The following is a 72,089-nucleotide window of genomic DNA, read 5'->3' on the forward strand; positions in this document are numbered from 1 at the left end:
AAAATGTGGTGAAAAGACGTTGAAGATAAGATTAATATTATTGATATGGAGAAAATATTTTGGAAGTTTTTACACGTTTTTGGGGATTATTTTTTGCAATCTATTTTGAAAAATCTCCCAATTTACTTTAATTTTAAATTTTACATTAATTAAACAAAATCAAGTGGTTGACACTTATGTCAACAAGGTTAAAATGGTACTTAACATGATGATTAATATTATTATTATTTTGAATAAGAACAACATAAAGTAAAAGGAGCTGCCATTAACAGGCAGAATACAAAAATTCCGAACATTATGGCGACAACACGAAAGGAGCCAATCACGAAAATAATTAAGCCAGAGAAATTGTTATGAATAACACATTTAAGTTTTCACTTTATAAAACTAGTATATCTTTTGAAAAATTGTTAGAATAGTTTTTTTTCGATCCATCTCACTTATCCTCTACTAGATTTTGTTAAAAAAAATAATTTTTTTCAAACTTATCGATTGTTTTGGGTCTTCTCAATACATCTCGTCAGAATCACACATCGAAATTTACTAATTTTTCTAAATGTTATATAATTTTTCTAAATCTTTTCAAAATAAAAAAATCACACTACCAAATTTTACACAATTTGGAGAAATTTGAAAAGATAATTGGTAAATTATTTAGATAATCAGTAAATCAATTTAGAAATTCGTGGATCTCAGTGTTGGGCAAAATAATACCGAGATTCTATATATTTGAGCTTTCTCGGTGAAACCTGAGTATAATTAACACCAAATTTTGATATATTTGAGTTTTCTCGATCGAAAGATTAACATCAATATTGAATATATATTCCAAATCTGACTTTTTTTTGCAAAATTTGATCTTTCCCAAAATTTAAAAAATGACAGTCATCTTGAATCAATTTGGAAAATCAATTTTGATAATTGGAAAACCCATGTGGAATTTTGAACATTCATACAATTGCGAAAACATAAATTATGCTAAAGATTTGAAAAATCACGAAATAATTTGATATAATATTTAATAAAGATAACCGAATTTGGAGAAAATTTGAAAAAATATAAGATATAATAATAATATTTGGGAAGATTACATACAAAATTAGCAAATCTTGGTGTGTAAAGAAAGCCCAAAACAATGGATAAGTTAGAAAAAGTTATTTTTTTAACTAAATCTCGATGGCCGATCTTCGGTGAGATAGAAAGAGAAAAACTATTCTAATGAGTTTCAAAACTATTATAACGTGAAAACTTAAAAAGGTTATTTCTGTCAATTTTTCCTAAACGACCCGACAAGCCAACATGTGAGCAGATTTGTTCCAATCCTTTGCACAAAGTGAAAGTCGATGGAAAAGAAAGAACAAGATAAATGCCAAATATCCAGCAAAAACGGTAACACATCAAAGTGAGCCTCAAGAGAGCGGTTGACCATTTGAATCAAAAGATCACAATCTGAAAGCTACCACCAAACCTTCCAAAAGAGCCCGAGCTTTTGCACAAATGGGCGTTAATAAGGACTATTTATAACCATTAGCGACCTCATCTAAAAGGATAGTTCCATAACTAGAAATCTCTTCTCCTTCTTTGCACGACGCATCCCCATACATTACATAGGACCCAAAGATCCCAAAAGGACACAACATTGGTGTCACCTGACTTTGTGCATTAGGAAGGAAATTGGACCCATAAAAGTGTTAGGATTGATATCCTAAATCTCTTAGTTTTGTAGTTTGTAATTGTATTTGTACAAACAATTTATTTTATCTAATAAAATAAGAGGTATTTTATTCGACATTTAGTTGCATTAACCCAAAAACCAATAAACTAAGATTTAAGATTATCAACTGTAACTTAAACATGTACGTGGAGACATACAGATGGATCATGTTTAAGTGATAATCTAAATGTTCTGTAGTAGATTGATAAGGTTGAGTATCTTATCTTGGTGATACTACGAATACGACTCGCCTTGTAGTTGTTACAATTGTTAAAGTGCTATAAGTGATTTGATCCTGATCATTCATGTGGAAATATGTGAGTCGGGGTATTTTATACAAAGAGTTTGTATAAGACTGAACTATGAAATGAATAGTCCCTTTATATAATACCATTGCTAAAAGAGACTTACATTTCACCAAGATAACCATAGATGACTTGACCCGAATCCTTAGTGAGTTGTGAACTCTTGCCTACGAAGGCAATTTGTTGATTTGCATGGGTGAGAGTGGCCAGTTTCACCAACTCAATATGCCTACCATTTTAGGATTTCGTCTGATTGGGAAGCTGAGAACGCAACTACATAAGTATGAATTCACTCCTTCCCCAGTGTTAGGGTAAGTAGAGAAATTACTCTCTAAAGGGTTGATTCCAGGGCTTCAACAATGTGACGCGACACTCTCTCCTGGCCTGAGAGGGATTCGGTTATAGTTGGACTATAACCTATTGTTCATTAGAGAGATTAGTGGTACTTAAGGAGTTAGTTTTTTTGAAGTTCATCTTCACTTGTAGTTCGATTTTTCTTGTTTCATGATATATTTTCGTTCGATTTTATGTTCAGTTTGTGTTTGATGTATTTGTTTTAGACTAGATAGTCAGTTCAATTGTTTTTTTGAAATTCATTCTTGCTTGAAGATTATTTGTAGTTTGTGTTCAATTTCTCTATTTAAAGATTTTGTGTTTCAGTTTGTATTCTTATTCTTCTAATGTTCTTTGATTGTTATGTGTTCTCTTTCCATTTCAATTTTTCTAAATTCTATTCCACTGAGATGATTTATATCTAATTTTCATTTATTTGCACCTAATTTCAAGTGATGGTTATCTGATTACCATAATCTATATTATATACTTATATATCAATGTGAGTTTAATCCTATACTTAGCTTTTGTATTTTTACAATATTTTGTAGTATTGGTTAAGCTTCCAATAGTCATTTTCCATAGTGGTCAATGGGATGGTAGAGAATGCTATATAGATTACAAAACTATTGGTTTTTTGGTTGATGAAATGATGTTTTTTGAGTCTTTTTTTAACTTCATACAGAAGGAAACTCGACTTGATTCATCCATTGAACTCCCATTTTTATTGGTCTTAGGTAGTAATGGGTTCAACATATTGTTAAGATTCTCGAAAATAAAGAAGTATGTTGGTTTTTTACAGTGATTAAGGATCAATTTACAAAATATCCCTTGGTTGCTCATGTTGTGAATATGCTTTCAGAAGTTTCAGTTGATACTTCTTCTTCTATAGTTGAGGCTGATTTTGGAGGTGAATTAGAAGTTTTTAGCGATTTCCATATTAACAATATGTCTTTTGTGTCGTCTTTGAAGAAGAAGGATTTGTTTGCTGGTATGGAAATTTTGTTGAAGTCATTTAATTTTATAGTAGTGAAAAATAATTTGGAGTTCAGAACTTTGAGATCAAATCCAAAATTTGTTGAGTTGGAATGTGCACAAGATGGTTGTTAATGGTCTGTTAGAGCCTCACATTATAGAAGTAGAGAATTATGGATGATTCAAACGTATATTAGTGAGCATAATTGCTCTATGATGATTCGTGGTTCTCATAGGCAGACATCTTCATAGTTTATTAGTGATTGTATGGTCGAGAATTTAAGATATAACTATGATCACTCAACACCAAAAGATATTATATATCACATGCTGATGAATTATGAGGTTAATGTCAATTATAATAAAGCATAGCAGGCAAAAGAATCCATTATGAATTTATTAAAAGGAGATCCCGATGATTCTTATGCTTTGATTCCCAAGTTCTTTCTTATGCTTTGATTTCCAATTTCTTTCTAAAGTTAAAAGAAATGAATCTAGGTTTGTTTTTTCACTTATTTTCTTATGTCGTTGATTAACTTTATAGTTATAAGTTAATAATCAGTTGACTCATATACCTATTAATTGGTATATCAGTCAATTGATTATATAGTAATCGGTTAGTAATCCATTAGTAATTAGTTAACAGATTGCACATACATTTATAATAAGTTATTTCTTTTTCTCTTTTTTTTATAGGGTCATTTACTAAATATGAATTGGATTTAAATGGACATTCTCTAAATATTGCTTCATAGCTATGGGGTCATCCATCGAAGGTTGGAGATATTGTAGATCAAATATTAGTTAATGGGACATTTTTGAAGTGTAATATGCTGGAACATTACTAGCTGCCTTAACAATGGACTGTAATAGTCAAACTTTTCTCTTTCTTTCAGCATGGTAGATTCAGAAAATGATACCTTTTGGGACTGATTTTTTTGAGGAGTTAAAAGTTTGTTTCGGGGATCGAGAGGGATAAGTTATTGTTTCTGATAAGCATATAAGCATTTCAAAATTTGTTTTAAATGTATTTCCGTCAGCTCAATATTGTGTTTGTATGGAACATCTTTTGAAGAATGTGAAGTTGTCATTCAAAGATTCTTTGATCGATAAAAATTTTCATTCGTGTGTAAAATCTTATACAATAGATGATTTTGAGTTGTATGTGAGGTGGTTAAAGTCTACCCATCTATCAGAGAATATCTTAGGAATGTTGGATTTGATAGATGGGCCTGTGCATACTCTAAGCAAAGAAGATATCAAATGATAACAAAAAAATACTGTTGAGAGTTTGAATTCATTATGAAAAATGAAAGAAATTACTTGTTGCATAATTACTTGATTCAATCAGAGAGTTACTCCAATAGTGGTTTATGATAGACGTAAATCATCATCTAGTTTGAAGATTATTTTAAGTAATTGGGTTGAAGGAATGATAAGAAAACTAGTTGATGAATCACAGAGTTTCATCGTAAGTGATTGCTATTTGATTTCTATTTGATTCCTTAATCGTTATCTTATATTGATTGCTATCATATTGGTATATGATTGCTATCTGATTGTCATCAGATTGGTATGTGTTTGTTATCTGATTGTCATCTTATATTATTTATTTTGATTTTATATTTTTAGGTTAATCCTATTGATGATTTTGAATATCAAGTAGTTGATGGAGGTAAAACATTTCTGGTAAAGTTGAATTGTCATGGTTGTAGTTGTCATGCTCTTGGCATCAACGTATGGTGGAGTAGTTTGTCCTGTTAGTAACCATAATGAATGAAGTAGTATAGTTATTTGTGGATTTGATTTAAATCCATAATATTTTGTTTAATTTGGAAGAAATACCTTGCAATCATGCTCTTGTTATTATTCATGGACTTGATTTAAATCCATAATCTTTTGTCTCAAAGTTTTATTTTGTTAGTACATTGGCATCAACGTACGGTGGAGTAGTTTGTCCTATTGGTAACCATAATGAATGGAGTAGTGCAGAGATGAATGACAATATATTGCCTCCAATTATTAAACATCAATCAAGAAGACCTCAGAATTAAAGGATGCCTTCAATTGGTGAATTGAAAAAGCGCAAAAAGTGTAGCGATTATAAACATGTTGGTCATAATAAAAGAAATGTCAAAATCCACCTGTTTGAACAATCATATTGTGGACATCAAAGATATCTTTACTATTTGTTTTCATTTGAGTCTATAATAATGTATTGTTTGGAATTGTTGGACATTGTTTTTTAGTATATGGACTTTGGAGTTGTTTTTATATATGAATGACATTGATATTATCATATTGCATTTTGATTTTGGAGGTGTTTGACATCGTTTTTAGTATATGGATTGAATACATTTCCATTAGAATGTAATCAAATTGTAGTCAAATAATAATATCACAAACAACAAACTATTTGACAAGGAATATAAAGTAATCATACAACAATCAGAAGGTCATAAGATGATCTAGAAACATAAACAAGAAGGAAAGAAGAGCAAATTTTAGTTTCCTTAAATGATCAAGTTTCACTATTGAAGGCTTTACAACTATTTCACTTATCAATCAAAATATATGTGCCATTAGAGTCTAACATTTGAAAACATTGTTCTACACGTTACAACAAAAAACATAAAGTCTAACATTAAAGCCTACAAAATTTCCAAAACAAACATATCTCATTTCGGTTGGGAATATTCAAATAAAAACTAGGTGCTTCAATAATAGTGTATGTTTTTCGTGCCTTTTTTTGGAGATTTTTATTTTTATTTTTTTGCCATTTCCAAATCAAGAACCTTGGGTGTGGGTTTCAACTTTCTTCTTGATCATTCGTTCTCCACTCCAGACTTATGTTGTGAAGCATTTCTTGTCTGCATTCTATTCTCAACAACCTCAAAAAATAAAGAAAAAAATTAGAATTAAGTATAAGATAGTGATCAGAAGGTAATTGAAAAGAGATTATATAGCAATCGAATAACAATCTGATAGAAATCTTAAGGTAATTCGATAATGATAATAGTGAAGAAAATAATGTTATCGGTCTTTTGTCTTTTTCATACTTTTTATTCGTCATTTTCTCTTCATCTTCTTCTCTTTTTTCTTCTTATTCTCTTCTTTGTTCTTCTTGGGTTTTATGTCCTTCAACCTATTATAAAAAATAAAGGTAATTAGACGGCTATAAGATTGTAATCAGAAAGCAATATTAGAGGTTGTTACATACGTGATAAAAAATAGGTGATCAGATTGTAAATTAATGAAGATGATTTTGAAGAAAATAATGTTACCGATTTTTTGCCTTTGTCATGCTTTTTCTTTGTCATTTTCTCTCTTTCTTCTTCATCTCTTTTTTTTCTCTTCTTGGATTTTATGTCGTTCAACTTGTTATGATAACGCATAATTCATTGTTATTCAACAAAAGAAACAAAAATTGCATCAAAACATGTTTATTATTCACTACTTACAATCTCACGGTCTTCTTCTCTTGTATCTTCATTTTCCTTATTTTTCTCTTATGCTTTATTTCCTTGTCCTTCAACTTCTTGAGAAAATTATCAAATATAAATAAGAAAAGTCAGATGGCTATTTAGTATTAGTTAACAGACAAATGATTTTCAAAAAGCGATTACATGGAAATCAGATGTCTATATCAAAAATTGCTAGCTATATGACAAAACATAGAAAGTAATCAGATGTCAATCAAATGAAATCAAATGGTAGTCAGATATCAATCAGAAGATAATAAAAAACTACTTAATTTAAAATTGATTTTAATCAGCAACAACACCTGGTTAAACTTGACCATTTTATTAATTGATTTCAAAATTTCATCCAATTCGTCATGTTCTTGGCCTTCTTTTCCTTGTTCTTTTTCTTGTTTATCCATCATTTTTTTTGTATATCTTCTTGTTTATCATCTTTTTTCCCTTATTGTCCTTCTTTTTGTTCATATTCTAGTTTATCTTCCCTTTCTTTTTCTCCTTCTTCTCTAGTCTAATGAAATTAAAAGGAATCACTCAGTATGTTATTATAAGTTTATAATCCAAATTGTATTAGTAAGTTAATAGAAGAAAACATTTGACCTCTTTGTTTTCTAGACGATGAATATTCATTTTGTAGGATTGTATCAACAATAGCGGAAGCATAAGTATCATCGAAGCATTCAAATTCACTAATTTTGGCATAATATAAAGCATGCTTCTGCAAAAAAAAAAAAAAGGTTTCAAGACATACCTCTTGTAGAACTTCTTCAAAGCTTATTCTCCAGCTGCAATCTTCTCTATATTTTGTTGTAGACCACCTCAAGATCTTCCTCACTATTCTCTTGGTACTCTAGATTGAGTTATGGGACTCAAAACAAGCTTGAATCAAGGGATGAAGGAGAAAAGCACACTGCAGCAACCTATGTTGAAGAACCTTTCTTCAAATCGAATTTTCTCTCAAAATTTTGTAGATTGCATGCTCGATTTTTCCTCCAATCTCTTCATTATATTGTAGATCAACATGTAAAGAGAAGAGCTGCATCAGTTGCAGCTCATGCTTGGAGAAGACAAAGGCAAGACAATACTTTATGTGTGAGCTAGTTCAAAGATGGATAATGGAAAAAACAATTTTTCCATTTTGTGTTTTGTTTTCCAATTTTTCCAATATTATCTAAAAATCAAATTTTGATTTAAAAAATCTATTGGATTTTAAAAATAAAAAATTAATTAATTTCATAAATTAATTGTTAAATAAAACTTAATTAATTTAATATCAAATATTAAATTAATTTTAACACATATCCATCTTTATATGTTTAAATCATATTTAAATATATAAATTCTCCTATTCCGTTTAATTCTAAAATTAAACAAATTATATCTCATATAATTACTAATTCCCTTAATTCTAATTTGAACGTTTCAAATTAACTTATCACGCTATTCTAGAGCTAGTCCGTTACAAGCTAGTAGGGGACCTCGCAGACCTACAGATCATAGGTTCCAATGATCCGAGATTAATTGGCTAAACTCATCCGACCAAATTAATCTCCATTCGTTAACTAATGGGTCACTCCACTACCCATAGTTGCACTCCCCCCACTGTAGATATATTATGTCCACATGATTTAACCATAATCAGCAAGTCGACCCTTCACAGGTTGTTCGTAATAACGGTTGGGTTAAATATCTGTTTTACCCTCGAGATTACGTCTTATTCCTCAAGTCCCCACTGATCCTCTAATGAACAACTGGTTTGTGATCCAATCACCAAACCAAACTCTTTTAGCCTAGTGAGAGGGTGGGACCCCTTGTTCAAGACCTAGATTCAATACTTGAAAGAACAACCTTTCTCCTACTCATAAATCGGGTAGGTGTGAACTCCGTCTTGCACCCTATCTCCCCAGCTATCTATCCAGTCTTACACCTGAAATGAGATTCTTATTGAGCCGGCGCTGTTGAGCTAACCCTCAACTATGAAAATCTAAAGGCAATCCCGAATAAATAGGAATTCATATTTAGCTCAGGATTAAGATGGAGTTACATAGGTCATCTAGGTGAAATAGTCAGTTTTAAACAGTAAACAACATTATAAAGTAAGAGTGACTTATTTCTTGGTCCTGATCTTATGCAAACTCATTGCATAGGATGCCCCCACACCTCATGTCATAACATGTACGAATTAGGATCACATCGTATGTAGCACTTTACAACTCTTTGTAACAACTACAGAGAAGGCCGCATCCAATGGTGTTACCAGAATAAGGTACCCAATCTCATTCATGTACCATAGATCATTTTGATTATTTACTCGAACCCGATCCACTCTTACCCGATCCACTCTTATGTCTCCACATAAAGTTCAAGTACTCATACAATAGTCATGGGTCTTAGTTTATTGGATTTAGACCTTTATACAATTTATGAGATTAATAACAAGTATATTGATAATAGAAAATGTTTATCATTTTACAAACTGCGAGTTTTAAGACATAAAACCCAACAATACTTCCACATGACTAAAACTCCAGTGGATCAATAGATACAAATATATACAATGTCGAGTTTACATGGAGAGAATAAAATGTACAAATACAATAAACTAGGGCATCACAATACCCATCAATTCTCCCACTTGCCCCAGTGATACAAAACTCGTAGACCTAGTCCTACTATGTGACCCTTGAACACTTTAGCCGAGAGGGCCTTTGTAAATAGACTAGCTAAGTTGTCTTGGGAAGCAATCTGAGTGACAATGACGTCTCCTCTGTGTACAATCTTCCAGATGAGATGGTACTTCCGATCGATATGCTTTCCTCTTTTATGGCTTCGTGGTTCCTTTGAATTTGCAACTGCTCCACTGTTGTCACAATAGAGAGTGACAGGTAGGTGCATGTTAGGAACTACTTCCAGACGTGTCAGGAACTTTCTGAGCCATACTGCTTCTTTTGCTACTTCGCTTGCATCTACATACTCAGCTTCCATTGTGGAGTCCATAATACAAGTCTGCTTGATGCTTCTCCACACAACTGCTCCTCCGTTCAGAGTGAATACTTACCCTGAAGTTGATTTCCTCGAATCAGTATCGGTCTGAAAGTCAGAATCAGTGTATCCAGTAAGGATCAGATCCTTAGGACCATACACGAGCATATAATCCTCGTTCTCTGAAGATACTTAAAATTGTTTTTAACAGCAGTCCAATGGTCATGACCAAGATTGGACTAAAATCTGTTGACAATTCCTAGGCATAGCATATGTCGGGATGAGTACACAACATTGCATACATCAAACTCCCAATTGCAGATGCATATGGAATTCGATTCATCTTCTCAACCTCTTGAGGTGTCTTAGGACTCTGCTTCGTAGACAAGTGAATTCCATGCCTGAAAGGTAAAGATCATTTCTTAGAATTTTACATTTTATACCTAGATAACCTTTTGTCTATATAAGATGCTTGAGATAATGCCGATGTTCTGTTCTTATGATTTTAAACTATTTGGATTCCAAGAACATACTGTGCTTATCCCAAATCTTTCATTTGGAATTGTGAAGTCATCCATCTCTTAACGTCAGCTAGATATTCTACCTCATTCCCAATGAGTAAAATATCATCAACATACAACATCAAAAATGCGACAGTTTTGTTGACGATTTTCTTGTAGACACAGGGTTCGTTAATATTTTGTTCAAAGCCTAAAATTTGATCGCAGCGTCAAATCTCATATTCCAGGATCTAGAAGCTTGTTTTAATTCATAAATGGATCGATTTAGCTTGCAAACTTTTTTCTCTTGACCCTACTGTATAAACCCTTATGGTTGAGACATATAGATACTCTCTTCAAGATAGCCATTCAGAAAATCTGTCTTGACATCCATTTTCCATATTTCATAATCATAAAATGTGGCTATGGACAAGAGTATTCTAATAGACTTTATCATGACAACTGGAGAGAAGGTTTCTTTAAAATTTAAACACTCTCTTTGGGTAAACCCTTTTGCCACAAGTCTAGCTTTGTAGATTTGTACCTTACCAGCTTGGTCTCATTTTCTCTTGTAGACCCATTTGCAACCGATGGGTTTTATCCCTTCCGGTCGATCTACAAGATCCCAGACAGAATTGAAATACATAGATTCCATTTCAATGTCTATGGCTTTAATCCATTGGTCTTTGTCCAAATCGTTCATTGCTTGATTAAAAGACAACAGATCCTCTAAACCATCATCTGGTATGATGACTTGAGTTTCAGTTAAACCCATGTACCAGTTAGGCTGTTGCACAAACCTCCTACTACGACGAGGCATTCTCAACTCTTGAGAAGGATGTGAAGTATCAGATTTCATCAACAACTCTTGTTGATGGACCTGCCCTATCAACAACTCTTGTTGAAGGATGTGCTCGATCAACAACTCTTGTTGATACGTTTTTCGTTTCTCTGGACATTTCTTTTATTACTAGCTTACTGCGAGGTTGATGGTTCTTTATATAATCTTCCTCTAGGAAGGTTGCATTTGTCGATACAAATACTTTATCTTCTTAAGGATCATAAAAGAGACCACCTCTTGTTTCTTTTGAGTAGCCTACAAATAGGCACACTTTTGAACGGTGTTCCAACTTTTTAGGATTTTACACCAACACATGTGCTGGACAACCCCAAATCCTGAAGTAATATAGATTTTTCTCTACGTCCTCTCTAGAGCTCGTAAGGTGTTTTAGAAACACTTTTCGAGGGAACCATGTTCAAAATATACACCGTAGTCTCAACTGCGTGTCCCCAAAAAGAATTTGGTAGTAAACTTTATAATAATTTTGTTCTAGCAAACAGGAGACAGATATTAGTTTCCTTTTCATAAAAGGAATATAATATACATTTTTCAAATAAATGTACTTATCTCCTATAAATAACTTCATATCTCTCACTGCTTTTGCCGAAACAATCTCCCAGGTCCTACCTTAAAGATTGTTTCACCTTCAGTCAACTGTCTCCAGGAACTTGTTTCCTGTGAGATAGTACATACATGATTAGTGGCACCTGGATCAATTATCCAGATTTTATTGTTTTTCACTAAACATGCTTTGATAACAAGTAAATCATATTTATCTTGTTGTTCGAATTCAACATACTCATTTACATAATTCATAATTTTAGATGAGTTGGGAGATAGAGGACAATCCTCTGTTAAAGCTCTTTTGGTACTCCTTCACTAAAACAAACAATTTTGACCAAACACTATCCCAAAATAACTCTTACTCCTACTGTTTCCGGAATAACTCTTATTCCTATAGTCGTTTAGTTATCGTTTTCGGTCAAGATCTTTACTAACAACTTAGTAATTCTTGTAAGTGTGACCCGCCATTTTCATATCCTATAGGACGGTATAAATTTGCCTTCGAAATAGAAGACAACATAAAAAATGGAACTATAAGACCCTATTCATTTTACTGAAGCCTGTGTTGTTCCGAATCCTATGTTACAACCCTCCGAGGGGATAGCCGTCACTAAACGACTAGCAAAGGGCCGTCTAAAGCAAACCAGCAGGCACAACATAGGAATCTCACGGTTCAGACTAATGGAGGAGACCGTAGGATATATTGACACATATCCTTCACTCACTTACTATGAACTACTTCCTCTGTTTACCTGATATTGACTCATACAAAACACTCTCCGAAGGGAGGTCACTCCCAGGGTGACACGAAGCGTCATATGAATCTCATGGTGTAAATTATGTGGAGACGTGGTAGTTGAAATCTATTTATCGTATAAAAGACTTATATTTGAACAACTTCCTCTTATTCATCAAAATCTAGATTTAAGCTACAAAGTACTTTTAGAAGAGAGATCACCCCCAGAGTGACACGAAGTACCGCTTAAATCTGGATTGTGTACTCTTAGAGACGTGAGAGCTAAAAATAACATATCGTATATGTTATTAATCTCCCATTGAAGTTTTCTAATAACTCTATCATATAGAAGTTATTAAATTGCCACTGAAGTGTTCTATTTTGGGTAGATTTATACTTAGGTTCTTTTCGGCTAATAAAACAACCCTAAGTCTGTGTGGTTTATCCAAGTATAACTCTTATAATTGGATTTTAACCTACGATGTCTAGGTGATAAATCATTTTATTACCTCACATCACTCACGTATGCTCATAAAACCGGTTACCAACGCTCAATAATTCGCCCATAATCCCCAGGTAGGGGGTGTTCCATAAACCGTCAACTTAAGTACCCCCAGCCTTAGACATGATTATATATTGGTTGAGTTTGTAACCTAGGTTTTATAAGTTTTAACAATTAAAACAAGTGGTCAACCTACGTGAGCATGCAGCTGTTGTTATGGATTTTAAATGTCTAACCCAATTTTATAACAACTTATAAAACTTTAGACATGATTTCATCCATAACATACATGAGGCATTCAAATTTAATATAACATTTATATTAAATACAAGAAACCCTAACATGCATACTATTTATTATAACAATTATAACATACTTTCAATGCATGTTACATGCTTCCTATGGCGGGATTTTAAGTCAAATGGCATACTATGTGCACATACAAGATTTATTTGATTATAACATACATTAAATGCATAAATAATTAAACACAGACTAATATGGTTTATAATTTTTATAATATATAGTATGCATGTTAGGGTTTATAATTATAATCTCTTTATTTCCCATATTGATGAACACTTCACTATTTTCGAAATAAAGTTTATAATTTTGTTCTAGCAAACAAGAGACTGATATTAGATTCCTTTTCATAGAAGGAATATAATATACATTTTTCAAATAAATGTACTTATCTCCTATAAATGACTTTATATCTCCTACTGCTTTGACCGAAACAATCTCCTCATTCCTTACCTGAAATGGGAGTTTTATTGAGCCAGCGCTGTTGAGCCAACTCTCAACTATGCAAATCTAAGGGCAATCCCGAATAAACAGAACTTTATAGTTAGCTCAGGATTAAGAGTTACCTAGGTCATCTAGGTGAAATAGTCAGTCTTAAACAGTAAACAATGTTATAAAGTAAGAGTGACTTATTTTTTGGTCCTGATCTTATGCAAACTCATTGCATAGGACGCCCCCACTCCTCATGTCATAACATGTACGAATTAGGATCACATCGTATATAGCACTTTACAACTCTTTGTAACAACTACAGTGTAGGTGTTGGATTTTATGTCCTAAAACTCGAAGTTTGTAAATTAATAAATATATTATGTTTTGTTTTTCGATAAATTTGTTATTGAAATTGTAATCTTGAATCTAATAAACTAAGGTCCAGAGGCTATTTAATGTAGTTTGAACTTTATGTAGTAACATAAAGGTGGATCAAGTTCAAATATATAGCCAAAATGGTCTATAGTATATGAATAAGGTTGGGCGCCTTATTCTGGGGACATTATGGATGCAGCCCACTTTGTAGTTAGTACAAACGATGTGATCCTGGATCGTTCATATAGAGATATATGAGTGGGGGCATCCTATGTAAAGAGTTTACATAAGACTGAACCATGAAATAGTCACTTTTTACGTTCTAAATACCGTTTTATGTATAAAACTGACTATTTCGTTAATTGATGACCTAGGTAACTTAATCTTAATCCTGAGCTAACTATGAACTCCTGTTCACTCAGAATTATCCTTAGATCTGCATAGGTGAGGGCAGTTCAATATCGCTGGCCCAATAAGCCTCCCCTTTCAGGGGTTAGATCGGGTGGATAGCTGGGAACATAGGGTGCAAGATGGAATTTACTCCTACCTGTTATAGGGACAGTAGATAGGTTGTTCCCTTTAGTACTGAATCCAGGTCTTGAACAAGGGGCCCCACCCTCTCCTTGGCCCGAGAGGAATTCGGTTTATAGGTTGGACCTTAAACCAATTGTTCATTAGAGGATCAGTGGAACTTAAGGAACAAGATGTAGTCTTAGGGGTAAAATGGTTTTTATGACCCAGCCGAGATTAAGAACAACCTGTGAAGGATTAACTTACTAATCATGGTTATATCAAATGGACACAAATATATCTATAATAAGGGGAGTGCAACTACGGGACTTTAGTGGAATGAACCGTTAATTAACGAATGTTGATTAGCTCTGTCTAAAGAGTTTAGCTAGCTAATGTCGGATCATTGGAGCCCATGATCTATAGGTTCATTAGGTTTCCCTACTAGCTCATATGGAATAAACTTAGAACAGTATGATAGAATAATTCGAATTGTTCGAATTAGGTAGAAAGAGAGAAACCGATAAGTATATGTGATATAGTGATCGAGTTTTTCAGCTTAGAAATACAGCTTTAATATTTAAATGTGATTTAAATATCAAGAATATGAATACGTTCATATTCGGAAGCTCGAAAATGATGGAAATGGTCAAAGTTGTAAAAAGTCAAAACTTTGACCGACCTTATATTCAAATGTGATTTGAATTTCGAGAAAATGAATGCAGATTCATGCTCGGGAGGTCAAAATTATTCAACACGGAAAAATCATAAAAAGTCAAAATGTTGACTTTTTGGTCAAAGTTTGACTTTGACCAAATGACTATTTTGCCCTTTGACTATAGTTAGTGGAAAAATCTAAAATTTTGTTGGATAATTCCACTAACAAAATAGTGGGCTAGGTGTTGGCTTATAGTGGAGACATTAAGCCCACTATGTGAGTGGATTCTAGGTGTTGGATTTTTTGTGGAGTTTTTTCATGCAATTGTTGCATGCCTTTTTTTCTATAAATTGAGCTTTTCAATTTAGTTAAAAGACTTTTGCCATTTTGAAAATTATTTTTCTGATATTTAGGCTGGAAAATTACAATTTTTTGAAGAAAAAAAAGGAAACACCTAAACCTACTCAAAATTCCATTCCTTATTTTCATCTATTTTCTCTCTCTCGATTCTCTTCATCCACCGGGTCCCACAACTCGGTTCTGAGTCCAGAGGATAATAGGTCAACTCTAGTGGTGTTCAAAAGAGTTTGGGTCGAGATTCAACGAGGAGAAGCGGCTTTCGGGAGCTTCAAAGGTAGCATCTCTACACTTTTAATTCACTGTTTTTTCCTTCATGATGCATGCTTATTTCCTTTAATTTAAGAGCAATTAGGGTGTAATTAGGTCCGAATTCCGCCGTGTATGTCTCATGTTCCATCAGTAGGCCACATCCAATGGTGTTATTAGAATAAGGTACCCAATCTCATTCATGTACCATAGATCATTTTGACTATTTACTCGAACCTGATCCACTCTTATGTCTTCACATAAAGTTCAAGTACTCATACAATATTCATGGGTCTTAGTTTATTGGATTTAGACTTTCATACAATTTATGAGATCAATAACAAGTATATTGATAATAGAAAATGTTTATGATTTTACAAACTGTGAGTTTTAGGACATAAAACCCAACACATTTGATCTTCAATTATTTGAAGGCTTGTTGTTGGAGGATTATTTGGGTAGAATGATTCAGAAGGATTGTTGGAGGTAATCTTTCATTGATGAAGTTTAACAATTTTCACACTTCATTTGTAGTTTTTGACAATTTAATAGTTTCCTCCTTAAAAAATTCTAAAACCTCTTTTATTTTCCTCATTTTCACTCTAATAGAGGCTTCTGCTCCTGAACTCTCTATCTTTGGTTTACTTCCAATTTTCTTCTTCATCATCTAAGCGTATTGTCCTTTTATATTTCCATCTTTCTTCAATTACATCCAATGGCTCATTGACAAAATATGGGAAGTAATTTGAATGTAATTCAACATCTAATGGATTCAAAGGCACAACAGTAAACTATTATACAAAATGAATATAATTTAATGAGCCAGTGATATCAAAGTATAAATGAAAGTAGAGAATAATGTAATCACTATAGTCGATAAACTTACATCACTTGCTTTGAAGATAAGCTCTTGGAGGTAGTTCCAATCATGTTTTTTTGTTGCTTTCTATCTCAACATTCTTAGGCATTCTTCACTAATTTATGTTACAATCCCAACACCTTGTTAAGTTTTGGGATAATTTCATATGCCCAACATAACAAAGTTTCTGATAAACCTTGCAATGTACAGTTGGGCTTTTGGATTGTACAACCATTCTAACGAATTTCACAGTTAGATTAAAAACTAATCACCCAAAAGAAAGTTATTTAAAGTTTCATCATTTTCTATCTTCTCAAGTTCTTTTGACTCCACCTCATTATGCATTTTCTTGCAACGAAGGAAACACTCAGTACAAGTTTGCAAGCTTTACCATCGACTTATCATCACGTGAAGGCATTGCAATAGAAGCTACTATATGATTTCTCTTAATTGAACCTAAGTTCTTGAAAATTCCATCTCTCAATAAACGCGGTTTACCTTGCTCATTGGTCAATTGTAAAGATTGTAGAAATGGACTACAATTTAGACTAATGATCAAAGAAAATTCTTTCATGGAAATCTAACTTTAAACCCTTCTAAATGGAAGACCAATTGTTCATATGTGCTATCTTTTTCAGATAATCTTCTTATAAGATGAACTAACAATTGTCCTTGAAATATAATGATTCTAAAGTATAAAAAGAATCCAAATGAGCCTCTTTTAAACATTTTCATTTGTGTTGGTGTTAGATTCTTAATCAAGGTTTCAATTATTTCAAACTTAGAATAATAATGAATCTTGACCCGATGTGATGGAATGTCCTATTAAAGTATATTGACACTATATTAGATTTTAGAAATGAGTGTATCAAACAACAATCACTAATTACATGAAGTAAAACATAAGCCAATCAATAGGCAATCTAACAATATCGAAATATGCTACTTACTTTAGGGCTTTGGTTGATCCTTGTTCTTTTACTTTTTTTTTTTTTTTTTGTCAAACATTCTCCTTTCTCAACTTTTCTTGGTCTTTTTTTTTTTTTTTTTGCTTTTATCATCTTCCTTGTTCTTCCTATTTTATGCAATAAAAAAATAATTAGATGACAATAGATAAAAAAAAAGGAAATAAGAAGATAATCAGAAGGTAATAAGATGACAATCATATGACTATTAGAAGGCAATCAAAAGATTTTCATTAAATATTAACCACTTGACGAAAAATATAAGGTGATTAGATGGAAATCATTTGACTATATTAGAAACTACAAACTATGTGACAAGAAATATAGTATAATCATATGAAAATAAAAAAGTAATCAAATGACTATCTGAAAATATTAACTAATTTTCAGAGAAAAAGTGAGAAAAAGAAAAAAATTATGCATTGAGAGAAGCAAAAAAAAAAAAAAAAATGATTATAATAAACAGAAAAAAAGGCAATCAAAAGGTAATAAGATGACAATCATATGACTATCAGAAGGCAATAGAAAACTATCACGAACTATTAACTACTTGACAAAAAAAATAGAAGGTAATCAAATGCCAATCAGTTGACTATATTAGAAACTATGAACTAACTATGTGACAGGAAATATAGTATAATCATGTGAAAATCAGAAGGTAATCAAATGACTATCTGAAAATATTAACTAATTTTCAGGGAAAAAGTAAGAAAAAAGAAAAATTTATGCATTGAGAGAAGCAAAAAAAAAAAATAATAATAATAATTAGATGACAATAGACAAAAAAAAGAAGGCAATCAGAAGGTAATAAGATGACAATCATATAACTATCAAGAAGACTATCATGAATTATTAACTACTTGGAGCAATCTTCCTAAATTTATGCGTTGTTCGATCAATTAGATTGTAAATTCAAAATCTTAAAAGATAATAACAAGCTCTTCAACCAAAATCTTAAATTATAAAAAGTTTTAAACTAGAAGAGCCAAGTGAGGATATTGATCAATAGTACGGTGAGAAACTTAAAATTTTCTTAAGAAAACATTATTCTTACCCGAACTTATTACAAGAGAAAGCTATCATGTTAAGGACAAATATGGAAATACAATATCACTGAGCATACATATAGAAAGTATGTAATTGTTGTGCATGTACATCTCAATTTTGATCATATGTCCAACAATTTTTGTCTATTTTTCAAAATTGGTCTATTATTTTGCCTATTTACAAGGATTTTTTTACATATACACACACTTTTTATATTTTAAACCAATAATAATAAAATGAATTGGACTTCAATAACCATGCATGTTGTATCTATTAAGATATGCTTTAGGAGTGGATGATCATAAAAAAACTTCCAACAGCAAACTTTCAAAATGAACGAGCATTCTAGAAAGGGTTCTTTTATTTTTAATGGAGGTTAAGTTTTATAAAAGATGGATGAATCAATTGTTCTTGGAAGTGCTTCCAAAGTTGATATTTCTTTGATAGGCCTCCGATTATGTTGCAATATCAAGAAAGAAAGAATAGGGGAGAGGCGGTTGAATCGATTAAAGACGACTTCTAATTCAGTTGGGAGAAGTGGAGGTTTAAAAGAAGAAAGAAACGGAATGAGAGGATAGTGAAGTTTAAATATCAAGAGTGAGGAAGGAGAGCTCTCGAGAGTGAGAGTTCAGAAGTCTCTATCGTATAGAGTACATCGTCGCGTGCCGCCCATCATCTACTTCTACTAAGCGATCGGGTAGCATTTGGTAGGCGATCATATGGCATTTGGTAGGCGATCAAATAGAATCAACTAAACGATCGCGTAATATTTTGTAAGCAATTGTGTAGTACTTTGTAAGCGATCGCGGGGTGTTTGTGATCAATTGTCTAGTGTTCCTCAGTGATCATGTAGAGACTGTAATCGATCGTATAGAGTTTTGTAAACGATTGTTGGGAGTTTGATAAGCGATCGTTTAATCTCTGTTTGACTCTTATCGTTTAATAAAGAATTCGTTCATCACTTAGTTGTTATTCCGGAAGATTGTACCAACTCGTTATGTTAATAAAGATTTTCAAGAATCAGTATCCTAACAAGAGATCTTTGCATTCAGAGAAATCACCTGGGCAAGCATGGTTTAGAAACATTTTGAAGAGAAACTGGAGTTACTAGAACAAGAGATCTTTGCATTTAGAGTCGAAATACAAAAATTGCCAACCATAGAGGAGAAGTTGGCGTCGTTAGCGAAGAGCATTGAGAGTTTGGGATTGAAGGCAGAGAAACATCAACAAATGTTCATTTCTTATGTTACAGAAATGGCCAAAGAAAAAGCAAAGGTGACGGAAGAGGTAGAAGGATCAAATGCCAATAAGGTGTGCGGAACAAATAGTTCGGTGAAAGCATCCAGTGAAGAAGTGATTTGCGACTGGAGTGAATTCAAGAAAGTAGAAATGCCGATGTTTAGCGGAAACGATCCAGACATGTGACTATACATAGTAGACTGCTATTTTCAAGTTCATAAGTTGACTGAAACACCCTTTAAATGTTGGTATTATAACAGATACACTTTGTAGAGAAATAGTTAAACTGCACGGGGTGCCGAAGTCCATTGTCTCGGATCAAGACAAGGAGTTTGTGAGTCACTTTTGGCAAGAGTTATTCCAACTGTCGAGTACCAAACTCCATCGCAGTACAGTTTCTCATCCTTAGTCGGATGGTCAGACAGAGGTGGTGAATCGCAGCATGAAAATGTATTACAGGTGCTGTTGTGGTGAGCGACCGAGAGAATGGATTAATTGATGGCATTGGGCAGAACATTGGTATAACACTACGTATAATGCTTCTATTGGCTTTGCCCCTTTTCAGATTTTGTATGGACGACAACCTCCAGTGTTGATTTACTATGGGAAGGATTGTACGGCCAATGCCACTTTGGGCCAACAAATGCGAGACAGAGATGCTGCATTGTGCGAGCTTAAGGAGTATTTGAGCCGACTTAAGAGAAAATGAAGAAGTTTGTGAAAGAGTATAACAACATGCAGTGGAAGTATCAAGGATCCATAAGCTTTCTAATTCACTAATTTTAGCAAAAACTAAAGCATACTCTTCCAAAAAATGGGTTTTTTGAACATACCTCTGATGAACTCTTCAAGATAACGCCAGTTCAGCTGCTGTATACTCTTATTATCAACGTGAACCACCTCAAAGCCTTCCCTACTATGCTCTTGGAACTTTAGGTAGAGTTGTGGGACTCAAGAACAACTTGAAGAAGTGAACAGAGAAACTCGCAGCAACACAGCTGAAGAAGACAACTTCTTCTTCAGAGAAAATTCTTTCAAAATTTTGTGTCATTATCCTCTTCTCCAATAACTCCATTCTACTTTATATAATAGATGAACATGCAAAGTGATGGAGTGCATGGCTTGCAGCTTATACTGCGAGAATCAAGGTCAAGAAGATAATGCATTTTGTGTGAGCATAAAGATGATGGTAATGGAAAAATATCCATTTTTCATTTTTGTGCAATCATGCAAACGATTTTCCAATTTCTTTTTAAAACAAAAAAGATATTAAATCATTTTAATACAAAATTTAATTTTCTTAAATTAATATCAAATATTAAATTAATTTGTGCACAATAATCATCTTTATATATTTAAATTATATGTAAATATTTATTCTCTTGTTCCGTTTAATTTGAACGTTTCAAATTAATATCTCAAGCTACCCTAAAGCTTATCCATTTACGAGCTAGTATGGAGACATCACGAACCTACAGATCATGGGCTCTAACGATTCGAGATTAATCGGCTAAACTCATTAGTCCGATCTAACCCCCATTCGTTAACTAAAGGGACACTCCTCTATAGGCCATAGTTGAACTCCCCTCATTGTAGATATATTATGTCCACTTAATAACCATAATCAGTAAGTCGATCCTTCACAGGTTGTTCGTAATCACAGCTAGGTCAAAAATACTATTTTACCCCTGTGACTACATCTTGTTTCTTAAGTTCCTACTGATCCTCTAATGAACGATTATGATTCAAATCTCTATGAATCAAATCCTTTGTCTATCATGAGAAGGCGGGACCCCGATTGTTCAAGACCTAGAGTCAGTACTTAAGAGAACAACCTATCTACTAACCCTAAATAGGGTAGGATTGAATTCCATCTTGCAAGGCTATATCCCCAACTATTCATTCGGTCTTATCCCAAAAATGGTAAGCTTATTGAGTAGTGCTGTTAGACTACTCTCACCGTTTGTAGATTAAAGGATAATCTCGAAAAAACAAGAATTCATAGCTAGCTCAGGATTAAGATTGAGTTAAGCTAGGTTATATAATAAATGAAATAGTTAGTTTTAATAATATACGGTCGTTAGAAAGAAAAGTGACTATTTTCCTGGTCTAGTCTATATGCAAACTCATTGCATAGGATGCCCCCACTCTCATGTCTCAACATGAACAATTTGTGGATCATATCGTTTGTAGCACCATACAACTTCTTGTAACAATTACAAAGTGGGCCACATTCAATAGTGTTACCAGGATGAGATATCCAATTTCATCCATATACTTATTAGACCATTTAGGCTATATACTGTCAACTTGATCCTGTTTATGTCACTACATAAAGTTACAACATTCAGACTATAGCCAAGGATGCGTTTATTGGATTTTCATAATAAGATGCAAAATCAACAAGTCATTGTTATTGATAAAATATAATGTTTAACACGAACTACGAGTTCTAGGACATTCTCAACAATCTCCCACTTGGACTAAAACTCCAGTGAGAACAAATATATACAATATAATGTTGAGATACATAATGGGAAAAAATACAATAAACTAGGGCATCTACAATACTATAGACATTTTCCCACTTGCCCTAGATTACACTACTCGGAGTCCTAGTCTCACTAGGTGACCCTAAAAAATTTTAGCCGAGAGGGCCTTGGTGAATGGATTAGCAAGGTTGTCTTCAGAGGCTATCTTTGTGACGAGCACATCTCCTTTGTGTACAATCTCCCAGATGATATGGTACTTTCGTTCAATGTGTTTTCCACGCTTGTGACTCCTGGGTTCCTTTGAGTTAGCAACAGCACCACTGTTGTCACAATACAGTGTGATAGGTAGGTGCATATTTGGAATGACTTCCAAATCAGCTAAGAATTTGCGTAGCCATACTGCTTCTTTAGCAGCTTCGCATGCAGCCACGTATTCTGCTTCCATGGTGAAGTCAACGATACAATTTTGCTCGATGCTTCTCCAAACTATAGCTCCTCTGTTAAGAGTGAAAAATGATCCTGAAGTAGATTTCCTAGAATCTACGTCAGTTTGAAAATCAGAATCAGTGTATCCCGTAAGGATCAAATTCTTAGGTCCATACACAAGTATATAATCCCTCATTCTCCTAAGATACTTGAGGATATTTTTTACAGCGGTCTAATGACTATGTCCAGGATTAGATTGGAACTTGTTGACAATTCCAACTGTAAAACATATGTCGGGACGTGTACACAACATAACGTACATCAAACTTCCAACTGCAGAGGCATATGGAATTATGTTCATCTTCTCAATCTCTTGAGGTGTCTTAGGACATTGTTCCTTTGACAAATGAATTCCATGCTTGAAAGGTAATAAACCTTTCTTGGAATTTTGCATATTATACCTTGACAACATCTTGTGAATATAAGATGCCTGAGACAGTGCTAATGTTCTATTCTTTCGGTCTTGAAAGATCTGTATTCCTAGAACATACTGAGCATCACCCAAATCTTTCATTTGGAACTGTGATGCTAACCATCTCTTTTCGTCAGCAAGAAAGCTTGTCTCATTCCCAATGAGCAAGATATCATCAACATACAGAACTAAGAATGCTATAGTTTTGTTGACTATTTTCTTGTATACACAAGGTTCGTCAACGTTTTGTTCAAAGCCATAAGATTTGATCGCAGTGTCAAATCTTATATTCCAGGATCTGGACGCTTGTTTCAATCCATAAATGGATCGATTAAGCTTACAGACTTTTTGTTCCTGTCCTGTTTCGACGAACCCTTCTGGTTGAGATATAAAAATACTTTCATCAAGATAGCCATTCAAAAAAGCTGTCTTGACATCCATTTTCCATATTTCATAGTCATAATATGTAGCAATGGCAAGAAGTATTCTTATTGATTTAATCATGGCAACAGGAGAAAAAGTTTCTTCATAATCAACTCATTCTCTTTGGGTAAAACCCTTTGCCACGAGCCTGGCTTTATAGGTCTGTACCTTGCTAGTTTGGTCTTGTTTTCTCTCGTAGATCCACTTACAACCTATAGGTGTAACACCTTGTGGTTGATCTACAAGTTCCTAGACTGAGTTGAAGTACATAGACTCCATTTCATCGCCATGGCTTTTATCCATTGTTCCCTGTCAATATCTTCCATTGTCTTCTTAAAGGTTAATGGATCCTCTAAACATCATCTTGTATGATGTTTTGAGTTTCTGTTAAACCCATGAAGCGTTCAGATTGATGAATAACCCTCCCAGTACGACGAGGCATGCCCAACTCTTGGGATGGACGTGATGGGACAACAATCGTTGTTGATGGACCAGCTTGACCAGCAACTCTTGTTGATTTATCTATAGTATCTTTAGACAGTTCTTGCAATATTAGTTAACTGCGAGGTAGATGATTCTTAATATGATCATCTTCCAAGAAAGTTGCATTTGTCGATATAAACACTTTATCTTTTTTGGGGATCATAAAAGTATCCTCCTTTTGTTTCCACGGGATATCCTACAAATAGGCATAATTTCGAACGTGTTTCTAATTTTTTAGGATTCTGTACCAATAGTGTGTTGGACAATCCCAGATGCGAAAATGATGTAAACTTGCTTTGCGTCCTTTCCACAATTGATATGGTGTTTCTAAAACACTTTTGGATGGAACAACATTTAGAATATAAACTACAGTCTGTACTGTATATCCCCAAAAGGATTAAGGTAATTGAGCATAACTCATCATAGACCGAACCATATCCAACAAGGTTCAATTTCTCCTTTCTGCACACCATTTTGTTGTGGTGTTCTAGGTGCTGTGAGTTGGGATTGAATTCCATGATCTACTAGATAGTTCTGGAATTGCAAATCCATATACTCACCACCTCGATTAGATCGAAGTGTTTTAATTCTTTTACTTAACTGATTTTCAGTCTTAGACTTAAATTCTTTGAACTTTTCAAAAGTTTCAGACTTGTGACTGATTAAGTAAATATAGCCATATTGAGAATAATCATCAATAAAACTAACGAAGTACTGATATCCTCCTTGAGATTTAACATTTCCACAAAGGTTTGAATGTATAAGTTCAAGAGGTTCTTTGGCACGAAGACCTTTGTCAGAAAAAGATCTTTTTGTCATTTTTCCCTCAAGACATGATTCACCTGGAGGTAGGGAATTATCTTTTAACTTATTTAGATGACCGTTTTTTTACCAATCTCTCAATCCTGTTGAGATTAATGTGACCAAGCCTGAGGTGCCAAAGATAGGCGTTAGGAGAATTTTTTCGCTTTTTATTATGAGTGTCAGCCGTCTTAAACATCTTTATATTTAAAATAGCTTTTGCTTTTGTTAATTGTAATATGTATAAGTTATTTGCAAGTCTAGCAGAATAAATATGAACACCTCTTGAATAAACAAACACTTCATTATATTCAAAAGATACACATACATATTTTCTAAAAGACAAGAAATGGAGATCAGATTCCTTTTCATCTTAGGTACAAAGAACACATTCTTGAGTAAGATAAAAGAATCTCCCAAAAACAACTTCATATTCCACTGCTTCAGCTGAAATGACTTCACCTGTGCCCACCTTGAAAGTCATCTCATATTCAGAAAGTCTTCTCCAAGAACTAGTTTCATATAGAAAAGTACAAACATGATTAGCGGTGTTTGAATCTAATATCCAGGTAAGGTGAGAATTTTTCACTATACATGTTTCAACAACTAGTAAATCATATTTACCTTGTTTATTCTTTTCTGTTTTCTTTTCAGCCAGATATTTTGGGCAATTATGCTTCCAATGTCCAACCTCTCCACAATGGAAACATTTTTCCTTGGGAGTTTTGTTTTTGTTTTTCTTCGCAGCGGTTTTCTTTTTCCCTTTTCCTTTCTTTTTCATCTGTACGATTTTATCTTTTGAAGAAGAAGAAGGACCAGCTTTCTTATCATCAACGGGTTTCGTACCAGACATAGACCATTTGTAAAACTTTTTCGGTTTAGTAATAACATTTATTTCCTTTTTCTTGAGTTTCATCATTGATTGATAAGTTTGCAATTCATTCAACAACGTCGTTAAGTTATGAGTGATTTTGTTCATGGTAGCATTTATCCTGAACGACAGATAGCTCTCAGGAAGAGATTCCAGTATCATGCTCACTTGACTTGTTTTGTCTATCATAGCCCCGTGAGCCTCTATGATGTTAAAATGGACCATAATGTCGAGAACATGTTCTCTCACGTTGGTCTCATCCTTCATACATGTCACATACACATATTTAATGGCTTTATGTCTAACAGATGATGATGGTTGCCCGAACATCTCCTGTAATGATGCCATGATCTCACAAACTGTGGGCATGACCTCATGTTTCTTGTTGAGTACATAAGATATACTCGCCAAGATATAGGCCCGGGCTTTTTTGTTCGCCCTTACTCACCTATCATAAACATCCCGAATAACTCGGGTCGCTGTTGAACTGGGAACTGGAGGACACTCCTCCGTTAACACAAACCTCAAGTCATCTACTACTAATATTATATTGATATTGGATTTCTAATTGGAGTAACCCTCTCCGTTAAATTTGTCAGAAGCAAGCAGTTGTATAATTGAGTTCGACATTGCTGAAACATTTTAAACAAATTCTATTAAATATGCATCTAAATCCATTTTAGCAAAACTAATAAAGTACCTAATAAATCTTTATTTATTTGCAACGATACTTAAGTGATTTAGAACAAGTGCTACCATAGGGCAGTCAAGAATTCCTTCACAGAAGCAAGACAAGTTCTTGACCAAATACTATTATCTAGAATAACTCATATCCCAATAGTTCTTTTGGTTATCGTTTTCGGTCAAGATCTTTACTAACACTTAGTAATTCTTGTAAGTGTGACCCGCCATTTTTAGATCTTATAGGACGGTATGAATATGCCTCCGAGAGAGAAGACAATATCTAAGACGGAACTATAAGACCCTATTCATTTTACTGAAGCTTGGGTTGTTCCGAATACTATGTTACAACCCTCTGTAGGGATCGCCGCGGTTAACAACTAGTTAGTGCCGCATAAAAACGACAGCAGGCGCAACATAGGAATCTCACGGTTCAAACTAATGGAGGAGACCGTAGGACAATGTTGACACATTTCCTTCACCCACTTACTATGAACCACTTCCCTCATTCACCTTGTTATTGACTCATACAAACACTTTCCGTATGGAGCAATCGAGGTAAAATCAACAAGAAGTCGAGCATGGATCTCACGGTGTGAACTCTTGAGGATGTGAGAGCTAATAACTATATATCAAATATATTGTTAATCTCTCACTGAAGTATTCTAAATGTTTGGGTAATTTACTTAGACATGACGGCTAATTTCATACAACCTAAGTCTAAGTAGTTTATCCAAATATAACTCTTATAATTAGATTTAACCTACAATGTCTAGGTGATAAACCTTTTTATTACCTCACATCACTCACGCAAACTCATAAAATTAGTTAACAACTCTCAATTGTTTGGTCATAATCCCCAGGTAGGAGGTGTTCCGTAAACCGTCAACTTAAGTACCCCCAGCCTTAGACAGGTTTATGAACCGATATGAGTTCGTAACCGTATTTTATAAGGCAACAATCTATTCTAACGATTAAAATTAGTTGTTAACCTATGTGAGCATGCAACTGTTCTTTATTATGGATTTTAAACGTCTAACCAATTTTATAACAACTTACAAAATTTAGAAATGCTTAAACATCCACAACATTCAACAAAGGTATCTAATATAACTATTATATTAAACATAGCCCTAACATACATACTATATATTATAACAATTATAACATACTATCAATACATGTAACATACTTCCTACGGTGGGACTTTAAATCTACATGGCATACTGTATGCATATACATGAATTTATTGAATTATCACATACATCTCATGCATAAACAATTAAATACTAACTGTTATGGTTTTCGTTTTGGCATAAACAAGCAAACAGACAACTAACTATTACAAACAACTTCAAAACCATCTTTGAATCGCTCGAACCGCTCCAAACTGAACCTAAAACAACTTGAACCTCCAACCAGACTAACAAAGCCTAAACCGGACCAACCACAACCATTTGAGGCTGAACCAGATTGAACCTTAAGTAAACCAGTCAAATCGGTTGCTCTCGATCCAACCTCATTATGCTGCTAAGGCCGATCATGTAATGCCTAGATGTAATCGTCTAGTGTCATTGCCTGGAGTTGTGAGGAAGTACACGATCGCATAGTATTTCCTGAAACCTGAATGATCGTTTAGCTCTATCGCATAGGACTAGACGACTGTTTAGTTCCATCGCAGTGCAATTGCTTAGTTCCATCGCATAGTACTAAACGATCGCATAACACCAGCACCCAACACATTCATGTCGTCGTTTAGTATCTGCCCACAACTAAGCGATTGCATAGCTCCATCGTATAGAACATCATCGCATAGTATAACATTTATCTACACGATCGCTTATCTCCGCGACCAAATGAAATGCTCAGTGCTATCGCGTAGCATTTCATCGCATCGTTTAGTGTGTATCGTTGCTGAATAATCGTATAGTGCCATTGTTTAGCAAAATCAACGAATCATCTAGTTCCCACGACAAAAACTAAACGATTGCGTAATACTATCGTATAGCAAATGAACGCATCGCTTAGCTCCCGTAGGTACATGATCGTTTAGCGTTCAACATCACAATGACCAGCGCATATTACTAATGATCATATAGATTTTCTTCTCATCGTGTAGCGTCTAGAGCTAAACGATCGTTTAGCTACTAGACCTCAGCAACAGATTGAAGCAGAAGCTAAAAACTCTGAAACAGTAACTCGACCTCCTTTGCTTGTTTCTTTAGTTACATCTTAATTTCAACTCTAATGACTCCAAATAAATTACAGACTCTTGCTAACACATAAATGCTCATCAAACAAGAGCCAATTACAAATTTAATCGAGAAATAAAGAGAATTAAAATGTCAAAACAGAGAAAACCATAGAAGTACAATAATTTCATATATCTCATGAAAAAACACCCACCTTGCCAAAATTAGACCGAATTGAAAGCGTAAAAAATGCTCTGATACCTATTGAAAGAGTATAACAACATGCAGTGGAAGTATCAAGGATCCATAAGCTTTCTAATTTACTAATTTTAGCAAAAGCTAAAGCATGCTCTTCTAAAAAATGGGTTTTCTGAACATACCTCTGATGAATTCTTCAAGATAACGCCTGTTCAACTGCTGTCTACTCTTGTTATCAACGTGAACCACCTCAAAGCCTTTCCTACTATGCTCTTGGAGCTTTAGACAGAGTTGTGGGACTCAAGAACAACTTGAAAAAGTGAAGAAACCAGAGAAGCTCACAGCAGCACAACTGAAGAAGACAGCTTCTTCTTTAGAGAAAGTTCTTTCGAAATTTTGTGTCATTATCCTCTTCTCCAATAACTCCTTCTACTTTAGATAATAGATGAACATGCAAAGTGATGAAGTTTATGGCTTCCGCTCATGCTTGGAGAATCAAGGTCAAGAAGATAATGCATTTTGTGTGAGCATAAAGATGATGGTAATGGAAAATACCCATTTCCATTTTTGTGCAATCATGCAAACGATTTTCTAATTTCTTTTTAAAACAAAAAAGATATTAAATCATTTTAATACAAAATTTAGATTCATAAATTAACTTTAAAAATTAATTAATTTAATATCAAATATTAAATTAATTTGTGCACAATAATCATCTTTATATATTTAAATCATATTTAAATATTTATTCTCTTGTTCCGTTTAATTTGAACGTTTCAAATTAATCTCTCAAGCTACCCTAAAGCTTATCCATTTACGAGCTAGTAGGGGACCTCGCGGATCTACAGATCATGGGCTCCAACGATTCGAGATTAATCGACTAAACTCATTAGTCCGATCTAACCCCCATTCGTTAACTAAAGGGACACTCCACTATAGCCCATAGTTGAACTCCCCTCACTGTAGATATATTATGTCCACTTAATAACGATAATCAGTAAGTCGATTCTTCACAGGTTGTTCGTAATCATAGCTAGGTCAAAAATACCGTTTTACCCTTATGACTACATCTTGTTCCTTAAGTTCCTACTGATCCTCTAATGAACAATTATGATTCATAATCTATATGAATCAAATCATTTCTCTATCATAAGAAGGCGGGCCCTGATTGTTCAAGACCTGGAGTCAGTACTTAAGAGAACAACCTACCTACTAACCCTAAATAGGGTAGGATTGAATTCCATCTTGCAAGGCTATGTCCCCAGCTATTCATTGGTCTTATCCCCAAATTGGTAAGCTTATTGAATAGTGCTGTTGGACTACTCTCACCATTTTTTTATCAAAGGATAATCCTAAACAAACAGGAGTTCATAGCTAGCTTAAGATTAAGATCGAGTTAACCTAGGTTATATAATAAATGAAGTAGTTAGATTTAATAGTAAACAATCGTGAGAAAGAAAATTGACTATTTTCGTGGTCCAGTCTATATGCAAACTCATTGCATACGATGCCCCCACTCTCATGTCTCAGCATGAACAATTTGTGGATCACATCGTTTATAGCACCTTATAACTCTTGTAACAATTACAGAGTGAGCCGCATCCAATAGTGTTACCAGGATGAGATATCCAATTTTATCCATATACTTATTAGACCATTTAGGCTATATACTATCAACTTGATCCTGTTTATGTCACTACATAAAGTTACAACATTCAAACTATAGCCAATGATGCATTTATTGGATTTTCATAATAAGATGCAAAATCAATTATGTTGCAATATCAAGAAAGAAAGAATATGGGAGAGGCGGTTGAATCGGTTAAGGACGACTTCCAATTCGGTTGGGAGAAGTGGAGGTTTAAAAGAAGAAAGAAACGGAAAGAGAGGATAGTAAAGTCTGAATATCAGGAGTGAGGAAAGAGAGGTCTTGAGAGTGGGATTTCGGAAGTCTCTGTCGTGTAGAGTTCATTGTAGTGTGCCGCTCATCGTCTACTTCTACTAAGCGATCGTGTAGCATCTGGTAGGCGATCGTATAGCATTTGGTAAGCGATCAAATAGAATCTACTAAGCGATTGTGTAATATTTTGTAAGCGATCGTGTGGTACCTTGTAAGCGATCGTGGGGGTATTTGTGAGCGATCCTCTAGTGTTTCTCAACGATCGTGTAGAGACTGTAAGCGACCGTATAGAGTTTTGTAAACAATCGTTGGGAGTTTGATAAGCGATCGTTTAGTCTCTGTTTGACTCTTATCGTTTAATAAAGAATTCGTTCATCGTTTAGTTGTTATTCCGGAAGATTGTACCAACTCGTTACATTAATAAAGATTTTCAAGAATCAGTATCCTAACATTCTTTTAACTAAACAAAACTAAAACGAAACTTAATTAAATATCCTTATAGGAGAACAATGCTTAAACCAAAACAACATTGACTAATAGAAGGCTTAAAATCATTTTAAGCAAAACAACCACTTGAAGCAATCTTCCTAAATATATTCTTACCTCATTCTTCTCTCCCAGTTGAAGCAAAAAGCAACTCTAAGAGAAGAGGAATATTTTTGTGGGTAAGAGGAATCAACTTGTAATCAATGTGAAAATGACGTTGAAGAACTGGAGTGGAAGATGAAGGTCTCGACGTTGAAGAGAAAAGGAAGAATTGGAGGAGTAAGAGGAAAACTCAGTGAAGAAATTGGAGTAAGAGGAAGAACAAAAAAAAAAAAAATGAAACCCTACAATTACATTGAAAATGAGCAAGAATTGATTCAAATAAGTGAGGGTATTTTCAACCCTTTTTTAGCCATTAGTGAATTTGGACTGGACTTAAAAAGTTTGACATTCTTGTCAAAATCAATAAATAGTCCATGGGCCTAATTTTAGAATTTTTTTTTAAACATTCCTGCCCCCTATTAAATATATTTAATATAAAAGAATTAAATAATAAAGGTAACTCCCCAATTTTTTTTTTAATTATGGGTGGAGAGTTATTGTAACTTCCTTCCTCTTTCTCTTTAATGTAGATTCATGAGAGAAGTTTAAAAATTTGTTTTAACGTATTATAAAGAAAAGTTTTTTCTCTCTCAAAATCTCCAATTCTCTCAAGAACACAAAAGAAAAAAATTAAGCAGTATTTTTTCTTTTCCTCGTTCCAAAAAGTTTTTGGATCCCACAATCTAGATCATTGCTGGAGAATAACAAGTAACCAAGTGGTGGTATCTTCTTGAAGATTCATTGGTGGGATATTTCGTGTAAAGAGGAGATTTCTTAAAGACAGTCTTCAAGGGGTATGTATTAACTCTTTTCTATTTTTGCATGCTTAGTTAAAATTATATGTTTATCCTTCTCTATTATTTTATAAATTCGAAACTTAAATTAAAAGCACAGACGATCAATTGCTTTCGCACGAAGTTCAATCCCTTCATTAATGTTATCAGTGATTTTAGACTGAAGGGTACAATTGACATCTAGCACAAATACAAATGACAAAGTCAAGAAGAAGCATGATATGGGTCGGAAGTAACAACTTAGGACCAAAATGGGCCTAGGAAAAGGGTTTGGCTTGGACCTTGGGCCTTGACCCAAGCCCGTGTGCTCACCCTTAGCTAAATTCCTAGAGAGGATGCTTTGCACATGACCTGACCCAAGAGATCATTTTAGTCCTGAAATATGGCCTAAGGAAGATGTTCGGCCTCGATCAAAGCAAAAGTCGACCCTAGCCAAACATGAAACTAGGCACGCTCCTTGGCCGGGTAGGTTTTTTAATTATCTTGAAACAACTTCAAAACCTTAGGGAACAACTTAAGTCAACTTTCTCTATAAATACATACTTATAACTTCATATTAGGCAACTTGAGTCTTACTCTCAAACTCTTGAACTTCACACTTTTTCACTTTCTGACTTAAGCATCAGAGTGTGTGTGACAAACACCATATCAGTGTGCAGATTTTCTATTCTGTAGGCTACATTCTTCTCCCTTAGTATCAAATGAAGGTTAGATGTGTTTCTCTCGTTCAAAATTTGACATCAAATCATCTAACAATTTTCTTAAATAATCCTCTTCTATCATTCACCGTGACCAATTGCCTTCCATTGACATTAATGGATTACAAAAAAAGAAAAAAAAAAAAAAAAAAAAAGAAAAAAGGGAAAAGAAAAGAAATACAGACGTACAGTTGCTCAGTCATTTGAAAAGCCGCAGGTGGTGGAGCAATAGAAATGGAAGGATTCACATGTTCAACTCCTACCAAGCATTTTTGTTTCTTCAAAAACGACATATGATATTTCTAAGGGAGAGTCATGTGGTTGTATTAAGAGAACTAGAGAGACAAGGGAAAGACAAAGGAGAGGAGAGGAGGGAGAAGAGGAAAATATTAAAATTACAATTCTTTCTCCAAACCCGTCTTGTCACATCAACATTTTGTCTTTTTTCTCGACACATTTTAAATCTCTCGGGAATCAAAAAAGTAATATTTACCTTTAAGATAAATATGTATAGTGAATGGATCGAACCACAAACAACCTATAATTAGTACAAATTCATGCCATCATCAGTTGAACTGCGCTTAAAATCAAATTTGGGCTCATGTTTTTTATTCTTAATTGACGTTAAAATTAATTTAATTTTTAATTTTTGAAATTGCCTTCTTCTTTTCTCCAATCAACTAAAGAATAAGTAGTTTTTAGAAGCCACAATATTTATACAAACTTTAAAGTTTGAGTACAATTATTGGTAAAATAGTTTTTATTTTTTATTTTGGGTGTGGGGGACACAACATCAATATCAAAGAGATGGGAAAATCAATTTTTGAGGTGGGTTTTTCTTTTTGCTTACTTTATAAGACAATGACTTATCTAGCCCTATGAATTTCCTTCCACATATTTTACTTTTTGAGATACCTATTTAAATTTAATGGAAAAAGAAATGCCCAAGTGATTGCAAATTCTCTATTATACCCTCCATTTTCTTCCTCCACATTTTTTTTTTTGGAAAAACTATCACCAGAAAGAATCTTTTAGTACAATTATGATTCTTTTTGGCAGATTCCAAATCTCCATCATTGTATTTGAGGTCATATTTATTTCATGTAATTATATTGGATAATAATTTTAAATTTAATAATTCAATGTATAACAACATTTTTAAATAATTGTAAATATGACCAAATTTATTGATGATTGACTCTATTGTTAATAAACTCCTCCAGTGATATTGTCTATCACCTATAGACTTTTACTAATAATATGATCTATCACTGATAGATTTCAAAAGAAAAGTCTAAAATTTGCTATATATGTAAACTCTTTTGCATTGTGTTTATATTTACAAATATTTTAGGCTGATTGTTATATTTGCAACTGTCCTGTTTATTTATTTATTATAACTTATGACAATTTTTTTTCTTTGAGTGGTATATTGAATAAGTTATAATGGAGTCAAAATGAACTTTAGCTCAAAGATAATTAACATGAATAGGTTATAAAGAATGAATTAATTTTCATGTGTGTGGCTATTTGATTCCGAATGTTTAAGTTTTAAATTTTCTTATACTTCGTTGTGGTTATAAAGTTTTAAATATAGTAGTCATTGTTTTTCAATCACTTATTTTATTTATTTTTTCTGGTACTTTATTGTGGTTATATATACAACATATTTTTGTTGATCATATTTAACCATTTACACAACATAAAATAAAAAAAGATATATTTGTTTTAGTTACGAACATAAATAGTATATAGTCACTGATGAATCCATGAAGGGATCGAGGACATGTACCCTTCTCAACTCGAAAAGAATACATATACTTTTGTTCCTCTCAACTTGAAAATATGTTATATACATAAATAATTACTTTAAGTTGTCGATACTTCTCCTTCGTTCATTGGCTTCTACTTCCCACTGTTTTTCTACATGTCAAGTGCCATCCATGTATCTCGTGTTTTTTTATTCTTGCTAGCTACATCATTTTCCATTGTTTTTTATACCACTTCATTTTAATTTGATAGTATTTATTCTACTTTCTAAATTTTATTTGCAAAGATCTTTATGACTAAAAAGAGAAATAGACCTCACAGCCTGAGATCAAGGCACAAACAAAATAACGAAGCAACAAAAGAACCAAACCCAAAAAAAGAACAAAACCACACACAATTTAAGGAAAAAGGTTCCAAGGAGAAGAATCTACCTGGTTTCCGTAAGAGAAGCCCCAACCACTTAGAACCACATGTAAAAATATATAGTTATATTCTTTAGAACAAAAATAATTATATACAAAATATAAGCATAATACCCTAAATCTTATATGCATCATATTATTATATACACCTTCACATTTATGAAATATAAATATGGTATGAAAAAAATATACAACCATATACTACCATAATGTTTTTGTTTTTTGTTTTTTCTTAGAGACAACACTTCGTTTGATTACACCCAACGATATATTCATATAAGGCTTAGGGATATTTGTAAATGTCGTGGATTTCAACAATTTTATTCCACAATAATCGTCAATTGATTAATGGGGGGTATATCAATAATTACCTTTTCTTTTAATGTTTTTTTATGCACGTTGTTAGACAAAAGTATAATATTTGGTTTTTTTTTTTTTTTAAACAAAAGTCTATTTATGTAGTTTTTTTAGATTTAGTGGTTTATTATATATATATATATGTTCGGCCAAAGTCTCACATTAACTAGATAAGAGATGATCATGGATATATAAGGGAAGACAACAAAAAAATTCTTTTTGTATTGTATAGGAAAAAAATATTTTAAAAAATTCATCTGCATTTAAACACTTTTTATTAAAAACTATTTAAAATAAAAATACAAATATGTTCGGCTACATCTTTTCAAAAGTATTTTTATACACAAATTTTTATATTTGGTTGCTATATACTTAAAGTGTTTATATTAATACTAAGTTACAATATACGACGATTATTAAAAACTATGAACTAATAATTTTAATTTGTTATTTAAAAAACATTTTTACTGTCCAAGATTTTTATTTTTGTTTTTGACTTTTTTTTTTCTTTTTTGAGTATATGATCAGTTGAGTTAGTCATTAGAATAAGTCGTTGGAGATGATTAATAGAGTTAGTCATCGCAAGTGATGGCCGAAGTTGACCGTCGGAGGTGGTAGACATGTGCCGTTGGACGTTAGAGGTGGTCACTAGAGATGATTGTCAGAAATGCTATTCATTGAAGGTACTCGTCCGAGGTGGTCATCATTAAAGTTTGGCTACTAAATGTGGTCGTCTGAGTATGTCATTGGAGTGAGGCAACAGTAGTCATGTGATGTAATTGCTTCTGGAGTTGGTCATTGGAATTAATCGTCAGAGGTAGTTGTCAGAGCATGTCATCAAAGTTGATCATCAACGGTGGCTGACAAATGGAGTCATCCTAAACATCCCTTTAGCTCACATGCTCTATCTAGATTATTTCTTCTGACACTATGATAAAAAAGGAGTATATTATATAAAAGTGGATATATATAAGTTAGTTCAAGATGAAGCTTTTGAAGCTTCCACATTGTCAAATAATTAGAGAAAGGAAATGTGGTGTCGGTTATGGAATTGGAATATTCCTTCAAAAACAATTTTTTTTCATATCGTGCTTGTAGTCGAGTCCTACCTAACATATAAACTTGTGATTTAGACGGTTAAATTGTAAAGATATTCTTCTGTTAGGTTGAGACTTGTTATGATGGTTATTAGGTTGAGATTTGTTAACTATTTTTTGTACTTGTATATCTATTTATACTTTGTATTTTACAATGTCAATGTCAATGTATAGAAGATACACACAAATTCACATGGTATCAGAGCCATACCACTAAATATTAGATATTTAGCTCTCTGTCAATCGTTCATCCTCCAAATCGCGCCAGCAGCCGTCCATCCTTAGATCGCGTCTGCTTGAACGGCTTATTGGTCCATGTCGTCCGTCTCTGTTCGTTCATTCGTATCGTGCCTTTCGTTCGTCTATCTCTGTCCATCCGTCCTCCAGACTCCACACTGCCTGTCGTCTGATGGTCCTCCTAAATCGTGCCTAACTCCGTTTGCATCTGTTGTTGGTAAGCCCAAGTCCATCTCTATCCGTTCGTTCATTGAAGGGTTGCCGTCCACCCAGATCTCCGTCGTTCGACAAAAGATCGTCGTTCATGGTTGCATCGAAGTCATCTGAAATGTCTCCGTGTCGTGAAGATGAGCCATGAGAGTCAAGCTATGAAGATGAGCCATGCGAGCCAAGCCGAGTGAGTCAACCCAAGCAAGCCGAGCCGAGTCAAGCCACGTCGAGCCGAGCTGAGTCGAGCGAGTTGATCAAGCCTAATCTGTACGTTATTTGCCCATTTCTGTTCATTTGATCGTTTCTGTTGGTTTTCCCTCGTTGTAATGGAAAAAATGACGTATTTCGTTCGATCAGCACAATTCTTGATGGCACCAACTATATTACCTAGGTCTATCAAATGACGTATTTCGTCGAAAGAAAATTTGAAATATCCAAATTGAATTTAATATATTTGATGTATTAAATAAGGGGAAAACATATTAAAATATAATTAAATATATTTTAATATCTCATATTAAAATAACAATTGTTTTTTATCCAAATTCTCTCACAACTTATTTGATTTATATTCAAATTTTGGTATCTCACGTGTACATAGTTTTATTTTATATTTAATATATTGAATACATTAAATATATTTTCCCTTATTTAATGTACGAAAGGTACTACATTCAATTTAAATATTTCAAATTTTCTTTTATGACGTTGATTCCTAAATAATCATTTGAGTTAGCAAAGGGGTTTTATAGGACCTATAGATCATAAGCTCCAATGATCTAAAATTAATTAATTAAAATCTTTAATTAATCAATTTTTTTTATCAATAACTATGTCGCCATATGCCCTAGATGACGTGGAGCGACTGACGTCTTTAAAAAGGGTTAATTTTAAAAGAAAATAAAATAGGAGCGCCACCAACCTTTTTTTATGGTGTGATAGGACACCGAAATAAAATAAATAATTTCAAATAAAAAATAATCTGCGAAAACTAGAGTTGAATTCGGAAGTCGTTTGTGTATGGGGAAGGTGTTATCACCCATAACACCTCTTTAACAAAAGGTGATCAAATTTTAAATTTTGAATCAAAATTATTTTTTTGAAGAAATTCATCTGCAAAGAAAAAAAATGCTTATTTTACCTCTCATTACTCCAATATTTGAAATAATGATCCCTAAAATAAGTGGAGAAATTCAATTGGCTATATTGAAATTAAGGAAAAATTCCTCACCTCAAGAATGTGAGAAATTATTACAATTTCTCAAAATCCTTCTTAGGAATAGCCTTTAAATAAAGGATTTTTTAAATATTAATTAATTTTTTTTTTCTTAGAATCAAATCTCGGACTCCCAAAGATGTGATCCATCACCTCAAGAATTGTAGAAAATCGGACACCCAAATTTCCTAGATAAGAAAACAAATTATTAGAAAACCTTTTTGAAATAATATATTAATTCTTAAATGTTCAAAAATGCCAAAAGTATGTAATTTAAAGAAAAAATTTGTTGACTTAAAAAAGAGTTTTGGAAAAGATTTTTAAAAACTTAGATAAATTTAATAGAAATCAAATAGGATTTAATATGAACATTACACAAGTAAAAACATAACTTAAGAAATATGATAATAAATTGAGTAAAGATTAACATATTAAGATTTTAATAAAAGAAAATATATTGGAGATCAATCTCGGACTCCCAAAGAATTAATTCCTCACTTCAAGAATTCTAGAAAATCAGATTCCTAAATTTCCTAAATTACGTCGTCGGAAAATTTAGAAAAATAAAACATATTGGAAAAATAATTTTTTTTAGAAAAAGATATTTAAACTCATTTAATAAAATTCGGAAGGAGTTAACTTGAAGATTTGAAAATAAAAAGTGCTGAAACTAATATTACCAAAAAAAGAGTTAATATCAAATTGAACATAAATCTACATTAGCAAAATATACAATTTAATGTTACATTTACAAAAGCTATTAAAAATTTAATAAAATATATTAAAGATTGATCTCGAATTATCAAAGGATCGACTTCCTCACCTCGAGATTCTAGAAAATCGGACTCTCAAGTATTTCTAGAATCCATCATCGAAATTTTCATTTTTTAAAAAAGTGAATATGAATAAAAAAAATAATCAAAATTCAAATAACTACTGTAAAAAATATTAAGTTACCCACAAAAGAGAATATAATAATATATTTATAAATTTTTTTTTTTAAAAAAATGCTAATGACACAATAAGCAACACTATAATTAAAATAAATTAAGTAAATCAATTCAAAATGCTAATCATAGAGATAAATATATAATGCTTTCATGTTAGTAAAGCAAAAATATAAATAAAACAGAAAATAAAAAACAATTATAGAAATAAACTAAATTTAACACTAAACTAAAATAAAAACAGAAGAAATAAAAAAAAAAAACCAAAATATATATGGAACATTGCCACTGACGCAATATACATATATATAAAGTTTTATGTTATATATATTTTTTTTAGTTAAAATATCACTTTTTCTTTTATTTTGTTTTACTAATTTTTCTCTCTCAATCCCAACTCATTTCTTAGTACTCCTCTTTAACAAGTTTGCTAAATTTTTTTTTTTAACAAAGCAAGAGTATCTAAGGTACATCTTTTTCTCTCTCTTTTTTTTTTAAACCTCATCTCGATTTTTTACTATACATATTTATTTCTTTTGTTTTTCTTTTTAAAAAAGCATGATTGAAAGGAACTCTAATAGAAACCCTAGGAAAAGAGATGAACAAAAAAAATGAATAATTTGAAAATAAAATAAATAGTAACAATAGATCTATAAAAAAAACGTGTAAGGCTAGATAACAAAGAATTCAATACCTTTGATCTCTTTCTTTTTTCCGGGCATTGAGAAAGTAGAAAAAGTGAAATTTAAGAGATGAAATGAAAGAGAAAAAAAATCCAAAAATCGCTAGTTGTTTGAGGATGCGGATCCTTGGGACCAAGTCCTATCAAATGCAAGCTCCAACTAAATGTGGGTTTTCGTTTGTGCTCTCTATTTTGATCCTTGGTGAAATATTCTTTTATAAGATAGGATTTTGGGCTACTAGAAGAGAAAAACAAAATGAATGTTTTTGCTCTATAGGATATAATCATTACAAGCAAGTTGATCCTTCATATGTTGTTCGTAATTGTAGATGAATCAAACCTCTTGCACCTTAAGTATCATTGATCTTCTAATGAACATAATTTGTTTATGATCTAACCATAAACCAAGTCCCCCTTAGGCTAGTGAGAGAGTGGGACCCCATTGTTCAAGTCTCGAAATCAACATTGAATGATACTCATTTACTTTCCCTATATGGGAATGAGTGGATTTTATCTTGTGAAATTACGCTCCTAACTTCCTATTTGGTTAAGTTCCTAAATGGTAGACTTATTGAATCGACTACATGGATCATTCTCACCCACCAAATCAAATAGAGATGGCAACGAGGCCGGGCCGGGGCGGGATGCATTCCCCATCCCCGTTCCCGTGGGGATCTCTAATCCCCGTCCCCATCCCATTCTCTGTTTTGGGGGTCGGGGTCAGGGATTCGGGTCTTTGCGAAGAAAAATCTCCGTTTTTTATTTTATTATTTTTATTATCTAAAATTAACTAAAATTAGTATTTATATTAAAATTATAAATTTTATGCAATAAGTTAGTATTGTCGTTACATATATTTGTTTAAATTAACAATTAAAAAAATATTTTAATTTTTTATTATGAAATTTATTATATTAGAAAATTAAAATTAAAAAAAACTAATAATAATAATAATAATAATAATAATAATAATAATAATAATAATATAATAATAATAATAATAATAATAATATTAATAATAATAATAATAATAATAATAATAATAATAATAATAATAATAATAATAATAATAATAATAACAATAACAATAACAATAATAATAATAATAATTAGAAAAAAATTATAATTAAAAATTTTGTTTAAGTTTTTTTTCTAATTATTATTATTATTAATATATATATGTTAATAATTAAAAAAATCGGAACAAGGGTGGGATTGGGGTCGGGGTCGGGGTTGGTGATGGGGTGGGGATCCCCTCCCGGTTCCCGACTGGGGACCTAATTTAAATCTTCAGTTTCACCCCATACCCGGTCAAACCGAGGATTCCCTACCCCGATCGGGTCAAGGACCCGCGGGGACCCGAACCCATAGGGAATTTTGCCATACATAAAGTCAAAGAAGATCCCTCACATGCAAAAGTTTATAACTCACTCAAGATTTGAATCGAGTTGCATATGATCATCCTATGAAATATTAATCTCTTCAATTAATGGATTTATGAAAAGAGATCAAATATTTTGCTGTCCATTCTTATACAAACATTTTTTTACATAATATCCCCGCATCTCTACATGAATGACTTAGATCAAATCATTTGTAACATTTAGAAAGTAGACCGTATCAATAGTGTTACTAGAATAAAGCACCCAACCTTATCCATATACTATAGACATTTTGGGTTATTACTTGAACATGATCTACTTGTATATCAATTACATATTATTCAAGTTTACAATAATAACCTTGGACTTTTCATTATATTGGATAATGTTATGCAAAAAAAAAAATAACAATTTATTTTATTAATTAATGAAAAATGTTTATCACAAAACTACAAATTTTAGGGCATAAATCTCAACAAAAACCTCCCTCTTAAAGTCTTTCTATACTGTATTCACACTCTTTCAAGGATGAATCCTCACTGAACAAGTTCTCATGGGTCAGGGGAGCTTAGAAACTATGGTTCTTTAGCGAAACTCTCGTTCTTGAAGAATTTCTTAATGAATTTTGTGGGATAACATCTAAATAGTGAAGATTGCTTGAACCAAGAGGTATCCAACCCTTTATATAAGCCAAGTTGGTGAAGTTGGTCGAAATCCTTGCCTTGAACAACCCTAGGTAATTTTGGAGCTAAAAAAGGTCGTGGACCGAGAAACCAGTAAGTTTGAACAACTAGGTGCAATCTGCCCAAAATTAGGGTTTTGATGCGAGCGCATTCACTACAAGAATTTTGGGATTTAAAGTCGGTTGGAAAAAGTGAAATTGGATGTATAATGTCGGTTTTTTTTTTAAAAAAGAAGAAAAATGGATTTTTAATGTTGGTTTTAAACCGACATTGAAGATAGGCTACAATGTTGGTTTAAAACCGACATTAAAGATCCGTTTTTTTAATCTTCATTTTTTTTTGTCTCCCTCCCTCTTCATTTTTTCATTTTTCCCTTAAATTTTGTTTCCCTCCTTCCGCAATTGTCAATTAAAATTAAGTTTTTAAGAGAATCCTACCCGTTTAGCTTGTTCTCTCCTCTCTCCCTTTGTTTCCTCTCTCCTTCACATAGCAGCCAGTCGCCCCTCTCTCATCGAGTCTTCTTCATCCAGACGGTAGAGTAGCAACCGATGACGATGGTGTTTTCCTCCCCTTTCTTTTCACCAAACCCAAGCAACTGGTGTCCTTCCTTGCATGCAGCTCAGGCTAGATCAGTGTCCTTGGATTTCATTTCTGGGTTTGTAGGTTTGAATTTTTGTCTCTGCATCTGATCGATTTTTCCTTCTTCGGGGTCCAAATGGACAGAAGGAACAAAACCCAACTGAGATCAACAAATTTAGCATATGGGTTTTAAATATTCTTGTATTTTTATGAGTTATGGAATCTTTTTGTTGTTCTGTTTAACGAGCCTTTACTCATCCTTTATTTTTTTTATCTGGGTTTTAAAGATTCTTGTACTTTTATGAGTTATGGAATCTTTTTGTTGTTCTGTTTAACGAGTCTTTACTCTTCCTTTATTTTTTTTCCCTTCTTCGTTTAATAGAGTGAAGATTACTAGAAGCTCTGTAACTAAAATTTGTTTGGTATGGCTTTGATTATTAAATACAATTTGGGTTTTGGTTTTTTAGTTGTTGTTTGATAGAGTGAACATTTGATAGAGTTAAATGTAATTTGGGTTTTTTTCCTTCTTTGTTTGATAGAGTGAAAATTTGTTGTTTTGTCTCTGCTCGTTTGATTCGCTCTTTGGGTGCATAGTTCATTGAACTATTTTTCTTACATTGGTTGTAAGTAGAAGAAACCAGAGTTCATCACTCTATTATTCTAATCTTGCTTCTCTTGCTCGTTTCATGTTATGAATATTATTTTGACTCATGTTCCTAGGCCTAATCTAGCATACCTCACAACATTTTTTTTTGTTACAATTCTTTACTAGTGTTTTTTTTTTTTTTTTCCGAGACTTCAATTACAATCATCTCTTTGGAGTTCTCTTTCCATAAAATTTTTACATGGGATACTTTTTTCTTTAAATGGGATGAATTAATGTAGCTCCATAGAAACCGTAAATACAAATATCACTCATTTTTTTAAAACCATTTTTTAGGCTTCCATCTTTTCAGTAATTCCCTTGGCCTCTTTCAGATTGATGCTTTATCACCCCCTTTACATTTTAAAGTATTATTAATATTGTGCATAGTTTCCTATTAAAGGAAAAGAAGATGTTGAGATCATAATTGATTTGTTTGCTGGTGATTCTATCTTGTGTTTGAATGCTGAGGAAAAGTGAAATTATTTTGTACAAAGAAGGAAAAGAAAGGCCGAGAGCTCTTAATGCTTAGCAATAATGGCAATTTTTTTTTTAAGATCAAAAGACTTATAATGCAACACATGAAAGGTAAGGGATGGGAAGTAGACAACAAGATTTTGACATGGTTTGGCAAGAGGTGCCTATGTCCACGAGAAGATTTGAGATTTCTTGAGAAGTAGAAAGGAAAAAATATTACAGATAAATTCTTCTAATTCATTGATTTCACTCTTTTAGATCCTTTATATATAGGATGTTTACAATTTTGTTGAGAGATAAAAGTAAGATAAAATGTCGGTTTCACTTTAAATAGTTACTGTTTTAACACTTTTCAATATACTTGAGGAAGAAGGGATATCATAATCAAGCATGGAACATAATCATGAGAGAGTCGGTGTGCTGCCACACATGGGATGCATACATCTAAGTTCAAGAAGGTACTTTGTTATGCTTACAATTGCTATTCTTCTAGGGTTGGGAAAGAAGTGAGTTACTATAACCAACTCAATAAGCTACTTTGTTGTTTACTCAAGTCCCTTTGTGAAAAATATAATATTCTTATGCTTTGAGCGTTAAACTGCAACTAGATAAATGGTGTGTTGTGAATATGATGAAATTGGTGGTGTATGCGTTGTACATGCAAGTTTTCCAAGCAAAATCCAAGTATAAATCCTACTAGGCTGCCTGGTAAGTCCAGGGTCGAACACAGGGACTATGGAGACAGTATGCGACGGTAAATTCTAATTCTTTTGCGGTAACAATCAAAACAATAAGTTGGTTGGTATGTTTGTTTAAAATATAAATCCTATGCGGCGGAATTGAGGAAAGAGTTTATAACAGCGAAAGTTACAATGAGTATGCGAGAAACAGGTTGAGAAGGGATTTAGCTAACATTTCCTAAGATTGCGTTCAAGCTATGCGATCATGCTACGCACACACAACAGCAAATCATCTTCCAATGAAAATACCATAGCTCCAATTTCTAGGTTGCATGCGATGTATACGATGATGTCGATAGGACTTATTCCTAAGTCTCTATTCTTATCTATATGATGATGAATGATGCATTCATACACAAGGTGACCGCATACTATCATATCCTATCTCTAGGGTGCATGCGATGCGTTAATAGAAAACAGAACTTATTCCTACGTTTCTATCTCTTGCTTATGCGGTTCTAATCTGACTCTCTCGAACCTAGATTCTAATATGAATTTCCCAAGCCTAGATTCTATCCTTAGACCACTCTCTCGAGCATCTCTAAAGGATGAATGACGTATACATAATACAAGATGATCGCATAAAGTGAAGATCTCAGGTCTTGTTAGTGATAACGGGCAGAAATGCACGTTATTACAATGCTAAGTTATTAAACAATGAAGGCTTGCGTTGATAAAATATGTTAGATTGCGTCCAAAAAGCATTAAGTTCATAACATTGCGGTCGCATGCGTTCATTGCATGGAAACAGTTAATTTTTGTATTTTTATGCAGAATATGCGTTGACGCAAGGCGAAAAGCGCGATCACAAGAAATCAACGGTCGAGCGCAGCATTACCGCAAGGCTTTACGATGATTTGTGCTCACAAACATCTGCTCAAGAAGGATTACCGCGTAGAGTCGGTGCAACTTGATGGGCGCATCTGGGTGAAAGGCATAAGTAAACACGATGGGATAGAAAGCTGATGACAGTCAAATCCAAATTAAGTTGACAAGCCACTAACGATAACAAGTACACTCAGTTTTTCAGTGACAAATATTCGGCGCATCAGTCAGAGAATTAAAACCATCCCATCTGTGCAATCATGAGATAGAAGCTGCCTTTCACCCCAAGGCTCTATCAATACCAAAGGCATCCTTCAGAAAAGTGGTTCAGTTCGGCAGTTCAACAAGTTTTTGTTCATAGTTTAGCTTGTCCATAGTTTTCTTTTATTTTTAAGAAGGCGGAGCAAGAGAAGAGCCGAGACACTGGAATATTGCTCAGGACAACTCGAGAAAGAACCCGGAGGCGTAGAAAGCAAAGAGCGGGCCGACTCTCTCGAGAGCGAGATTATCTTTTGAACAAGAGTAGAAAAGATAGTGTAAAAGCCTGGGACGCAAGAGATTGCTCCCAGGCTTTTTATCCTCTTCTTGCATTGTTATTTTGTATTTCAACTTTATATTTATACAATGAAAGTTCTTATTCTACATCTGTTCACTCTCTTAGCATGCATGATTAGCTAAACTTGTCGAATGGGTTGAGAAGAACTAAGCTAACATGACCTAGGATCTTCATTGCTTGCGATTATCTTGTTTATGCTATGCCCAACATCCCTTTAGAGCTACTCGAGAGAGAGTCTAAAGAAAGAACCTAAGACTTGAGAGAGCTAGGTTTGAATATAGACTCGAGAGAGCAAGATTAGAACTGCATAAACAAGAGATAGGGACTTAGAGATAAACTCTGTTTGTCAACCTGCATCGCATGCACCCTAGAGATCGGTATGATATTATGTGATCGCCTTATTTGTGTGTGTGTCATTTTTTCATCGCATAAATAAGAATAGAGGCTTATGTGTAGGTCCTATAGATTCATCGCATATATCGCATCGTTCTAGCATTAGAAGCCATAACATTCGTATTGAGAGATGGTTTACTATTGTATGTGTGTTGCATGATCGCATAGCATGAACGCATCCTATGAAGTGTTAGCTGAAACCCTTCTCAACCTGTTCACCGTATACTCATCGCATCTTCCATTTTATCAACTCTTTTTGAAACTCCACCACATTTGTTTATTTTTATTACCACAAATAACAAACCAAACAACTATTTGAGTTACCGGTTACCGCAAAGTTTTTGTGAAAATTACCACCGCAACTGTTTTCCTAAGTCCTTGAGTTCAACCCTGGACTTACCAGGAAACTCAATGGAGTTTATACTTGGATTCCGCTGAGAAAGCTTGATTGCTCAACGCATTTCCTTCACCGCATTTCATCCATAATCTCACCTTATAAAATAACGCATTAGTTAGCTAATTGCTTCTCAACCCATTCAGAAGTTTAGTTACTCATGCATAATGTAAAGAGAGTGAACAGATGTAGAGATGAAAATTCCATTTTATAAATAGAATCAGAATACAGAATGACAATGGAAAATAGGGATCGTGAGCCTGGTAGCAATGTTTTGCTTCCCAAGGCTTTTATACTGTGTTTTTCTCTACTCTGCTCAAAATAATGTTCTTGCTTCCACAAGAGTTGGCCCTCTCTCCATTTGCAGCGCGTCCCAACAGTCTTCCAAGCTTCCCAGAAGTGATCTCTCGGCGTCCTCTGCCCTTCACTTGCCTCTGCCTTCTAATTGTAAGAAAACTATGAATAATGGCTAAATATCTTCTATAAGGTGAACTCTCTATATGGCTAAGCTCCTTTATCGATGGTGGCCTCCGGTATTTATCGAGATCAACATGAAGAAGCTTTTTTCTCTAATGATTGCAATGATGGGATGTCATTAATTCTCTGTCTGATGGGCCAATTAATGGTCATCGAAAAGTTGAGTGTACTTGCTACAGTGTGTCGTTAACGGCTTGTGAACTAAATTCGGATTCGACCGTCATCAGCTTTTTGTCCCATCATGATTTATTAAGCTTTCACCTTGATGCGCCGTCTCTATGCGGCCACCTTCTTGAGCAGATCTTCGCGAACGCAAACGATTGCATAGCTTTGCGGTCGCAATCTTCCAATGCCCTCGAACGCTGAATTCCTTGGATCGCAATTCTGCCTTGCACCAATATATTTTCCTGCACAAAATACGTAAATTAGCTGCTTTAATGCAATTGGCGCATGTGATCACAATGTTCTCAACTTAATGCTTTTGGACACGATTTTACATATTTTTACCGTCGCAATCTTACATTGTTTTATATCTTTGCGTTGTAATAACGTGCATTTCTGCCCGTTATCACACCCCCAAAATTAAAACAATGCTTATCCTCAAGCATAAACTAAAGATTTTCTCTAGAGAGTCAGCTGTCTTTTCCTTTCCTAGATTTCTCGAGGTGTCTTATTCAAATCCTATGAACCAAAATCTCCTTAATTCCTATCCTGGTCTTTTCTTAAAATATTTCTAAAATTCAGGGACCGCAAGTTTAACCCTCAGAAATACTTTACTTGTTTCTAGGGCCTTGTATGATTTATTTCAAAAAACTTTTTTTTTTCAACTGGGGTGTTCTCAAATAATTTTTATCCTTGCGCAGTTTAGATATTCTTTCTTTGATCTTACGCTGATCCGAGTGCCTAGCTTTCGTTTTTACTTGCCCCCACGGGTGTCATGCGAGCATTCAACTATGAGCAAGGCGCTCTTTTTCAGTCTAAACTCATGCCCATTTGGCAGCGGAGTTACAATCATTTTATTTATGTGTTGATCATGATTCCTACCTTTCTTTTGGCTTGCCCCACGGGTGTCATGTGGACATCCAACTACGCGTAGGATCTGTTCTCAACGTTATGATTTTTTTTTAAAGATGTCTAAAGGTAACAAGGTTGAAAATAAACACCGACACCCCTAAATTTAAATACAACAATGTCCTCATTGCTGATAGACTGAAAAAAAAATTCATGCAATGCTCTTAGGAAGTTTCGTAAAAGTCAGTTTGAAAGAAAGCTGGTGGACCACTAACTTCTAGAAATATTTCATGAATTGACTGTCATAAAATTAAGTTGATTCTAGTACATGCGATGAGAAATAGAGGCATGTGCTTCATCATTGAAATCATAATTGGCATAGAAAAACAATGCGGTGACTTACTAAAGTAATCAATATTTAATGATTACGCCGACTAAAGAGGATGCGATGATAAAACTATCAAAGTTAAAATGAGATGCGAGAGTGTAAAATTTGGAATAAACAAAGTCAAGGAAAGATACAACCCCCAAATTTGCTCTATCGCCCGCATTATTTGTGATCACATCCTTCTTTGCAGCGAGCCAATTTCTTCGATTGTTGTGGCTGGTCGAACTAGTTGCGTCTTTCGGTTATCGTATAGCTCTCCCCAATCGTTCACCACGATTGTTACAAAAAAAACATCGATAAGGTAAAAATTATAAAAGACAGAGTTAACAAAATTTTTCTCCCTTTTTTTTTTATATGCAAGGAGTAAAAAGGATATAGAAATGATAACGGATATATAAAAAAAGTAGAGTGAGTTCATGAATCAAAGATAGGAAAAGGATACTCCAAAAGAATTGCATCCCTGATGAGTTTCTGTCGTATAACAACGCAGGGACTGCTTAATTTTTTCTTCATTCAGGATTCCTCAGGTCCACTGAGGTATTTTCCCGATGAAAGTCACCTCCGTGATACATATTGACTCTTTGCCTGTTGACCTTGAATGCGCGGGTCCCTTCTTCATTAGTCAATTCGATCGCACCATGCGGGAATACTTCTTTGATTATAAAGGGTCCGGACCAAAGTGACTTTAATTTACTGGGAAAAAGTCGTAGCCGAAAATTGTATAACAAGACCTTCTGTCCAACTTGGAGATTCTTCTTGCATAATTGTTTGTCATGCCAACGTTTTGCGCGCTCCTTGTAAATTTTGGCATTCTCATATGCTTGAGTTCTCCATTCATCAAGCTCAACCAACTGAAGTTTCTTTGCCTCCCCTGCGGCCTTTAAATCAAAATTGAGCTTTTTCACTGCCCACATTGCTTTATGCTTCAACTCAAGCGGTAAGTGGCATGCCTTTCTAAACACCAGCGCATTCGAGGACATGCCTATAGGTGTCTTATAGGCGGTCCTGTATGCCCACAAGGCATCGTCCAACTTCATAGCCCAATCTTTATGTGAAGGCTTCACCACCTTTTCTAATATCAGCTTGATTTCCCTATTGGATACTTCAGCTTGACCATTTGTTTGTGGATGGTATGCGGTGGCTACCTTATGGAGGATATTATACTTGAGCAGCAATTTGTTGATGATGTGATTAACAAAGTGAGAGCCTTCATCACTTATTATGGCACGTGGAGTGCCAAAACGAGTGAAAATATTCTTCCTCAAGAACTTGGAAACTACCACAACATCACTTGCGACGCACGATATCGCTTCTACCTATTTGAAAACGTAGTCGACGACTAATAGAATGTATTTATGACCATTTGATGGTGGAAATGGTCCCATGAAGTCTATACCCCAGACGTCGAATAGTTCCAATTCTAAGATGATATTCATGGGCATCACATTCTTCCATGAAATGTTTCCTGTGCGTTGGCACCGGTCACATTTCATTGCATAGTCTCTTGCGTCCTTGAATAAAGTTGGCCAAAAATATCCACATTGTAACACCTTTACTGCTGTGTGTTGGCCTCCAAAATGTCCTCCATATGGCGAGCCATGGCATTGCGATAGTATGCGCTAGTGAGTAGCGTCTGGTACGCATAGGCGCAAAATCTGGTTTGATCCTCTCTCTTAAATATTTAGCTTGTCCCAATAATATGATTTACATTCATGTCCGAGCCGCCTCTTTTGATGGGTTATGTAGTTCTCAGGAAATTGTTCACAAACCAAGAAATTGACCACGTCTACATACCATGGTAACTCTTCAATTTTAAACAGCTGCTCATCTGGGAAAGTTGTGTTCACCTCCGACTGGTTGTGGTCGAATTTTGGATTTTCTAATCTTGATAGGTGGTCCACAACCTGGTTCTCCGTCCCTTTGCGATCAATGATTTCCATGTTGAATTCTTGAAGGAGGAGAACCCATCGAATCAATCTCGGCTTTTCATCCTTCTTTGTCATCAAATATTTGATTGTCGAGTGGTCGGTGTGAACGATCACTTTGGATCCCAGCAGGTAAGCTCTAAGTTTCTCCAGTGCAAAGATCATTGCAAGTAGTTTCTTTTCTATGGTAATGTAATTTGTTTGGGCAGGGTTCAAGGTTCTACTTGCATATGCGATGAGGTGTAGCATTATTTTCTTCTTTTGCGCTAACACCGCCCCCATCGCATAACTGCTTGCTTCGCACATTAGTTCAAAGGGCTGTGTCCAGTCCGGTGCGATCAACACAAGTGCGGTTATTAATGCGTTCTTCAGTAGTTTGAATGTGTTAAGGCATTGTTTATCAAAGTCAAACGTTCTTTCTGCCTCCAACAATACACTCAATGGTCGCACAATCTTCGAAAAGTCCTTCACAAAACGTCGATAAAAGCCTGCATGTCCTAAGAAGCTTCTAATAGTCTTCACATTTGCTGGAGGTAGGAGCTTTTCAATCGCCTAAATCTTGGCCTTATCCATCTCCAGCCCGTCCTTGGAGACTTTATGCCTGAGCACAATAGCTTCCTTCACCATGAAGTGGAACTTCTCCTAGTTCAACACAAGGTTCGTCTCTTCACATCTTCTCAGTATCGTCTCTAGATTATTGAGACAGACTTCGTATGTTTGCCCGTACACTGAGAATTCGTCCATGAAATTTCTACTGAATCTTTAAGATACTCAGAAAAGATGGCCATCATACACCTCTGGAATGTGCTCGGTGCATTGCATAAGTCAAACGGCATGCGTCGAAACGCAAATGTTCCATAAGAGCAGGTGAATGTGGTTTTTTTTTATCTTTAGGAGCAATCATGATTTGGTTGTAGCCTGTTGTAACAGCATAAGCTATACAATGATGCAAGCAAGAATAGAATGCGATGATGCCATACAACGCTTAAGATGCGGTGATTCTAAATAGGCATATGGATTGTGATGAATGATGGATCATGCAAGCTCATGTTACCATAAACTCAATGACTTGGAATGGAAATGGAATGTGGATGTTGTGTTATTCAGACACACTTTATTTATGCGATACTACTTTTAAATATGCTTTATTTTATGAGAATCTTGTAGTATACTATGCATTGTCACAAGTTTCCTTGCGTTGGAACCAAGTATAATTCCACCACAAGTTTCTCGGTGTGATCCGAGGTCGAACACAGGGATTGTTTTAGGTTAATTGCCTTATATTTGTGATAAATGCGACCGGGGGTTTTTCAATTTAATAAAGGTTGTGTGTACATGTATTAAAAATGCGATAAAGTAAAGGTAAGCGATAAAAAATGCGATAATAAAGTAAATTGCGTTAAAAGTAAAGTGCGATAAAATAAACCTAGGATATGTTGATACAAGATATAGGTTAAATGATACAAGAAACTGAGGTTGAGACTGACTGTGAAGAATATATAAAGATCGTATTATGCAGTGGCAAGACTTATGTGCGAAGCAGAAATAGAAAGGGTAATGAATATAAACATCGCAAGTTCCTTAATTGCGTTAAAGATATAAGTATGGTTCCGCTTTCCATTGGCGTACACCTCTCGGTAATCGGCCGCGTTTCCCACATTTTTGTGGTGAAACAGGGACGAACGTAGTGAACGCAAGATTGCTTCTATCTCTGGAAATACTTCTTGCTTTAGTTAACGTATTGTTCTAACCTTCTCTCGACAGATCAGAATGACATCTTCACTTATGCTCTCACAGGTGAAGATGTCGTCTAGCATGCTTTAGCTAAACATCTTTATTTCTTTAGTACTGGTTAAGTTACTTATTTAATTCATATTAATCACCAAGGGATTAAGAAAACATCGTGGAGAAATTAATTAATGGAGGAACAGAAATAGACAAAAATGTGGAAATGAGAATGATCATGATAAATAATTATAAAATCAAGCGTCTGATACATGGTTGTGAATGATTTAGACTAAGAAGATGAAATACAATTGATGAATAAGAGTTAGGAACAAATACAGAAGAGTGTCAAATGTCTTGACACCGATTTGGATGGAGAGATTGCTTGTCGGTGTAGATGGAGTGAATGGAATGATGAGCTTCCCTATCAGGTTTGCTCACCCGGTAGAGTTGATCTAGGTATAGAGCTTCACGGCGGGGAATTGGAATGATTCGCCTTGAGACTCACCTCTCGGCCTTGTCTCTTTTCTTCCAGGATCTTCTCCGATCAGCACTCAGATCAGCCTTTTCTCTCAATAGCCTCGTATCAATTGTCCCCTGTATTAAGTATATCTTTCAGTGAATTCTATGAGGGCATTTATAGCTGAAAGCTTTGACTCTCTGACTTGCGTGGTCCCCACTTTATTGTTATGGAAATTTCGAACATGGTGGAATAAATATTCCTTCTGTTATACAATCAGTCCGTTAAAAATGCACAATGGTTAGTTGTACACGTGTCAAAATCCTCCATGATTGCATTGCTCTTTGCATCTTCCGATCGTGTGTCCACATGCAGTGTTGTTTTTATTACCGCATGCGGTTGAAGTTAAGCTCTAGATCGATTGTCGCATGCGCCGTCAGTGCGTAGATCGTCTCTTCATTCCTAAATGATGGGCGCAATGCGACGTAGATGCGTTAATCTTTTTCTCTTGAGCCATGAACGCATACGGTGACTGGATTTCCTGCAAAACAAACTTGAAATATTCTTTTTTACCATCTTGATGGTGTTAGTGGGTGTATTGATGACAATTTATAATTATTATATTTCTTAGCTAATTTTCTGAATAAGGCAGCATAAATAACTTGTATTTCTATAAGTTATCACACCCCCAAATTTAGATATATGCTTGTTCTCAAGTATATCTTCGACTAAGGCAATAAAGCATATCTTCGACTAAGGCAATAAAGCTTAAATTTTTGCCCTACATTCAACTGCTTAAAAATTGAAAGGGGCATTAAGTTGATACTGGCCCCAAGATCGCAAAGTGCTTGACCAATATATATCTCTCCAATTCAGCAGGGTATTGTGAAACTTCCGGAGTCGCGCATTTTCGGTGGAATTATAGTTTTTAAACTTTTGGTCAATGCCACCGTTGCGAACTGACCGTGCTCCTTTTCTTCGTCACCATATCCTTCAGAAACTTTGCATACCTTGGCATTTGTTCAATCACTTTAGTGAAAGGGATGTTGATATGTAGTTGTTTCAACATGTCCAAGAAGCAATGATATTGCACTTCATCATTTTTCTTCTTCTTAAGTCTCTGGGGAATGGTAGCAGTTGTATTTTCACAGTTTTCTGCTCTATCGACTAAGAAGTGGATGCAATATCCAGTTCCATCGTCTTCTGTTCTTCTGGTTCTTTTTGAGTCAATGGGGTCTGTGGTTCCATCGCAACTAGAATAGTCCAGCTTGGCTCCTTTTTCTCTCCCGCCACTGTCTTTCCACTTCGCAACGTTACAACTTGACATTGTTCCTTTCCCAAAATCCTTGGGTTGCGCGGAAGCTCTGTTGAACTCGGCAATGCCCCTTGCGGTCTACTTTTGAGTTCGCCCGTAATCTGTCCTATCTGAATTTCAAGATTGCGGATAGACGTCGCTTGATTCTGGAGTACTGTTTCATTCTTCTCAATATACTGCTTTAGTAAGCTCTCAAGAGATGAAGATTGCTGCAGTGTTTTATGTAGTGGAAATATGAATGATATGAATTGATGGATTGCGTTGTGCACTCAAGTTTCCCCAGTGGAATCCAAGTGTAAATTCCGCTGAGTTTCCTGGTAAGTCCAAGGTCGAACACAGGGACGTGTGAAAATAGATTGTGTTGGTAATTTTTATGAAAATTATGTGGTAACCAAGTAAATAGATAAAGTGTTGGATGTGTTGTTGCGTTGATGAAAAAAAAAAGAGGAATAAATAAAGTCGGCGGATTTGAGAAAGACAGTTGCGTTGATAGATGCAATGAGTATGCGATGAACGGGTTGAAAAGATCTTTAGCTAGCGTTACTCGGGAATGCGTCAGACTATGCGATCATGTTACAACCATGCATAGCAAGTCATTTTCCAATGTAAATGCGATGCTCCTAAGTCTAGGATGCATGTGTTGAATACAAGGTGTCTATAGAGTTTATCCCTAAGTCTCTACTCTTGTCCTATGCGTTGATGCAAAATCCATGAAGCAAGGTGACCGCATACAATCATATTTCATTGCTAAGATGCATGCGATGCGTTAAGAATGGATAGTGCTCATTCCTAAGCGTCTATCTCTCATTTATGCGTTATTATCTGGTTCTTCCAAACCTAGATTCTGACCTGACCTTCCCAAGTCTAGATCCTGTCCTTAGACTACCCTCCCGAGTATCTCTAATAAACGAATGAAGCATACATAAACTAGATAATCGCAAAGAATGAAGATTCCCTAGTTGTGCTAGCTAAATGCTTCTCAACCCACTCAACTGATTTAGCTACTCATGCGTGAATCACAGAGAGTGAACAGATATAGAGAAAGGAATTCCATTCTTATAAATGAGTTGAGTACAAAATGACAATGGAAAGTAAAGGTAGAGAGCCTGGTAGCAATTCTTTGATGACCGAGGCTTTTTACACTGAATCTCTATTCTGATCTAAAGATGTTCTTGCTTCTGCAGCCGTCGGCCCTCTCTTTGTCTTGGAGCTTCTAGTGCTTTCCCAAGCTTACCGGAACGATCTATCGGCACAACTTTCTCCCTCGCATCCGCCTTAAAATGCAAGAAAACTATAGACTGGGGCGTGAACTTGTGGACTGATTAACCTCTTCTCTGAAGAATGCACTTGATATTTATAGAGCTTCCATGGTGAAAGGTGGATTCTCTCTCCTGGTTGTACAGATGGACAACTTTAATTCCTGACTGATGCATCAGATAATTGTCACCGATAAAGCTGAATGTACTTTGTGACCGTTATCGGCTGTCAACTTAATTTGGATCCGACTGTCATCAGCTTTCTGTCCCATCGCTCTTAATTATCCTTTCACCCGGATGTGTCCACCATGTTACGCTGATCAAGTTGCGGCGATTCTTTCTTGGGCGAGTGTGTGCGTGCACGATCAACGAAAAGCCTTGCAGTGAAGTTGCACTCGATTAGTGAATTCCTATGATCACAATCCTTGCATTGCGTTAACACATATTCTGCACAAAAATATAAAGATCAACTGTTCTAATGCGTTGGACGCATGCGATCGCAATATTATAGAATTTATGCTTAATGGACGTAAGTTAACATATTTCATCAACGCAATCCAACATTGTTTAAGAACTTACTACTATGATAACGTGCATTTTTGCCCGTTATAACACCCCCAAATTTAAACAATGCTTGTCCTCAAGCATAAGCTAAAGATTCCTTCAACAAGTCAACCGCAAAGTTCTTTTCCTAGATTTCTCAAGAATACTTCGTTCAAATCCTATATGCTAGAATTTCCTTAAGTTTTATTCAAGTCTCTTCCTAAAATATTTCTAAGACTTAGGGATTGCAAACTTAACTTTCAAAAGGACTTTACTAAATTCCGGAACATCGCATGATTTATTTCAAAAAGAAAATTTTTCACCGGGGTTTCAAATGATTTATCCTTACACAAAAATTTTCTTCATTGCTATTTTTTCTGACCTTGCGCTGATCCGAGTGCCTTGCCTTCATTTTGGATTGCCCCGATGTGTGTCATGCGGACATCCAACTACGAGCAATGCACTCTTTTTCAGACTAAACTCATACCGATTTGGCAGTGGAGTTGCGGTCATTGATTTATGCATTGATCCTGGTGACTTACTTTCGTTTTGGATTGCCCCCACGTGTGTCATGCGGACATCCAACTACGAGTAAGTGCCTTTCACAACTTAACTCTTATCAACATGGGTTTTCTATTACGTTGACAATAGAGTTGTTATTCTTAATTTTTTTTTTTTGTAATAGAAGCAAGGTCGGTAACAAATACTCCACCCCCAAATTTAAAATGCTGCAATGTCCTCATTTCCAAAAGAAATTAAAATAAGTCATGCGATGGTCATAGAATGCGATGTAAAGAGAGTTTGAAAGAAAGCTCGCAAACCCCTAACTTCTAAAAATATTTCGTAAGGTAACTATCTTAAGACTAAGTTGACTCTAATATATACGAAAGAGATAGAAGCATATTGTTCATCATTGAAATCATACTTGGAAAAGAAACAGAATGCGGTAAACTGCTAAATTTATCTACTCATCAAATGATTGCGGTGATCAAAGAGGATGCGGTGATAAAACTTTTGAAAAGTAAAATGCAATGCGATAGCACAAAATTTGAAATAAAGATAAGAAAGAGTACACCCCCAAATTTTGCGCTGTCACCCGCATAGTGTTGACGCATCCATCTTTGCAGCGATCATTCTTCGTTGGATTTCGGTAATGGAATAAGATAAGAGGCTTCATCACGTATCATCTTTGCAATCCTGTACCTTAATCATTGTAAACAGACAAAGAGATGGTCAAATGATTTTAAAACAACACAACAAGCCATTTTTCTTTTCCTTTTTTTTTTTTGAACAGGAAATTATAAGAATTGAGTACGATGCAGATAGCTTGAATAAAAGTAAAGTGACGAAGGAAAAAGAGTTCAAAAGTCATGTAAGAGGGTAGTCCAGATTTTTCAATTTTGCGGAGGCTGTTTCTGGCTGGAAATCTCCTCCACAATATACCTTGATCCGTTGTCCATTAACTTTGAATGTTCGACTGCCATTCTCAGTGATCAGTTCCACCGCACCATGGGGAAATATTTCTTTATGATGAAGTGACCAAACCAGCATGATTTTAATTTTCTCGGGAAGAGCTGCAATCTTTAATTGAAGAGTAAGACCTTTTGCTCGACTTGAAGGTTTCTAACGCATCTACGTTTTTCATGCCAGCTCTTGGTACACTCTTTATAAATCTTTGCATTCTCATATGCATTGATCCTCCATTCTTCTAGCTCGACCAGGTGCATTTTTCGCGCTTCCCCTGCCTTCTTCAAATCGTGGTAGAAAATTTCCATTTGGAGACAATTGGGTAAGCTGTTGTGCGGACAATCTCGCACCAGTCTTTTAAACCTCGCCTAGGAGTCACTAAGTGATTCGTCGATATCTTGTTCAAAATTAGTAATCAACTTCCTCCTTCTTGCATTCTCTGTCAGGGGGAAGTACTTCTTCATGAACTTTTCAACTACTTATTCTCACGATGTAATCTCCCCTGGTTCGAGAGAATAAGCCCATTTTCGTGTTTGGTCACATAGCGAAAATGAGAACAACGTTAGTCGAACCTCCTCAACGAAGATGTTTGGGAACACAAACGTATTGTAGATTTCAATAAATCTCCGGAGGTGGGCGTGCGGATCCTCGCCATGCCTACCGCCAAATTGTCATGCAGTTTGAATCATCTGCAACATCACCGACTTTATCTCGAACCTTGATTCGTTCAAGGCTGACCTCATGATTCCTGATGAAAAATCATAAAGGTTGGGCGACGTATAGTCCCAGATGGGCTTATTGCGGTCGTTCGCCAAAAGGATGGGGTTCGCCATGATATTATTTGCATTTTCTGCTCTGTCTTCCGATTGCTTCGCCATGTTGGGATTTCTCTCTTATTGTTGATGCAGGCGGTTGTCTCTTCTTCTTCTTCGAAAAGTTCTCTCAATCTCTGGATCATAGTTGGCCTTTGGAACTTGTCCTTTGCTCATACGACGCCCGCTTCTTCCCTTACCAAAGGAGAAGCAGTGCACAGAGATGGAAAGCTGCAAAGAAAATAAAAAAGTTGTCGTTAGCACAATATGTACTATCATAGTCCCTGACAACAACGCCAAAAACTTGATGCATTGTGAATATGATGAAATAATGGTGTATATTGCGATGGTGGTGTATGCGTTGTACATGCAAGTTTTCCTAGCAAAATCCAAGTATAAATCCTTCTAAACTGCCTGGTAAGCCCAGGGTCGAACAAAGGGACTATGGAGACAGTATGCGACGGTAAATATTGATTCCTTTGCGGTAATAATCAAAACAATAAGTTGGTTGGTATGTTTGTTTAAAATATAAATCATATGCGGCGAAACTGAAGAAAGAGTTGATAACGACGAAAGTTACAATGAGTATTCGAGGAACGAGTTGAGAAGGGATTTAGCTAACATTTCCTAAGATTTCGTTCAAGCTATGCGATCATGCTACACACACAACAACAACAAATCATCTTCCAATGCAAATGCCATAGCTCCTATTTCTAGGACGCATACGATGTATACGATGATGTCGATAGGACTTATTCCTAAGTCTCTATTCTTGTCTATGTGATGATGAATGATGCACACATACACAAGGTAACCGCATACTATCATATCCTATCTCTAGGGTGTATGCGATGCGTTAATAGCAAATAGAACTTATTCCTAAGTTTCTATCTCTTGCTTATGCAGTTCTTATCTGACTCTCTCGAGCCTAGATTCTAATCTGACTTTTCCAAGCCTAGATTCTATCTTTAGACCACCCTCCCGAGCATCTCTAAAGGATGAATGACGTATACATAATACAAGATGATCGCATAAAATGAAGATCTCAGGTCATGTTAGCTAATTACTTCTCAACCCATTCAGAAGTTTAGTTACTCATGCATAATGTAAAGAGAGTGAACAGATGTAGAAATGCAAATCCATTTTATAAATAAAATCAGAATACATAATGACAATGGAAAGTAGGGATAATGAGCCTGGTAGCAATGTCTTGCTTCCCAAGGCTTTTACACTGTGTTTTTCTCTACTTTACCCAAAAGAATGTTCTTGTTTCCTCAAGAGTCGACCCTCTCTCCGTTTGCAATGCCTCTCAACAGTCTTTCGAGCTTCCCAAGAGTGATCTCTCGGTGTCCTCTGCTCTTCACTCGCCTCCGCCTTCTAAGTGTAAGAAAACTATGAACAACGACTAACTATTTTCTATAAGGCGAACTTTCTATATGGCTATGCTCCTTTATCGATGGTGGCCTCCGGTATTTATAGAGATAAAGGCGAAGAAGTTTTTTTCTCTAATGATTGCAATGATGGAATGTCATTAATTCCTTGTCTGATGCGCCGATTAATGGTCACCGAAAAGTTGAGTGTACTTGCTACAGTGTGTCGTTAACGGCTTGTCAACTAAATTCGGATTCGACCGTCATCAGCCTTTTGTCCCATCATGATTTATTAAGCTTTCACCTTGATGCGCCGTCTCTATGCGGCCACCTTCTTGAGCAGATCTTCGCGAACGCAAACGATTGCATAGCTTTGCGGTCGCAATCTTCCAATGCCCTCGAACGCTGAATTCCTTGGATCGCAATTCTGCCTTGCACCAACATATTTTCCTGCACAAAATACGTAAATTAGCTGCTTTAATGCAATTGGCGCATGTGATCACAATGTTCTCAACTTAATGCTTTTGGACACGATTTTACATATTTTTACCGTCGCAATCCTACATTGTTTTATATCTTTGCATTGTAATAACGTGCATTTCTGCCCGTTATCAATAAACTAGCTAAATCTATGAGGATCGATTCTGTTTATGATCAAAATTATCTCGATAGTAGATAGGTTACTAATTGTTGTTACACTTTTTTTCACTTGAACAAGATATACAAGAGAAAAGAGCAATATTGTGGTGATTGAATCGTATAGACAATAGGTTACTTGTTTTCTTATCTTTTTTTTTTTCTTCTCTCTTGACAAGGCGATTCTTTTTTTTTTTTTTTCAAAATAGTCTCTTTTTAGCCTTTGTGAGTGGATACAAAACTATTTCAGAGTAAGGTTCTTTTGGAAACTAGTCGAATTAGAATTTGGGAGCTAACTCATTTGAGCAATAATGAAATGATTTTGAGTGAAGTTTTTCATTTTGTTAGGTTCAAGTTTGATATGTAAGGTTAAATTTTGATTCTTAGGGATTTGGAAGGAAGCTAGGATGATTGTATTGGACATGTTTTAAGAAGGTTGACAAGTAGAGAAGGTGCATCTAACATAAAAGGGACTTCATAACAACATTAAGAATAAGTACAAGGTAATATTTATAAGATGTTTATCTTAAAAATCTATTTGTTATAAAATTTTGGATTAGATTCAGTGTTGGATTGCTATGACTATCTTACGGTTATGGTAGTCATAGCTTAGTTGTTTATGACTTTTATTTAGTGGTTTATGGTAGTGGAATTTCTTAGGCATCCTTTGTTGAATAGAAAATGGTGGTTCTGTTTTTTTTTTTTTTCCCTATGCTTTTTCATTAAGATCGTTCTCCTGTTACCAGTTACCAGTTGATTAAATTTAATTTACAGGTCATATTGAATGGCGCCCACCTATATGCTAACTAGAAATATAAAATAACAATACCTATATTATAAGCTTAAAACAATAACGATAACAATAATAATCATTTTAAAAAAACAACAATAACAATGAGAAAAACAAGAAGGGGATGGTAATGTTTTGAATGGGGTTAGCTTCTTATTTACATTAATAACCCTATTCGTATCACAAATTTAGTCATTAGTTACTGATATGTCCAAGCATGCCTCTATCTTCATATACAATAAAAATGTGTTGACTATTCTATACCCTATTTACACATTCATTGCTGCAATATTTAATGGTTGGTATATTCCTTGGCTGAAGTTTTAGGGGTAGCACATATATGCAATTTATGCTGCATCAATCATTTGTTATCTTGCTAAAATTTGTGTAGATCTTTCAAGGTTGAAGACTTTTAATCTCATGCATGATATTTCTTGTTAGTTGTTATAATCTTCCACTTCTTATATGATCAGAATCAGTAGAAAGTTGGAGAAAGGAAAATTACAAACTCTTTTTAATAGAAAGAGTCTATCTACTTTTCTATCTCTAACCCTTAAGTTGATACATCATGGTCTGCCCCTTGATACCCCAGCCGCTGCTGTGAAACAAGGGACAACACCCCAACAAAGAACCGTAAGCACGATTCTCTGGTGCCTTCAACTTTTGTCCTAGGTTGGGTAAGGTTCCAATCATATACTCGACTTAAACGAGAAGATCTTTCATATGTCTATTTTCTTGTCTATGTCTATGTAAATTTTTAGTGAACGTCTACTACTAGACGTTTATATATCAAGGGACAGGGCATGCTTTCACTTAAGTCTTTTCATTTCATTTTGGTAGTGTCTACTATCTATAACAGATCTTGCTTGAATCTATTACATTTGTACTTGTTTTTGCACAACTGAAGGATCTTGCAGATGAAATCAAAGTAGCAGAGTTGGTTTCACCTACTTTAATTGTCATTGGAAAAGTGATCTCTCTTTCACCACTTTGGTCTCTTTCTTCCAATGAAGCCCCAAATTTCACCTACTTCAAGTAGTGATTTTCTTTATAGGATGCTATACTAGAGCACGGTGAAGCAGCATATTCTCATTACCATTTCTTGTAATTATTCAACACTTCCAAAGTTCAAGGTTTTTCTAGGTTCATGAGGACTCTTGTGCAGTGAGATTACTTCATCGGCAACCAATTTTGTTGAAGTGTTGGTGACTGAAAAATTGTGCAGAAATTTCATTAGAATATCTAGTGTATTGATTAACACCTTTTTTTGTCCCCTTAATTTGGGTTACTTCCAGTTCTAGAAATAACAAAAAATACAGACTGTGAAGGGCATATTCACCTCAAATATGAATTTATGGTTCCTGCAGTTTGGGATTTGTTTTTCTCATATATAATGATCTGAATTTGTAGTGTTTGGGAATGTATTAATCGAATTTATTGGTCCAAGTTTAATTTAATTTGAATATAATTTGTTTATCCAATTTAAAATAAAGCAAAAATGGATTCAACAATGAAATTGAAAAAAACGAACAATAATTGAAAAAAAAACGGACATGGATTCTGGGTTTCAATGTCGGTTTTAAACCGACATTAAAACCCATAATTCTTGCCGTGATTGGACCTTCGATGCAGACGCTTCATTGCTATATTTATGCAAAAATAGTCAAAACCTCTATAAAAGCTCATGAAATCGGTCGAAAACAATTAAAACTAATTTAAAAGTGGTTCAAGGACAATATATGAAGAAGGGAGAGGAAAAAAGTGTAGGGAGAAAAACATGCTTTGATATGAAAAAACGTTTTTATTGTATTAATGTAGATCAAAAAATTAAGAATTTGAATTAATGAAAAATAGTAATTAAAAATACTAATATTTTGGAACGTAAAGATATAAATATATATATATATATATATATATATATATATATATATAGTTCTTTTTCGCGTTACTTGAAAACTATTATGCAAGCCTTTGTATATTTAACCCATTTAGCAAATGAAAAGCTTTCAACCTGGAACAACATATTACTTAAAAACTCATATTTAAATTACCCATATTTATATATAGAACATAAAATATCAATTACATATACTTTATTGCTTTTTTTCAAAAATAAATAAATAAACGAAAATCTGAAAAACGTTTTTCAAGTTATTAGATTTTTTGTATAAATTTAGAAAACGTTTTCACACACACACACAATTATTGGTCAGTACATTGTTAGTTTTCAGTTTTCATTCATAATTTAAAAAACGAGTTTCTTGTTTTAAAAACTAAAAAAGTGAATTACACACACACACATAACTATTGGTCAGTACATTGTTAGTTTTCAGTTTTCATTCATAATTTTAAAAACGAGTTTCTTGTTTTAAAAACTAAAAAAAGTGAATTAGTTACCAAACAACCGTTTTTTAAAAACTAAAAATTAAAAACAGAAAACAGAAAACGAATGGATTATCAAACATATCCTTACGCTTTTAAGTTTTGAGTTTGCTTTCAATATCCCTAAGTTTCAAAATATTATGATCTCGATTTCAGTTTAGTCTCTAAGTTTCAAAATATTATAATTTTATCCTTAAGTGATTTGAATTTCAATTTAGTTCCTAAGTTTCAAGATTTACACTTTTAACCTCGATTTTTTAGTGATTCTAACTTTCAATTTTTAACGTTAATATCTATTGATTATTTTAAAAGAACTAAAAGAATTATACTTAAATAAGTTTCACTACTCTTTCTATTATTATTAAATTTAAAAAATTCACTTCATAATTATTTTAAATTAATTAATAAATATTAAATGCAAAATTGAAAGTGAGTATTTAGTAAAAAATCGAGATTAAAAATGAAAATCTTGAAGCTTAGGGAGCGTTTGTCGTGCAGGTTTGGAATCTTAAACCTAGAATTTTAAGCTTGGGGGATTAGGCTGGGCGTCTAGGTTAGCCTCGATTTAAGAAAACTGTGTTTGGAGTGCAGGTTTTTGAAGTCTAAGTTTAAGAAGCCTGTGTTTGGAATGCATGCTTAAGTAGTATGGGAATGAAGTGTAGATTTATAAATATTTAGTTTGTGAAATATTTTTTTGTATTTAATCACAGGTTAGATTTTAGATTAGTTTAAATTTGTCATCTTAATTATTTTAATATAGTTAAGTTTAATAAACTAAAAATTTTAGAAGAATATTTTTTTAAAAAAATTTAAGATAGAGATTTTGACTAAAATTTTAATTTTATTTAATCTATTGTTTTAATAATTTGATATTTTAATCTTACTTGATTTTGAAATAAAATTTCATAGACTTTTATCTCTTTAACTAATTTGAAAATGATCAATTTTTTTCTACCATTATATGGTGACTTAAAACTGAAATAAACTAATATCTTAATATTAAATTAAAAAACTATATTTTTTTTCTTATCAAATTACACTTGAGGAATAAAAAATTCATAAATTTTGAGTTTTAGTTTTTATTTGGTTGCTAAGTTGATTTAAACATTTAAAATTTTTACATTTAGAAAATGATTTTAAGTCTTCGAGCTATTTAAATTGATCGACAAAAGAAAAAAATTAAAATGTTATTAAATTAAATTAGAGCTTTCAAACATATAATAGTTCTACACCTATAACCTAAATAAATATCACTATACAACTGTAATCTATTGGCATGTTTGGAATGACTTAGAAAAAAATATATCTTTCAAAATTCATTTTTAATTAAAAACTTTTGATAAAAACTCATTAAAATAAAAAAACATACATGTATTGCAGTTCTTTCTTAAATTTGTTTTTATATACAAATTTGTCTAGTTTGTTATATACTAAGAGTATTTTTATTAATGTTTTTCAAGGTTGGTTGGTGGCGGTCACTGGAGGTGGCATTCGGAGGGTGGCCAACGGAGTTGGTGGCCAAAATTTTGCCAATGTGGAGGGAAGGGGGTTGCCAGAGGCTGGTCGATGGTGGTCGGAGTTGCCAGTGGTGACTAGAGGTTGGCCGCCGACGGTCACCAAGGTGACGTCTAGAGTTGGCCGATGGTAGTCGGAGTTGGTCAATGACGGTCCCAGGAGGTGTCGAGTTGGCTGGTGGCGTTCGCCGAAGATGGCTGCCAGAGTTGACCGCGGTGATTACCAAAGGTGGTGTTTTGAGGTTGGCCGACATACTTCCTAGATTAAATTAGAAAAAGAAAAAAAAAATGAGGTAACCCATGGGTTTGAATAGTAAACACTACTCAAACCCATGGGAAAGGGATGTAGCAAGCCCACTTCCTAAATCCATGCCCGAAACAAGGGTTAGAGTTAGGATGTCTAACCCATCCAATCCCAACCCTTGAAACAAACACTCCCTTGGGGATCAAATTGAAATAAAACTAAAAAACTTAACAACTAATAGTGTAACATTTTCAAATCTAGGGATCGAAAATAAAAATTAGATCTAAAAACTAGGGATCAAAAAGGTATTTAAAAAAAGTTGAGATCAAACCCCACAAAAAAAATGGTGAATTCAAGGAGGCACTATCTTCTTGATCACCCATTAACCCCGTCTAGGTAAGTGAACATATTGAAGATCTCACATAAAAAAGATAAGATCACAATTTTTATAAACTATATAGATTACATATGAATTACGATCCATTGATTTTGAGGTGAAACCTCATGTTGATCCAAAAAAAGAGACCAAATAGTTATTAAACTAGTCCAAATGATTATTAACCAAAACATTGCTAAGTAAAACACATAGACTACTTAAAGATGTAGACCTAAATTTATTCACATGTAGCCATGATTTTATTTATTATTATTATTATTATTATTTTGAGTGTGTGTGTCCATTAGAAAAAGCCTGTCATCTTCATTTGAAGGAAAGGGAGAATAGTTACAAAGAAACAGCCTGGCCTTTGACATGCACTTGGACCACTAAAGTGACAGTTTGGTCGTTTTTCCCTATAGGAAACAGACATGAGGTGTGAACAAATGTAAATGGTCATTATTTTGGATTGTTTCATTCCATTTATTAATTTTGTAATATTTTGATAATTTAATATTGTTAAAATGTAGACTAAATAATAAAAATAAATTCTTCAACTTTATACTTCATATTAAAATATCTTTAAACTTTCAAATGTTCAAAAATAGCCGTAATTTTTTTTAAAAAAAAAAAAGTTTAAAAATATCCTTATTGTTAATTTTGGATAGAAACTTTTAGTGTTTTGTTTCAAAAACACTTCTGAACTTTCGATAGCTTGAAAAATGCCTGTAAACTTAAAAAAAAAAAAAATAAATAAACCCTTATTGTTAGTATATAAATATATATCACTAATATCTCGTTGAAAAAATAACACTAAAATTATAAAAAAAAAAAATGTTTTAAAATACTCCTACTTCAAGTTGGTGAAGGTTTCTTGAGTTTAAAAAGAATCAATTTTAAAATAAATTATATAATATCCTCTTTTTCCCTGTATAGATACTATCATTTTTCTCCTATTTTTCTAATTCCTCTCCAATTTTAGGAGCAATCAAAACTTTAAGTAACCAAATACAAACATACAAAAACGATAAGTAGTCAAATACACAATTATAATATATATATAAATATATATTAATATATATAAATAAATATATATATATATATATATATATATATTTTTTAGCTATTAACACATACTCAATTACTAACGTACAACCTTATTAAAATGTTTACATCCTAAGATCTCTTGGTGCTTCTATTATTCTCTTTGTTCTATATTGTCTATATACCTTAATTGAAGTGGGGATTTGTTTAAGATAAACAAATGTAAGTAGTTAACAAAAAGGAGAGAGTAGGAGAATATTGAAGAAGAATTGAGAAAAAAAGGAGGGAAAATAGAAAATTAAGAGGGTATTATGGATTTTGTTCATTAACCCATAAGAGAGTATTTTTTTTTTTTTTTTTAATATTGTTTTTTAAAGTTTAAGGATATTTTTAAAAATTTTGAAAGTTTAAGGGTATTTTCTATACAGAATACTAAAAGTTTTCAATAAAAACTAACGGTAAGGATATTTTTTAACTTTAGTTTGAAAGTTAATGGTATTTTTGAAATGTTTGAAAATTTAAGATTATTTTGAATACAAAGTAAAAGTTTAGAGATATTTTATAATATAACCTAAAATGTATGACGATTATTGACGTGATAACTATTCTATAAAAATTAGAACACGTACACGACATTATTTAGAATTCAACTTCACAATGTATAGAAGATTAAAATTATTTTAACTCAAAAGATATTGTGTTCACTCCATTATATGATATTATTCACAAAAACAATTTTCATACATCAACTGCATGATTTGATGTGATAGCCCACATGGTCTTCAATGTTCTTATCAATTATCATGTCAATTTCCATTCATCATTTTAACAAAAAGAAAAAAATTTTAAATTATTTTTGTAAAATAATTTCAAATTTCAAAATTCAAAATTTCAAATTTCAAATTTCAAAGTATAGAACCACAATTTAACATGTTACTTTAAAATAGGAGAGTGATTATTCTTCAACATTGACTACAAGTAAAACTAAGGGGAAGATTAGTTTGATTGAAAATGCATTAAGGGAAAGGTAATTTTTTTACATGGTAAAACTGTTGATAATATTTATAAATATAATAAATATCACTGTCTATTAGTGACAGACTACAATAGACATCTATCGTTAGTCTATCGTAGACACTGATAGATGTCGATAGACTACAATAAATGTCCATTACGGTCTATCACTAATAGACAATGACATTTTTATTTAAATTATTTAGTTCAAAAAGTAGTAGGAAATGATGATGGAGGGAGGAGAGGAGAGGAGAGGAGAGAAAGAAATAGGTGAGAGGAAGGAAATTTTTATTTTTCAACTTTAAAAATGTTTTAAAATAATATAAAATTTATACTAAAACTTTATAAACCTATTTTTTTTTTTAATTTAGGAATTAAATTAGTCAAATTAAAAGTTTAGGGGTCAAATACATCTATCCTTAAAAATTTAGGGACTAAAAAGGTAATTATTATTATTATTATTATTATTATTATTATTATTATGTGATAACTTGACGTTCTCCTTTGTAGTTGGATATTTTGTCATGAAAATTGTGGATAATTATTTACTGTACATGTATTTTTGTGAATTTTTGGACATTTGAAATGATAGGTACGGTGTTTGTCTAAACACCAAGGAAAGAGACGTTTGTTGCATAAAAAGAATAAGGGAAAAAAAAAGGAAAGAAAGAAAGAAAGAGAGAGATGTTGTCAAATAAATGGTTGCCAATCAATTTGACAAGTTTGATCTAGAGGTGTATAATTTTTTTATACAAGGACGAGGATGTGTAGGGCTAGGACTAGAGATGTCTAATTTTTTCATGGGAATGGGGTGGGAATTCCCCGATTAGGTGGAAAATGGGGGAGGGAGTGAGAAAAAATTCTCTGTGAGCGCATTCCCCACCCCAATTAGCTTCTACATATTTATTTAGTATAATTATCAAATGTTATGTTGTTGTTATTATTATATAAATATTACATTTAAATTTCAAATTTGATTATGGGAATGATAATGAATATGTTTAAATTGAATTTTAAATTTAGATTATATATGTGAATACTTTGATTTATATTTATTTCTTTCTATTAAAAAATTACTTACCTTTTTAAGTCAAAATTTGAGTAATTTATCTTTAAATTCAAATTGTCCTATAAAACTAACCATAATAAACAATTTAGTGATAAAGTTAATTATTTAATTAAAATTTTCTTACATTAGTTATTTAAATTAATTGGTTTTTATAAAAAAAAATAATAATAATGGGAAAAAATTTTCGAACCCGATCCCCACGAATTTCCCACGAGAATCACCGTCTAAATCCCCGTGGAAAATTTCACGAAGAAGGGGAATGAAATGAGGAGCGAGAACGAAATGAAAATGATATCCCCGACCTCGTTCCATCCCATAGTCATCTCTAGCTAGGACTTGTGGGACCTTACTCGTCCTCGTCTGAGATGGAAAGGAAGAGGGAGATGAGAGAAAATTTTTCAATAACGTGTGAAAATGAGAATATATTTCTCGTATTCATACTTATATATACTGATCTCCTTTATATTTATTTCTATTAAGGAGTAAAATTTTTCTATGAAAATGGAGATTTAATAATTTAAAGACACTTTATCTTTTAAATTTGATTCGAAACTACCCCTACTATTCATGAAGATAAGGGAATGATGAAGTGGACATTAAAAGTTAAAAATTTGACAAGCACCATGTGACATATGTCTAATTTGGTTAGAGTTTGAATGTCCTTGCATATCAAAAACCCACGTTTCAACATTTGGGTTTGAGATAAAAACAAATTCTATCAGTTTTTCTAAGGAGGCGACATTAGGGTTTACACAACACAATGAAGAAGAAGACGTTGAGCAACATTAGCTAAGATTGACTAACGATTCAAAGACGTTGTTGAAGGTATTACTCTTCCATAGAGAAGTCCAATTTCCCTATGAAAAGGGGCTCCAAACGGGGTGGGGATTCCCTGATTAAATGGAGAATGGGGGAAGGAGTAGGGAAAAAAATTCTCGTGAGCTAAACGAAGACGTGGACAGGGAATGCATTCCCCGTCCCCGTCCCCGCCTCTTCCCCGATTAGCTTTTACATATTTATTTAGTATAGTTATTTAATGTTATATTATTATTATTATTATTATTATTATTATTATTATATAAATATTACATTTAAATTTCAAATTTGATTATTTATCGAGAAAGGTAATGAATATGTTTAAATTGAATATTTAAATTTAAATTATATGTGTGAATAATTTGATGTATATTTATTTCTTTCTACTAAAAGAAATTAATTAGCTTTTTTATGCCAAAATTTGAGTAATTTATCTTTAAATTCAAAGTATCATGTAAAACTAATCATATTAAACAATTTAGTGATAAAATTAATTATTTAATTAAAATTTACTCACATTAGTGATTTAAATTAATTGGTTTTTTACAAAAAAAAAAAAAAAAAGTAACGGAAATTTTTTTTTCGCACGGTACTTGATCCCCGCGAATTTTCCGCGGGAAATCCCCACCTCGATCCCCATAAGAAATTTCATGGGGATGAGGAATGAAATGGAGAGCGAGAACGGGAATAGAAAATGACATTTCAGTCTCATCCCATCCCGTGGACATCTCTACTCTTCCTTTGATGAAGACGTGGTTAAGGTAAAAAGGCTTTGTTTTCTTTGTCATCATTTAGTTTGGTGACATATTAGTTATTAAGTTCGTTTTTCCTTTGTCATTGAAGGAAGTGGTTTTATGTCAAGGAAAACAAATCCATTATTGTGGTTGTGGTTACCGATATCAATTGGTAGTGGCGGTGAGTGAGTTTCTTTTTCCATTTTATATTTTTAATCGTATGTATAAACTGATCAAATGCTCATTGTATGCATTTTCAGCCAACATGAAAAAATTTTACCTTCAAATTTTGATATAACAATCTCTTGAAAACGTTAAAGATTCTGGTCATAATGTACAAATTCAAGCTTCAAATGAATCTGGAAATGGACCAAATCCGTCCAATTTTTGTAAAAACCACTGTTTTCCAAGATGAAACATGCATAACATTCTATTTTCTATGAACTCTTCCCCTCCCTATAATTTTGTTGAGAGCATTGCTTACCTCAAAACTGGAGAAGAAAGTTGGTAGCGTTCCTTTGTTGCCAATTTGGGATAACAACCGAATAACATGTTCGATTCACAATGATTCAGAAATTTTGAACAAGCTATTGACTAAATGATAAATATAGGTGCCCACTTTCATAAAGATTAGGCCTTATGAAAGTTTTGTGTACGTGAACAAGGGGATCGTTTTTGTACATTGTAATAGGAGAAAACATATTTTGTATCTAATCTTTTAGAAAAGGCCACAACTTGACGATGATGTAAAATTTTAAGTTTGATGACAATTTGAATTTGGATGACTATCTAAGCTTGCTCTATACCTAGCAACTCCTTGATATTTAGTCTATTTGAAATTATTGGAGCTCATAATTTATAGGTTAAACAAATTTTTGAATTTTGAAAAGAAAAAAGTTGTTGATATCGATACATCCACTCACCTATATATCCATAAAATTGAAAATTTGATATCAATATCAACATTGATGTCAATATTTTAATACTAAGTTATAATCAATTTGGTTTTTTAAATATATATCTTGATATTGGCAAGAGTATTTCTGAAACAAAAAAACTCTTAGCAATGGTATTTTTTAAATCAAAACCTTTTAGTGGGGTATTTTGAAATGATTTAAAACTTCAATTAAATCAAAGAAGTCACATGCCATATGTCAATTTTTTAACGTCCACTTCATCATTCCGTTTTCTCTATTAATAACAAGGGTACTTTTGAATCAAATTTAAAAGATCGAAGGTATTTTTGAAACTTTTGAAAGCTTAGAAGGTTTTTTTTACACAGCCAAAATGGAAGGATTTTTGTTATAATTAACCATATTTACCAATTAATTAGAGATGTATCGGGGAAAAACCAATCTTGATTGTAGCCTTCCAGAGTTGCCTCAAAACTTTCCTAAAAATAAAAAGTTTTCTAGGAAAATTTTTAATTGAATAGAAGAGTGGGAAGAAGAGAGTGGGCATTCAAGATAAGAGAGAGAAGAGTGGGCGTATGAAAAGGAAACTGTACGGGTGAAGTGTTTCTTTTTTTCTTTCTTTTGTTTTCTTCATCTGGGAGAAATAAGCCCTAATTTTGCCACCTAAATTTTAGGTCTTTTTAGAGCATTTTGTTAAAATGCTCTCACTTAATGCTATCTTATCATTATTGTGTTGTAGTGTGTAACCACCAAGGACCTTAGAATTTAAATGTTTTTATAAGGTTATAAGTGAGTAGTTGAGTGAGAGTTAATACATTTAGGTTTAATACACAACAAGAAAGACATTGATAATTTGAGTCATGATATTGAGGACATCCATTGTCCCTTAGCTCTTAAATATCCGTACTCTTGAATAAATCAGTGATAGAATATGCAATATTTTTCAATAATTCATGCAACGATCTTAAAGCAAGATTTATTTATATACACAATTCAAAAGAGTTCATATCGCAAGTTTCCTCTCTAAAGTATACACTCATCCCTAATATGCACATGTTATTATACAAACTCATCCATCTAACTATTAATCTTTGGATGTCTTTATAGTTCCAGATCTTTGAGTAGTGGACTGACAGATCAACTAGGCTCCAGGGTGTAGATTGCTACCTGGGAAGAAAATGTAAACATGGAAAATAATGAGCTAACGCTCAATGAGTGAAAATTAAAACATGTTTCCAAACACAATTATATAC

General features: G+C 33.7%; 1 long non-coding RNA gene across 2 annotated transcripts; it reads right to left on the minus strand.

The window, feature by feature from the left end:
* Positions 1-5,848: 5,848 nt before the first annotated feature.
* On the minus strand, positions 5,849-33,909 carry LOC120085472 (uncharacterized). Of its 2 annotated transcripts, XR_016531768.1 has the most exons (7): positions 33,134-33,909; positions 29,147-29,316; positions 17,625-17,749; positions 7,558-7,805; positions 6,789-6,865; positions 6,387-6,472; positions 5,849-6,218 (listed from the first exon to the last, which is right to left on the minus strand). It is a non-coding gene; the product is annotated as an uncharacterized LOC120085472 (long non-coding RNA). The 2 variants fall into 2 exon arrangements; XR_016531769.1 differs by lacking the exon at positions 29,147-29,316.
* Positions 33,910-72,089: the final 38,180 nt, after the last annotated feature.

The sequence above is a fragment of the Benincasa hispida genome, chromosome 9 (genome assembly GCF_027475165.1).
Source record: "Benincasa hispida cultivar pf3 chromosome 9, pf3_genome.v1.1, whole genome shotgun sequence".
NCBI lineage: Eukaryota > Viridiplantae > Streptophyta > Magnoliopsida > Cucurbitales > Cucurbitaceae > Benincasa > Benincasa hispida.